The sequence below is a fragment of the Oncorhynchus gorbuscha genome, linkage group LG13 (assembly GCF_021184085.1).
Source record: "Oncorhynchus gorbuscha isolate QuinsamMale2020 ecotype Even-year linkage group LG13, OgorEven_v1.0, whole genome shotgun sequence".
NCBI lineage: Eukaryota > Metazoa > Chordata > Actinopteri > Salmoniformes > Salmonidae > Oncorhynchus > Oncorhynchus gorbuscha.
This window is the reverse complement of record NC_060185.1, coordinates 77,941,773-78,005,505: the sequence shown is the minus strand read 5'-3', so window position 1 is coordinate 78,005,505 and position 63,733 is coordinate 77,941,773. Positions and strand designations below refer to the sequence as shown.

The 63,733-nt window shown below is 41.5% G+C and overlaps 4 protein-coding genes across 8 annotated transcripts in view; 2 read left to right on the top strand and 2 right to left on the bottom strand.

The window, feature by feature from the left end:
* Positions 1-19,030: 19,030 nt before the first annotated feature.
* LOC123993556 (zinc finger protein 217) lies at positions 19,031-28,142 on the bottom strand. 3 transcript variants are annotated; one of them, XM_046295843.1, is made up of 2 exons: positions 27,979-28,142; positions 19,031-22,648 (listed from the first exon to the last, which is right to left on the bottom strand). In XM_046295843.1, exon 2 carries the CDS (start codon positions 22,422-22,424, stop codon positions 20,403-20,405), a length of 2,022 nt encoding a protein of 673 aa, XP_046151799.1. In that variant the 5' UTR covers positions 22,425-22,648; positions 27,979-28,142; the 3' UTR covers positions 19,031-20,402. The 3 variants fall into 3 exon arrangements, with proteins under 3 accessions (XP_046151799.1, XP_046151798.1, XP_046151797.1); XM_046295842.1 differs by lacking the exon at positions 27,979-28,142 and adding an exon at positions 23,720-23,927; XM_046295841.1 differs by lacking the exon at positions 27,979-28,142 and adding an exon at positions 22,765-23,003.
* Positions 28,143-28,471: 329 nt separating this feature from the next.
* Positions 28,472-37,959, top strand: gsr (glutathione reductase). Of its 2 annotated transcripts, XM_046295845.1 has the most exons (14): positions 28,472-28,670; positions 29,206-29,365; positions 30,638-30,664; positions 30,864-30,952; positions 32,004-32,073; positions 32,224-32,371; positions 33,545-33,599; positions 33,723-33,822; positions 33,956-34,042; positions 34,413-34,583; positions 34,899-35,010; positions 35,274-35,405; positions 36,158-36,291; positions 37,298-37,959. In XM_046295845.1, the coding sequence occupies exons 1-14, from the start codon at positions 28,597-28,599 to the stop codon at positions 37,445-37,447; spliced, it is 1,509 nt and encodes a 502-aa protein (XP_046151801.1). In that variant the 5' UTR covers positions 28,472-28,596; the 3' UTR covers positions 37,448-37,959. The 2 variants fall into 2 exon arrangements, with proteins under 2 accessions (XP_046151801.1, XP_046151800.1); XM_046295844.1 differs by lacking the exon at positions 28,472-28,670 and having other exon boundaries at positions 29,065-29,365.
* Positions 37,960-39,853: 1,894 nt separating this feature from the next.
* Positions 39,854-55,746, top strand: LOC123993555 (zinc transporter 9-like). Its single transcript, XM_046295840.1, has 18 exons — positions 39,854-39,991; positions 40,634-40,783; positions 40,912-41,106; positions 41,885-42,035; positions 42,379-42,471; positions 42,686-42,768; positions 42,971-43,029; positions 43,884-43,954; positions 44,906-45,008; positions 45,455-45,510; positions 45,654-45,789; positions 46,036-46,075; positions 46,889-46,960; positions 51,133-51,240; positions 51,613-51,778; positions 52,061-52,190; positions 52,547-52,660; positions 53,106-55,746. The coding sequence occupies exons 2-18, from the start codon at positions 40,675-40,677 to the stop codon at positions 53,148-53,150; spliced, it is 1,731 nt and encodes a 576-aa protein (XP_046151796.1). The 5' UTR covers positions 39,854-39,991; positions 40,634-40,674; the 3' UTR covers positions 53,151-55,746.
* A 5,254-nt stretch (positions 55,747-61,000) lies between these two features.
* grxcr1a (glutaredoxin and cysteine rich domain containing 1 a) overlaps positions 61,001-63,733 on the bottom strand; it is a 6,316-nt gene continuing 3,583 nt past the window's right edge. The window contains exons 2-4 of one of the 2 annotated variants that reach the window (XM_046296652.1): positions 63,597-63,733; positions 63,177-63,242; positions 61,001-61,386 (exon numbers count right to left, since the gene is read on the bottom strand). The exon at positions 63,597-63,733 is cut by the window's right edge and continues 103 nt beyond it. In XM_046296652.1, coding sequence (XP_046152608.1) covers positions 61,207-61,386; positions 63,177-63,242; positions 63,597-63,733 — 383 coding nt within the window. In that variant the 3' untranslated portion in view covers positions 61,001-61,206. Of the gene's footprint in view, positions 61,993-62,112; positions 63,243-63,596 lie in introns of both variants that reach the window. The other variant, XR_006831585.1, reaches the window with a different exon arrangement.

The window sequence follows — 63,733 nt, the reverse complement described above, 5'->3', positions numbered from 1 at the left end:
AAGAGTACATTTAAAGCCGGACTGAGTTCCGGCTTTAAACGTGTATTTATATATAAACATGTTTGGGGGCTGGGAGCACGCCCCAGTGTTTGGGAAACACTGGTCTACTTGGTCACAGTCATGTAGGAATAAAATTAATATCCTGATTGGCTGCATCACTAGGACTCTTAGTCCTAGTGACATAGAAGAGCTCTCTCAAACAAAAAAACTCAAATCAAATCAAATTTATTTATATAGCCCTTCGTACATCAGCTGATATCTCAAAGTGCTGTACAGAAACCCAGCCTAAAACCCCAAACAGCAAGCAATGCAGGTGTAGAAGCACGGTGGCTAGGAAAAACTCCCTTGAAAGGCCAAAACCTAGGAAGAAACCTAGAGAGGAACCAGGCTATGTGGGGTGGCCAGTCCTCTTCTGGCTGTGCCGGGTGGAGATTATAACAGAACATGGCCAAGATGTTCAAATGTTCATAAATGACCAGCATGGTCGAATAATAATAAGGCAGAACAGTTGAAACTGGAGCAGCAGCACAGTCAGGTGGACTGGGGACAACAAGGAGTCATCATGTCAGGTCATCCTGGGGCACGGTCCTAGGGCTCAGGTCCTCCGAGAGAGAGAAAGAAAGAAGGAGAGAATTAGAGAACGCACACTTAGATTCACACAGGACACCGAATAGGACAGGAGAAGTACTCCAGATATAACAAACTGACCCTAGCCCCCCGACACAAACTACTGCAGCATAAATACTGGAGGCTGAGACAGAAGGGGTCAGGAGACACTGTGGCCCCATCCGAGGACACCCCCGGACAGGGCCAAACAGGAAGGATATAATCCCACCCACTCAAAAATGAGTTTAGAGATTAACATTTACATTTACATTTAAGTCATTTAGCAGACGCTCTTATCCAGAGCGACTTACAAATTGGTGCATTCACCTTATGACATCCAGTGGAACAGCCACTTTACAATAGTGCATCTAAATCTTTTAAGGGGGGGGTGAGAAGGATTACTTTATCCTATCCTAGGTATTCCTTAAAGAGGTGGGGTTTCAGGTGTCTCCGGAAGGTGGTGATTGACTCCGCTGTCCTGGCGTCGTGAGGGAGTTTGTTCCACCATTGGGGGGCCAGAGCAGCGAACAGTTTTGACTGGGCTGAGCGGGAACTGTACTTCCTCAGTGGTAGGGAGGCGAGCAGGCCAGAGGTGGATGAACGCAGTGCCCTTGTTGGGCCTGATCAGAGCCTGGAGGTACTGAGGTGCCATTCCCCTCACAGCTCCGTAGGCAAGCACCATGGTCTTGTAGCGGATGCGAGCTTCAACTGGAAGCCAGTGGAGAGAGCGGAGGAGCGGGGTGACGTGAGAGAACTTGGGAAGGTTGAACACCAGACGGGCTGCGGCGTTCTGGATGAGTTGTAGGAGTTTAATGGCACAGGCAGGGAGCCCAGCCAACAGCGAGTTGCAGTAATCCAGACGGGAGATGACAAGTGCCTGGATTAGGACCTGCGCCGCTTCCTGTGTGAGGCAGGGTCGTACTCTGCGGATGTTGTAGAGCATGAACCTACAGGAACGGGCCACCGCCTTGATGTTAGTTGAGAACGACAGGGTGTTGTCCAGGATCACGCCAAGGTTCTTAGCGCTCTGGGAGGAGGACACAATGGAGTTGTCAACCGTGATGGCGAGAAGAGCAGCTCCGTCTTGCCGAGGTTCAGCTTGAGGTGGTGTTCCGTCATCCACACTGATATGTCTGCCAGACATGCAGAGATGCGATTCGCCACCTGGTCATCAGAAGGGGGAAAGGAGAAGGTTAATTGTGTGTCGTCTGCATAGCAATGATAGGAGAGACCATGTGAGGTTATGACAGAGCCAAGTGACTTGGTGTATAGCGAGAATAGGAGAGGGCCTAGAACAGAGCCCTGGGGGACACCAGTGGTGAGAGCGCGTGGTGAGGAGACAGATTCTCACCACGCCACCTGGTAGGAGCGACCTGTCAGGTAGGACGCAATCCAAGCGTGGGCCGCGCCGGAGATGCCCAACTCGGAGAGGGTGGAGAGGAGGATCTGATGGTTCACAGTATCGAAGGCAGCCGATAGGTCTAGAAGGATGAGAGCAGAGGAGAGAGAGTTAGCTTTAGCAGTGCGGAGCGCCTCCGTGATACAGAGAAGAGCAGTCTCAGTTGAATGACTAGTATTGAAACCTGACTGATTTGGATCAAGAAGGTCATTCTGAGAGAGATAGCGGGAGAGCTGGCCAAGGACGGCACGTTCAAGAGTTTTGGAGAGAAAAGAAAGAAGGGATACTGGTCTGTAGTTGTTGACATCGGAGGGATCGAGTGTAGGTTTTTTCAGAAGGGCTGCAACTCTCGCTCTCTTGAAGACGGATGGGACGTAGCCAGCGGTCAGGGATGAGTTGATGAGCGAGGTGAGGTAAGGGAGAAGGTCTCCGGAAATGGTCTGGAGAAGAGAGGAGGGGATAGGGTCAAGCGGGCAGGTTGTTGGGCGGCCCGGCCGTCACAAGACGCGAGATTTCATCTGGAGAGAGAGGGGAGAAAGAGGTCAGAGCACAGGGTAGGGCAGTGTGAGCAGAACCAGCGGTGTCGTTTGACTTAGCAAACGAGGATCGGATGTCGTCGACCTTCTTTTCAAAATGGTTGACGAAGTCATCTGCAGAGAGGGAGGAGGGGGGGCGGAGGAGGATTCAGGAGGGAGGAGAAGGTGGCAAAGAACTTCCTAGGGTTAGAGGCAGATGCTTGGAATTTAGAGTGGTAGAAAGTGGCTTTAGCAGCAGAGACAGAGGAGGAAAATGTAGAGAGGAGGGAGTGAAAGGATGCCAGGTCCGCAGGGAGGCGAGTTTTCCTCCATTTCCGCTCGGCTGCCCGGAGCCCTGTTCTGTGAGCTCGCAATGAGTCGTCGAGCCACGGAGCGGGAGGGGAGGACCGAGCCGGCCTGGAGGATAGGGGACATAGAGAGTCAAAGGATGCAGAAAGGGAGGAGAGGAGGGTTGAGGAGGCAGAATCAGGAGATAGGTTGGAGAAGGTTTGAGCAGAGGGAAGAGATGATAGGATGGAAGAGGAGAGAGTAGCGGGGGAGAGAGAGCGAAGGTTGGGACGGCGCGATACCATCCGAGCAGGGGCAGTGTGGGAAGTGTTGGGTAAGAGCGAGAGGGAAAAGGATACAAGGTAGTGGTCGGAGACATGGAGGGGAGTTGCAATGAGGTTAGTGGAAGAACAGCATCTAGTAAAGATGAGGTCGAGCGTATTGCCTGCCTTGTGAGTAGGGGGGGGGGTGAGAGGGTGAGGTCAAAAGAGGAGAGGAGTGGAAAGAAGGAGACAGAGAGGAATGAGTCAAAGGTAGACGTGGGGAGGTTAAAGTCGCCCAGAACTGTGAGAGGTGAGCCGTCCTCAGGAAAGGAGCTTATCAAGGCATCAAGCTCATTGATGAACTCTCCGAGGGAACCTGGAGGGCGATAAATGATAAGGATGTTAAGCTTGAAAGGGCTGGTAACTGTGACAGCATGGAATTCAAAGGAGGCGATAGACAGATGGGTCAGGGGAGAAAGAGAGAATGACCACTTGGGAGAGATGAGGATCCCGGTGCCACCACCCCGCTGACCAGAAGCTCTCGGGTGTGCGAGAACACGTGGGCGGACGAAGAGAGAGCAGTAGGAGTAGCAGTGTTATCTGTGGTGATCCATGTTTCCGTCAGTGCCAAGAAGTCGAGGGACTGGAGGGAGGCATAGGCTGAGATGAACTCTGCCTTGTTAGCCGCAGATCGGCAGTTCCAGAGGCTACCGGAGACCTGGAACTCCACGTGGGTCGTGCGCGCTGGGACCACCAGATTAGGGTGGCCGCGGCCACGCGGTGTGGAGCGTTTGTATGGTCTGTGCAGAGAGGAGAGAACAGGGATAGACAGACACATAGTTGACAGGCTACAGAAGAGGCTACGCTAATGCAAAGGAGATTGGAATGACAAGTGGACTACACGTCTCAAATGTTCAGAAAGTGAAGCTTACGTAGCAAGAATCTTATTGACTAAAATGATTAAAATGATACAGTACTGCTGAAGTAGGCTAGCTGGCAGTGGCTGCGTTGTTGACTTTGTAGGCTAGCTGGCAGTGGCTGCGTTGTTGACACTACACTAATCAAGTTGTTCCGTTGAGTGTAATAGTTTCTACAGTGCTGCTATTCGGGGGCTAGCTGGCTAGCTAGCAGTGTTGATTACGTTACGTTGCGTTAAAAGAATGACAATAGCTGGCTAGCTAACCTAGAAAATCGCTCTAGACTACACAATTATCTTTGATACAAAGACGGCTATGTAGCTAGCTATGTAGCTAGCTACGATCAAACAAATCAAACCGTTGTACTGTAATGAAATGAAATGAAAATGTGATACTACCTGTGGAGCGAAGCGGAATGTGACCGGGTTGTTGAGTGCGGAAGTTCTATTCGGTAGACGTTGGCTAGCTGTTGGCTAGCTAGCAGTGTCTCCTACGTTAAGGACGACAAATAGCTGGCTAGCTAACCTCGGTAAATGAAGATAATCACTCTAAGACTACACACTCTAAACTACACAATTATCTTGGATACGAAGACAGCAAAGACAACTATGTAGCTAGCTAACACTACACTAATCAAGTCGTTCAGTTGAGTGTAATAGTTTCTACAGTGCTGCTATTCGGTAGACGGTGGACGTTTGCTAGCTGGCTAGCTGCTGGGCAGATAGCAGTGTAGACTACGTTAGGACGACGAAATACGATAATTACGCAATTATCTTTGATACAAAGACGGCTATGTAGCTAGCTAAGAAGAAATTGCTAAGATTAGACAAATCAAACCGTTGTACTATAATGAAATGTAATGAAATGTAATGAAAAATTATACTACCTGCGGACCAAAGTGCGGATGCGACCGCTTGCTCCAACCCGGAAGTGATAACTTCCCCGTGATTCTACTGCTTCTCACTGGAGCAGTTTACACCTCAATTCTAAATACGATTCTCATTTCATTATCTTGGGTCATTCTACTATTAATGTCCAAAGGGGTATAACCGAATCCCAGAATTATTCAGAGTTCTGCACATGTGAGCATAAAATGGTGCACAGTGGAATTAGAGTTTCCTACTGAGAACGTACTATAGAGCAGGGTTCTCCAAACTCAGTCCTCGGGTGCATGTTTTGGTTTTTGCCCGAGTACTAAACAGCTGATTCAAATAATCTAAACTTGATGACGAGTTGATTATTTGAAACCAGCTGTGTAGTGCTAGGAGGAAGAAAAAAACATGCACCCGAGGGGGGGTGGGGGCTGAGTTTGAGAGACCCTGCTATAGAACACTAAACCCATGTGTTTCATAAAGCATTATATAGTGTTGTCATATTTACAGTACCAGTCAAAAGATTGCCTTGACTGACAGTTCTTAGCACCAGTAGACTAGCTAGCTATGTAAACAACACCCTGCAAACATTTGATTATGTTTAAGGCTTATGTAAGGTCTCTATTCAATCCGCTGCAGATGTTGGCTCAATTGGAAATTACCTTTACATTTCTAGCATTCTATCTGTAACACCCGCGATACAGATTGAATAGAGCCCTACATTTGGTAAGAGAATAAGATGTTGTCATCTGTGTATTTAAATGAGGGGCTTAAATGTGACTATCCCACAATAAGTCAATAGTATTTGGCTTTTTGAACTTCCGACTTCAACTAAATGTTTCCTCATGCACATTGATTGATTAATTGATCTTATACTATATCAATAACATACATTTTTCAAAACTAATCCAATCTATAAGCAGTTAGATTTCTTGCGCACTACTGAGATTGTTGTTCCAGTATAGATCATTTAGTTAATGTTACATTATACAGTTGAAGTCGGAAGTTTAGATACACTTAGGTTGAGGACAATAAAACTCGCTTTTCGACCACTCCACAAATTTATTGTTAACAAACTATAGCTTTGGCAAGTAGGTTAGGACATCTACTTTGTGCATGACACAAGTCATTTTTCCAACAATTGTTCACAGACAGATTATTTCACTTATAATTCAATGTATAACAATTCCAGTGGGTCAGAAGTTTACATACACTAAGTTGACTGTGCCTTTAAACAGCTTGGAAAATTCCAGGAAATGATGTTGTGACTTTAGAAGCTTCTGATAGGCTAATTGAAATCATTTGAGTCTATTGGAGGTGCACCTGTGGATGTATTTCAAGGCCTACCTTCAAACTCAGTGCCTCTTTGCTTGACATCATGAGAAATTCAAAAGAAATCAGCCAAGACCTCAGACAAATAATTGTAGACCGCCACAGGTCTGGTTCATCCTTGGGAGAAATTTCCAAACACCTGAAGGTACCACGTTCATCTGTACAAACAATAGTATGCAAGCATAAACACAATGGGACCATGCAGCCGTCATACCGCTCAGGAAGGAGATGCATTTTGTCTCCTAGAGATGAACGTACATTGGTGCGAAAAGTGCAAATCAATCCCAGAACAACAGCAAAGGACCTTGTGAAGATGCTGGAGGAAACAGGTACAAAGTATCTACATCCACAGTAAAAACGAGTCCTATATCGACATAACTTGAAAGGTCACTCAGCAAGGAAGAAGCTCCAAAACCGCCAACAAAAAGCCAGAATACGGTTTGCAACTGCACAAAAATCATACTTTTTGGAGAAATGTTCTCTGGTCTGATGAAACAAAAATAGGCCATAATGACCATCGTTATGTTTGGAGGAAAAAGGGGGATGCTTGCAAGCCGAAGAACACCATCCCAACCATGAAACACGGGGGGGTGGCAGTATCATGTTGTGGGGGTGCTTTGCTGCAGGAGGGACTGGTGACTGCACAAAGTAGATGGCTTCATGAGGTAGGAAAATTATGTGGATATATTGAAGCAACATCTCAAGACATCAGTCAGGAAGTTAAAGCTTGGTCGCAGATATCACGTTCTGACTTTTATTTCCTTTGTTTTGTATTTATTGAGTATGGTCAGGGCGTGAGTTGGGTGGGTAGTCTATGTTTGTTTTTCTATGATTTGGCGATTTGTATGTTTCGTCCTAATATGGTTCTCAATCAGAGGTAGGTGTCATTAGTTGTCTCTGATTGAGAATCATACTTAGGTAGCCTGGGTTGCACTGTTTGTTTGTGGGTGATTGTCTATGCTAGTTGCTTGTGTCAGCACAGGTCTCATTTGTAGCTTCACGGTCGTTATTGGTTTATTGTTTTTGTATGCAGTGTTCAGTACTTTCTTTAATTAAATATTCACTATGAACAAATACCACGCCGCATTTTGGTCCTCTGATCCTTCTCGCCTCTCCTCTTCAGATGAAGAGGAGGAAGACCGTGACAGAATCACCCACCAACCAAGGACCAAGCGGCGTGGTAAAGGACAGCAACGACAGCAGCGGCAGCAGCAACAACAGCGCCAGCATCACAGGACTCCTGGACATGGGAGGAGATATTGAACGGAGAGGAACCCTGGGCACAGGCTTGGGCATATCGCCGCCCCAAAGCAGAGCTGGAGGCAGCGAAAGCTGAGCGGCGGCGATATGAGGAGGCCGCACGGCAGCGCGACAGGTATGAGAGGCATCCCCCCCAAAAAATGGGGAGGAGGCACACGAGGTGCAGGGCTAAGCCAGGTAGCAGACCTGAGCTCACTCCTCTTGCTTATTATAAGCAGCGCGTTACTGGTCAGGCACCGTGTTATGCGGTTAAGTGCAAGGTGTCACCAGTACGTGCCCATAGCACGGTGCTATGCGAGTATCATGCGAGTGTGGGCATCCAGCCAGGGCGTATGGTGCCTGCTCAGTGTGTCTGGTCGCTGGTACGCCGTTTCGGGCCAGGGTATCCTGCACCGAAACTGCGTGCTGTGTCTCCGGGGCGCTGGGAGGGTGCAGTGCATCCTATGCCTGCGCTCCGCTCGTGCCGGGCAAATGTGGGAGTGGAGCCTAAGAGAGAGGTGCCCGTAGTAGGCACTAGATCTCCCGTGCTTACCCACAGCCCGGTTCAACCTGTGCCTGCACTCTGGAGGGTCCGGGCTAGAGTAGTGATCCAGCCTGGGGGAGTGGTGCCAAAGCTGCGCACCAGAGCTCCAGTGCTCCCGTACAGCCCGGTCCTTCAGGTGCCTCCTCCTAACATCAGGCTTCCTGGAGGTCTCCCCAGCCTGGTGGGTCCTGTGGCAGCCCCACGCACCAGGCTGTTTCTCTGTCTCCTCCCTACAAGTGGTCCTATCTGTCCGGCGCTGCCGGAGTCTCCCGCCTGTCCGGCGCTGCCAGAGTCTGAGGCGCCAGAGCCCCTCAGCCCAGGGCCCCTCAGTCCAGAGGCGCCAGAGCCCCTCAGCCCAGAGGCGCCAGAGCCCCTCTGTTCCGAGCTTCCACCCCTCTGTCCCGAGCTTCCGCCCCTCTGTCCCGAGCTTCCGCCCCTCTGTCCAGTGGGGTCATTTAGAAGGGTTGCCATGGTTAGGAAGCCACGGAGGCGGACAATCAGGCGGACTAAGACGATGGTGAAGTGGGGTCCGCGTCCCAGACCATCCCCAATAGGTTAACGTTTTGCGGCCGGAGTCCGCACCTTTGGGGAGGGGTACTGTCACGTTCTGACCTTTATTTCCTTTGTTTTGTATTTATTGAGTTGTTATTGGTTTATTGTTTTTGTATGCAGTGTTCAGTACTTTCTTTAATTAAATATTCACTATGAACACATACCACGCCGCATTTTGGTCCTCTGATCCTTCTCGCCTCTCCTCTTCAGATGAAGAGGAGGAAGACCGTGACAGCAGATGGGTCTTCCAAATGGACAATGACCCCAAGCATACTTCCAAAGTTGTGGAAAAATGGTTTAAAGCCCTGACCTCAATCCTATAGAATATTGGTGGGCAGAACAGAAAAGGTATGTGTGAGCAAGGAGGCCTACAAACCTGAGTCAGTTCCATCAGCTCTGTCAGGAGGAATGGGCCAAAATTCACCCAACTTATTGTGGGAAGCTAGTGGAAGGCTACCCGAAACATTTGACCCAAATTAAACGATTTAAAGGCAATGCTACCAAATACTAATTGAGTGTATGTAAACTTCTGATCCACTGGGAATGTGATGAAAGAAATAAAAGCTGAAATAAATCATTCTCTCTACTATTATTCTGACATTTCACATTCTTAAAATAAAGTGGAGATCCTAACTAACCGAAGACAGGAAATTTCTACTAGGATTAAATATCAGGAACTGTGAAAAACTTTAAATGTACAGTACATTATCCCAGGGGCATTGGTAGACACAAGTTAAGTAACTTAATGTATGTCCCCCTAACTGCCCTCAATACTTCTGTTGATCCTACAGCTATTGTATGCAGTAATCTTGTACCTATGAGCCAGACGTATACTGTTTGCACTGAGGCGATGTGCCCTAGTAGGAAGTCCACTGTGTGCAGCTCACCCTGCACAATCAGAGGCAATATAAATAACATGAGCAAGTCTACTTCTGATAAGCTTCCCAGTAAAGCATTAAAAACAATCAAGCAACCCAGAAAAGTACACATGTAGCCTAAGGAACAAGATTCATGAAGTCAATAACTTGCTTGTAACAGATGACATTCATATTCTGACTATCTCTGAAACTCACTAAGATAATACCTTTGACGATACAGTGGTAGCAATAGATGGTTATAACAAAGAAAAGACAGAAATACCAATGGAGGCGGTGTTGCGGTCAATATTCAGAACCACATTCCTGTAAAGCTTAGTGTCATGACGTTGGCCTGGGGGTAGGTTTATGACAGTCATAAATACCTCTTCCCCCTTTTTTCCTCTCTCTACCCTACTGATGTGACATTTGAAAATCCCTTGGTTAACATAGAGATTCTGGGAACATCAGAAGCTGGGGGGAAATGAACTATATTCTGGTAATCCGACCAATTGAACATATGCGGTGGTACTTAATGAATATGATGTCAGTTCGGTTGTCATCTGAGACATTCTCATCAATGATAGGATGACAAACTCTACAGTGGAAAGTCTGCACATTGTAGTTATCGGATTCACATGGAATTGTTGTTCAATTTAAATGTTTGAATATAAAATTATTGGTGAAGAGATTAAATGTAATGTTAGCTTCCAAATGAGAGATTTGGGTTTTCATAAGGTTAGGGCTCTGCTAAATCAGTGGCCCGCCCCTGTGAAGAGACATGGGTTATTAAACTTTTCAAACACACCCTTCTCGCTCCACTATATAAAGCCTTGACGAAAATGTAACCTCCTGTTCCGAGGACGACTGTCCGATGTCAGAATGGTTCAGATAATAACTACAGAACGAAGCCAACCTCAGCGTGAGCTTTGGCTGCGAATGGTATGAACTTTGAATTCTTATTTACTAAAGAAGTGATACCTCCTAGCCGTTGAGTTAGCAACAGCAGCTGCAAACTTGGGCTAGGAATGAACATACAAAGTATGCCGTCTACCACACAACGACGTTACTACAACGTATGCATTTTACCACCAGAGACATTCTTCAAAGGACTCTGTTGGGCAACTCGGCCTTCCATCTACCAGAGTAAATATTTATTGCATTTTCCTTTTCCAAGTGTGCAGTAATTTAGAATGCATAAGATACTGTATTTACGATAGAGACATCACTTCTCCCTTTGTTCCTCAGTGTTCCCGCTCTTCCACTCAAACCCAGCCCCTTTTCTTTGTGTAACCAGCTGTCATATCTGTTCTGCCCGCCAGGGACGTTTTTCCTTTATGACGTCATTTGTAATCAAGGTATGATTAATTCTGTGTATATGTAATTCCATGTGATTAGTTAGATATTTAGTAAATAAATACTTCAACCCAATTTTGTATTGCTGATTCAACTTGTTAGCCAGGGTTCGTGAAGATAACCAAGAATTTACAACATTCAGATGAGACTAAATTAAGGTGACGATTAACATTGACTGGTTGTTAGTATAATTTAATGATGCCAATGTGCTTTCATCAATTGAAAGCCCTTCATCTATTTTATGAGAATTTGTAAGATTTCTTGTTGCATAAAATAGACGCAGACCAGTCTTTACATAATAGGTAATAGAATTTATTCTCGGAGCGCGCTACCACTCAAAACAAAAGCATCCGTTTAAATACAGATCATGATGTCATTTCACTGTCTTAAACGAACCCCCCCCCCCCCCCCTCTCGACAGGATAAAGTAAAGTGAAGAGTTCATTCTAACTTACTAACACACTCCCAGATAACTTTTGACCCCTCAACATTATCGATCACCACTGAACTGACAGGTTTAATTAATAGAAACCCTAGGAATGCACTCACTGCCTAATCTAAAAACCCCAGAGCTAAGTTTCAGGTTGGGTCAACCATAGGCTAACGACCTTATGTGTTTACACAGTCCACAACCCATTTGTTCCTGCCCAGTAGAAATGGTGTTCATTAACATTCTATTCCTCCTTGTCCTGTCACACAATTTCTTCTTATGAACTCATATTGTTAATCAGATATAATATAACAGAGTATAAGTTTACTTACAGTTCCATTTAAAATGATTTGTTCAGTCATATTAATCATAATTTCCTAACACTGGTATTGATGTAAAATATGACTAGGTCTTTAAGAGTTTATTCGGAAGATAACTGCTCTATAAATATTATTTTGTGGTGCCCCGACTTTCTAATTAATTACATTTACATGATTAGATCAATCAGGTAATATTAATTACAGAGAAAGGATTTTATAGAATAGCATGTCATATCACTTAATCTGACATAGCCAAAGACACGACATTAGAGAGGATCTAATGTTAAATACTGTTGAATTAATATGGCTACAGGTTCATCTGCCTCACCTAACGCCCATTCTTGTGGGAAGCTGCTATTGACCACCAAGTGCTAAAAGTCAGTATCTGGATAATATGTGAGAAATACTTGATAATGTATGTGATATCAACATAAAGGTATATTTTCTGGGTGATTTATATTTTGACTGGCTTCCATCAAGCTGCCCACTCAAGAAAAAGCTACAAACTGTAACCAGCTCCTGTAACCTGGTTCAGGTTATCAGTCAACCAACCTGGGTAGTTACAAACAGCACAGGAATTAAATCATCAACATGTATATATTATATCTTCACTAATGCTGCAGAAATGTGCTTGAAAGCAGTATCCAGAGTCATCAGATGTTGTGATCACAATATTGTAACCATATCTAGGAAAACCAAAGTTCCAAAGGCTGGACCTGATATAGTGTATAAGAGGTCAAACATGAAGATTTGCAGTGATTCTTATGGTCATGATGTAAAGAATATTTGCTGGTCTGTAGTGTGTAATGATGAGCAACCAGATGCTGCACTTGACACATTTATGAAATGTTTTATTCCCATTACTAATAAGCACACACCCATTAAAAACATGACTGTAAAAACTGTTAAATCTCCTTGGATTGATGAGGAATTGGACAATTGTATGGTTGAGAGGGATGAGGAGAAAGGTATGGCAAATACTGTAGGTCTGGCTGCACAACTGATTGGCAAATGTACTGCAAATTGAGAAATCATGTGACTTAACTAAATAAAAGAAAAAAAGAAACAATACTATGAAACTATGCAACAGCGGCCCCATTGGTATTTCCATCGAGAACATTCTGACTGGCTGCATCACTGGCTGGTAAGGCAACTGCTCATCCTCCGACCGCAAGGCACTACAGAGGGTTGTACGTACGGTCCAGTACATCACCGGGGCCAAGCTTCCCGCCATCCAGGACCTCTACACCAGGTGGTGTCAGAGGAAGGCCCTAAAAATTGTCAAAGACCCCAGCCACCCTATTCATAGACCCTTCTCTCTGCTACTGCATGGCAAGTGGTACCGGAGCGCCAAGTCTAGGTCCAAAAGGCTTCTTAACAGCTTCTACCCCCAAGCCATAAGACTCCTGAACAGCTAATCAAATGGCTACCCAGACCCTTCTTTTACGCTGCTGCTACTCTCTGTTTATTATCTATGAATGGTCACTTTAACTCTACCTACATGTACATATTACCTCAACCAACCGGTGCCCCACCCCCGCACATTGACTCTGTTATTTTACTGCTGCTGTTTAATTATTTGTTACTCTTTTTTACTTATCTATTTTTTTTTTTTACTTATCACATTTTTCTTCTTAACATCTTAAAGCATTGTTGCTTGAGGGCTTGTAAGTAAGCATTTCACTGTAAGGTCTGTTGTATTTGGCGCCTGTGGCAAATCATGTGATAAATTATATAAAGATTGATAGTAAAACACTTTGGAGGACCTTAAATGAAATGTTGGTTAAAAAGGCAAACTCAGCTCCATCATTAATTGAATCAGATGGCTCATTCATCACAAAACCACTGATATTGCCAACTACTTTAATGTTTGTTTCATTCGCAAGATTAGCAAATTTAGGCATGACATGCCAGCAACAAACGCTGACACTACACATTCAAGTACAGTATATCTGAACAAATTATGAAAGACAAGCATTGTACTTTTGAATTCTGTAAAGTTAGTGTGGAAGAGGTGAACAAATTATTGTTGTCTGTCAACAATGACCAGACACCGGGGTATGACAACCCAGATGGAAAATTACTGAGGATAATTGCCACTCCTATTTGCAATATATCTTCAATTTAAGCCTACTAGTGTGTGCCCTCAGGTCTGGAGAAAAGCAAAAGACATTTCACTACCAAAGTATAGTAAAGCCCCCTTTACTGGTTCAAATAGCTGACCTATCAGCCTATTACCAACTCTTAGTAAACTTTTGCAAGCAATGGTGTTTGACCAGATACAATGCTATTTTACAGTAAACAAATTGACAACAGACTTTCAGCTCGCTTATAGGATAGGACATTCAACACGTACTGCACTTGCACATATTACTGATCATTGGCTGAGAAAAATTGATGATAAAAAGATTGTGGGGGCTGTTTTGTTAGATTTCAGTGCGGCTTTTGACATTATCTGTCACGATCGTCGAAATAACATTCGGACCAAGGCACAGCGTGATATGGGTTCCACATCTTTTTATTCGTGAAACGCACAAAACAAAAAAAAAGCTAACGAAACGTGAAGCTATGGAGTGCTCACAGGCAACTACACATAAACAGCTGCCTCTGATTGGGAACCATACCAGGCCAACATAGAAATAAAACAACCTAGATTACCCACCCTAGTCACACCCCGACCTAACCAAAATAGAGAATAAAAAGGCTCTCTATAGTCAGGGCGTGACATTATCGAGTAAAGCCAGTGTGTCTATGTATGCAGATGACTCAACACTATACACGTCAGCTACTACAGCAACTGAAATGACTGCAACACTTAACAATGAGCTGCAGTTAGTTTCAGAATGGGTGGCAAGGAATAAATGAGTCTTAAATATTTCAAAAATTAACATAATTGTATTTGGGACAAATCATTCACTACACCCTAAACCTCAATTAAATCTTGTAATGAATAATGTGGAAATTGAGCAAGTTGAGGTGACTAAACTGCTTGGAGTAACCCTGGATTGTAAACTGTCATGGTCAAAACATATTGATACAACAGTAGCTAAGATGGGGAGAAGTCTGTCCATAATAAAGCGTTGCTCTGCCTTCTTAACAACATTATCAACAAGGCAGGTCATACAGGCCCTTGTTTTGTCACACCTGGACTACTGTTCAGTCGTGTGGTCAGGTGCCACAAAGAGGGACTTAGGAAAATTACAATTGGCTCAGAACAGGGCAGCACGGCTGGCCCTTAAAAGTACATGGGGGGCTAACATTAATGACATGCATGTCAATCTCTCATGGCTCAAATTGGAAAAAATACAATTAAATCTATTTCAATCCCACTTTATAACGCAACAAAATGTGAAAAATAGTTGAAGGGGGTGTAGACTTTCTATAGGCCCTGATAGTACAGACCAGGAAGACCACTTCTCTACACGAACAGGCAAAAACAGAACCTTGAAGGGGAACACATTTTCTAGACCAAATATGTTTTCACTTCAGTTAATCTTTCTATTACCAAGCTCATAGTTACTATCCATGTAGTGACTATAGTAACTATCCATGGAAAAGCCACCATAGATTGTAACAGACAAACTGTGGAAGACGCAGTCTTTATGTCTGAATTGTGTGATGTTAATCCCAATAGAAGGCCCACAAGTAGCTTCTGCTGCAGATTCTCCTCTCCAATGCAGAAAGCCTGGAGGACAGATCCTAATGGTCAGAGAAAAGCATCTGACTTTTTGCATTAGAATGCTAACATTAGCTTGGTTCTATGTAGCCAACTCCAGTCATTCTAGGTTTCTCCGTAAAGTTTCTCAAGACATTATCCAACAAGATTACAATTTTGAGGTCTGTTGGTCCTGTGAGATGTTGTTTTCTGTTCTCCATACGCCCATAATTTTAACCACTAGAGGAGGTCAGTTCATAACTTGTTGGTTCCAGCACCCATCCTGTTAAGAGAGAGGAATAAGGCACTGAGTTAAAGGCCCTAAAGAACTCACCGTCTCCACCAGTACCTGTTTTACTTCTGTTTTATGGACAGAGCTCCACAATGTTGCAAGTCATATTTGGACAATATATCATACTTTCTTCCCCACATGAATGCACACACATGAATGCACAGTGGAATTATAGATAGAATTAGTGGCATTCTTTGGTGTCCATTTCCTTCATGGTGAAAAAGATTTGACGAAGTGTTGTAAAACTGGTTACCTGGACACAGATTACACCTATAGTCCTGGGCCTGGTTTCCCATCCCAAAAGCATTTTAAGGCTAAGTTCATCGTTAGAACCTTAGTAGGAATATCATTAAATCTCCAAGCTGTTTCCCAAAAACATTGTTATTAACGTTGCACTTAAGCTCTTGCAAGCTAACACCTGCCTCAGACCACTCGTAGAGCAGCTACGTCGTTAGATGCTTTTTTTGCCCTCCAGCGTCACTTTATACACAGAAGATCTCCACAAGACATAGATTCACTGTGTTTATCCATCTCTTTGACCACAATAACATCAACATTAAGTTGACTACAAATACAAAGTTGCCTTTCAAACAAGCAAAGGATAAAAAGATGCTTCAAATGGAAATGAAGATGACTGCATTCAAATATCTACAGTATATGCCTATATATCATTCAATATAGTTTTATTTTGCTATTTGTCATGTATTGTCTTATATTGTCTTGTCATTTTGCTTTTCCCTCTGTTCGTTTTCCCCCTGCTGGTCTTTTTAGGTTCGTTCCCCTTTTTCTCTCTCCCTTCCTCTCTCTCTTCTCTCTATCGTTCCGTTCCTGCTCCCAGCTGTTCCTATTCCCCTAATCAATCATTTAGTCTTCCCACACCTGTTCCCTATCTTTTTCCCTGATTAGAGTCCCTATTTCTCCCCTTGTTTTCCGTTCCTGCCCTGTCGGATCATTGTCTATTGTTCACCGTGCTGTGTCTGTGTATCGCCCTGTCGTGTCGTGTTTCCCTCAGATGCTGCGTGGTGAGCAGGTGTCTGAGTCTGCTACGTTCAAGTGCCTTCCTGAGGCAACCTGCAGTTCATGATCGAGTCTCCAGTCTGTTCTCGTCATTACGAGTGGAATTGTGCTTTATGATTGTATATTTACTTTACTGGATTAAAGACTCTGTTTTCGCCAAGTCGCTTTTGGGTCCTCATTCACCTGCATAACACTATTTGTCTACTGTCCAATTTTTGCCTTAATATATTTCTTGATGTGTTGCCTAACATGAGCAGTGATGTGCCAAATCGTGATGTAATGCAGTATAAAGTAAGCATTAGAATAAGCAGCCTCAATATTTGCAGCCATGGGTGATAATATCTCTCTAGGAGCTGATTGGTCCCTGCTGAAACCGGTCCCTGCTGAAAGCCCCTCCCCCCAGCATAGACCAGCATACATTTCAAACTGCTCCATGCTGGTAAGATGCTGGTCAAGCTGGTCTGTCAGAGCAGTTCACAATAAAAAAAAAGTTTGAACAGTGCTTGGGCATAACAATGAGGACATTGATGAAAGAATGGGAATGAGGAAATACAGAGGTACTGGTAAGGTAATGGCAGAAAGGTACTAAACCACTCTTTTTGAAGGTGTTTAATAACCGAGTCATATGTTTCCAGGCGTTTATATTGCAACTTTGTATTACAGGCTATATAACCATCACAGCTTGACATACAATACACCGTTTTTGACTTCTCAAACTGATTAACATGGTTCAATTTAGCTGACAATGTCAAGAATCTGTTGGCCAAGGCCAGGAGGGCCACACTTGAAATTAGGTACCAAATACCTTATCCCTGTATTCACTGCTTCTAAGAGACTTTATTGCATGTTACAAATAGCTGAAGTAAAAATGTATCTTTTCAATGTAATAATTAAGGTTTCACTGTAGAAACATAATGTAAAATAGATTCCTTCACCTGATGAAAGAAAAATAAACTGCAAAAATGAGTACATTGTTGTCGTGCGCTACCCTGAAATCTCTGAAACTTCTATGGCTGCTTTTCATAACAGAAAGACATCTCAAAGTGCTTACCCCCCTCGGCCCTTAACACTCTACTTTCTCACAGGCTAATGTTAGCAAGTTTAAGAGAGCTGGTGGGAATGTTTTGTGATTTCAAAGTCATTAAAAAACACAGTATTTGATTTACACACATACCAAAACAAAAATCTCACTAGAAACTAGAAATCAGGAAACCTGTGATTAACAACAGTTGAACACTGTAAATCCAGGTGTTTACATAACTGAACACAACTAAAAACTTTTCTGTAACACTTTGAACACTTCAATGTATTTATAATTTCCATAAAAAATGCAGTGTTTAGATTGTAAACACCAGAACATATGTATTTGCTAAAACACTTTTTAAACAATTGAACACATTATTTTAACACTGTAGGTGTAACGGCATTCTTCCTCCTCTTCTGAGGAGGAGAAGCGAGAAGGATCGGAGGACCAATGCGCAGCGTGGTAAATGTCCATAACGTTTACTTACAGACAAACTGAACACTACAAAACAATAAACGTGACCAAAAGTGAAACCCAGGCTACCTAAGTATGATTCTCAATCAGAGACAACTAATGACACCTGCCTCAGATTGAGAACCATACTAGGCTGAACTCAAAACCTCAACATAGAAAAACACACATAGACTGCACACCCCAACTCACGCCCTGACCATACTAAATAAAGACAAAACAAAGGAAATTAAGGTCAGAACGTGACAGTAGGGTTCGTATAAAACCGCATATGTATATTTCCCAGTATGCCTTTAAAGTGAATATGAGTGATACCCACCCATGACTGTGTTTGTTAGTGGCATAGTTAAGGTTGATGTGTTCAAGAACTTCCAGTACTGAAATGTTTACTGACTTTACTGTTTTATCAATTAAAGGTGAACCCCTTTTTGACCACTTTATACATTTCATAAGGCCTTTAGTTATGGCCTAGTTATCCTCGACATTATGGCCTAGTTATCCTCGACATTGTGGTCTGAAAATCCTGTCTCATGGGCCAGATCAGACCTGCAAGTCACAATATACTGATTTATGAAGTGATTTACTTTTTCATATTTGCCAAATCTACATTGGAGTTTCTTACCAAGACGACAGTGAATGTTCCTGTGGCCAAGTTAGTTTAGTCTTAAATCTGCTTTAAAATCTATGGCAAGGCTTGAAAATGGCCATGTAGCCATGAACCCCAACACCTTGACAGAGCTTGACTAATTTTGCACAATACAGGGGTCCAAATCTCTTAGGAGACTTAACCAAGAGTCACAGCTGTAATGGCTGCCAAGGGTGTTTCTAACCTGTATTTACTCAGGGGGGTGAATGCTTATCCAATAAAGTATAATTAGTGTTAGATTTCTTATTAATCTTTAAAAAGAAATGTTAGAATTTTTACGCAACTTTGACAAGAGTATTTTCAGTAGATCGTTGAAAAAAAAAGTACAACTAAATTCATTTTAATCCCATTTTGTAAACCAACAAAATGTGAAAAAGGTTCAAGGGGGTGTAGACTTTCTTTAAGCCCTGTACATGTAAATAATACAGCAATGCAAATGTATGAAAAAAGATCTTTATTCAAAATGGCACATTAAGATAATACATAGAGGACAGAAAACACTGACAACATGAGAACAACAACTATAATTGTTATTATGCGAATAACTCCCCATTTAAAAGATGAGAGAAATTTCAAAGGAAACCAAAATACATGTACATTTAAAGATCCGCACCACATCTAAACAAGAGCTATATTTGATAAATATATTGTTATGGTCCAACCTAAAACATCTCAATATTTTCTCTGATACTTTTACAGAAAAAAATGACAGAAAAACAGATGATTGAGAGAGCGGTTCAAACACTTCTAGCAATATACAGCAGTAACCATGACAAAAAGTCCAAAGAAAACATGAATGACTTATGAAAAAGGGATAAAGATGGCAGGAACCACCTGGAATGATGGTTAAAAATTTAAAAGTCCAAAAAAGGGTTCAATAGAGTAGCACTGAGTTACTTTGCTCCACTAGGAACTTAAAATGTTAATGTCAAGTCAGTCAACCCTAATAAATGCAAAATATAAAACAGGAATGATGAGGTTGGATAATATAACCAAACTTTTTTCAGAGCTTCAATACAAAAAGTCAATGATCAACGGAAAGAGGTTTAGCATGAACATTCTATTCACCATATGGTTAACATTTTCAGAATTCTGAAGTAGGATTGACAACTATTTATATTTTGATGTAAAAACACTGGTATTGGGTGGCAGCTCTAGCTACAATTGCTTTTTCAGAGACAACTGTAGAGAGATGTGCCTGGTCTTTCAATGACAGTTGAAAAAAAAGAAATCCCTTGCTGTCCTCATGTCTATCGTTCTACACACTATTTTTGTGTAGCTATTTATTTAATTAAAGAGTGAGTTATCAATTTAAATACTCAAAACAAGAAATTAGTAACGTTGCTGACTGCGTACACTGGTGTTCTATTCTCCCAATGCAGTCCGGCTAAAAGTAACCAGGAGGTTACATATTATTTTATTCAAAATGCATTCAAAATAATTGACATTGATTTAATTTAAGCAGTTGTTCATCCATCAGAAAAAAAGTTCATTCAAATATACAATCATATTTACACATATCTGTGCTATCAATGATACTGCAGCAAAAATACTAATTGTTTATTATTATTATTATTATTTTAAATATGCCTGCCTGAATGCCCACTTGTTTTTCTCAATGGGGTTCAGTCTTTCATCATCTATGAAGTAACATATTGTTTGAAATGTCTAACCATTATTAATCTGAAGCTCATCTAGGGACTCTGGAAATGAGTGCAACCAACCCTTAACTCTTGTCTTGATAACTCAATGTTTAGTGTTCTGTTCCCAGCAAATAAATCTATCATTTTCCATAACAATTTGTCATCACCCTAAGGAGAGGCCTTAACGGTACATCCAATCACCTCATACGTATGTCCCATTACTTTGCTCAACTTCATTTTCATTATGTGACATGTTGGACCAATGTCTGGAATCATCTCCATTCCCCCCCTCCCTCTCAGAACCAGAGGCTTGGGATGATTGAGAACCACAACAGGTTGGTTTGGGCCTGGTTGCTTCACCAGCTGGTCTTCTTTCAGTGGAGTTGGGCAGATAATAACCCTGTCACCTGTGGTATCGAACAGGTGGGTGAAAGTCTTTGACCCAGATACCATGTCTCGTCGTCTTCTTTTCTTCCTTCGTTGGTTCAACTCAGGTGCACAACGTTGAAGGCTACTTTCCTCTTCTACTCGTATCCTTTTCAATGAGAGCTTCAGGCAGGAAGAGAGTCTACCAGAAATGTCACGCTTGTTTGCTGAACTTTTCCAGTGTCTGGGGACTGACCCTTTTTCAGTGTTAATTTGGCCAATCCAACTGTCCCGTGTGTTTACTGTTTTTTTGGCCACATTTTGAGGACTTTTTTTCATATTCAAAACTGTTTTCTTGTGAAGCTTTATTGTAACACTGTTATTTCCCCCCTTGGTGCTCAAGGGATTACTTGTTAGTGATTGGGTGTGTCTAGAACATTGAGCACTCTGCATCTGGTGACAGGCTTTTGAGGTCATTTGAGGTGCATGAACAGAGGACAAACCCTCAGGGGCCATGTCAGTGTTTCCTGGATTTATCTTGTGTTCATGCCCTTTGCACACTGCTGTTGTCTTAGCAGGTGTGAGGATCAAAGAAGTCTTGACATTTCCTTGCTCTACCGTTGCAGAGGGTGAATTGTTACCCAGAGCTATGGTCCGAAGAGCCACTGCCAAGAGTTGAGGGCTACTTAGAGAAAATACAGCTGAAATGACTGGGAAACCTTTTGGTCCTGGCACATCATCTACTAATGGATTCTCAGATTGAGTCCAACCAGAGGTGTTTGAGTCAGCCACATGACAAGTCTCATCCTCTTTAGGTTGGTTTGTTGGAGAGGGAATGACCAGGGTGCTACTTCTAGGGTTGCACAATACAAGAGACGACATTGCAGCAGGTGCAACAGAGGGTGATTTGGTGCCATTGAAGTTTCCCATCATGGACACACTCGAGACAGCTGTAAATGAAGTTAAGCGTTCAGATTTTTGCACAGAATCACAGTTCTCTTCCTCTTTCTTTATCTCAAATGGCTGATTTACATCTTTCACCATCACCAGCAACTCTTCAGAGTGTTTTTTCAGTTGTATGCCATTTGTGTTGGGGGCAGTTGTTAAATCCATTTGTTTCTGGTTATTTATTTGTCGGGTTGATATGTTGGCTGGGCAAGTTCTCTTCTTCACTGGCTTTTCTCTAGTTGGAGTGGCGTTGGACATCGATGATTTACACAAAGTGGCATTTTGTGAGGTTGTGGTCCGACAGGCTTTCGCTACAGACCCATTAGATTGTTGTGAGACAAGTCTCAACTTTAGTTCCTTGGTGCCATTGACTGTTTTCACCTCAACAAGTTCAACAAGGCAGCCAGGGGGGATGGTCCCCACTTCAGGGAAAGAGACAGTCAAAGGCCTGTTGTGTTGAATTGGTTCATTTAAAGGTGCCAACAGCTCCACCTCTACTTTGGGCAATATGTTTGCATTCAGTGTCCCATCCATAGGTCTTCCTTCATCCACTCTGGTTGTGATATTCTTAGTGTGCAAAGGTACGACCCTTGCATTTAAGATCCCTGATAATGTGGGATCTCTGGGCAGAGCACTGGGGAGAGAGGCCGGTTTGGGAGCTCTGGGCAAAGCAATGGATACTTTCTCAGGAGGCGCATTGTGTATTTGCTTCATATGCATTTCAACATAGTCTTTCTTCACAGCTCTATAATCACAGAACTGACACTTGAAGGGGTGTACTCTGGTGTGCTGTTCTACATGGTGGTTTAATTCGGCCTCGCTGTATGAGACATGGTTACAATAGAAGCAGTAAAATCTCATTACCGCATGCTCCATAATATGGCTGCTGTAATCATCAAAATCTGTGGTCAAAAAGCGACATTTCTCACAAAACCAAACTTTTGAGTTTTTGAATTTGGAATTTACCACACACTCAAAGTCAAACTCATCTGGCCTTCTTGAATCCTGCACAAATGAAATGTGAGTGTTCTGATTTGCAGGACTCCCATTTGATAGGTTGCTCAGACCTGCTACTCCAGGTTGGGATGTCGTCTTCCTTCCTGTGTAGAGAACAGAATAATAAAAATGAGTGTTGATTTATGCCCCAAAAATACATTTATTAACAATGACTGTACCCTAAATAGGTTGGAGATAACGCATGGCCCAATGACTTTACCTGCTAGCAGCATGTATTCCGTGTCCAAATAGACAGCCATACTCTGTAGACCGTTCTGATTGGAGAATATCAGCTTGAATTGCCGAGCAGTGGATAAGAAACTATTCAAACCCGTTTTTAGATGCTACCCCTCCCCAAATCTAAATCGAATATGGATATCAATTATTTGTTTTTGCACACACCTGTCGGTGGTTCACCTGTCTGTTGTTAGTTAATGAGTCCCGCAAAACGGTCAGGTGCTCTCCCAGACAGGGGCAGCATCTAAATACTGGATTGAATGGTTTGTTGCTCACTGCTCTCTGTTGCAAACGGCAATTCTCCATTCAGAACCGTCTACCGATTATGGATGTAGCTTCGGGACACACGCTGCCAATAGCTAGGCATTGTACCATGAGTTATCTTGAAAGCAATCGTTATGGAATGCCCTTATATTATTGCAATAATTAAAATCAAAGGTTTAATATTGGGCTAGTGCCTATGTTGATTTGGGATCATGCAACCACATGTCAACATTTAGATGACTGGACATATCAATCCATATAGATACGCTTTTTTCACTTTGTAAACAACGTCATTGTAAACAAACACTAGCCTCAAAACATGGTTCATCTTTCTGTGCTACCTAGGCATCGCCTCGCCTCCTATTAGAGAAGAACCCTTGCCGCTGACCTTCTCCAAAGCGTTTTGAAGAAGCAAGTAGAAAATCAATGAATCGAGAAATAACTATGAATTTGAGTGGTTACATTTCTCCAGCCCCACCCTCTTTTTACCATGAAATTGGCGTTTTCTCGCGTTGTTGTTGTATGGACTGCAGATTGCCCCTTTATCGAATTGAAAATGTTTAATAATAATTTGAATTGTATATCCCATGGCTGTTTTCCACGAGATTAAAACCGACAGAGGATGCTACATTAGCCTAGCTACATTAGCATGTGACAATTTTGGGTGAACAAACCTTTGTTGACATTTTGACTTTGTGCCGTCATGTTCTGCTACATTTGGGACGCGCTGACTTCCATACGCCAACGAGTGGATTTCAAAGGCTTGAAATAATCACAACATTTACAGCAAATACAATTTCAGCAGTTACGATGTTGCGTTTCTCCGTATTTTTCTGCACATTCTTTCAGGTCATGTTGCCAGGTCAAGCTAAAATTTCAGGCGAAATGACCACTTAAAACCCGCCCAAAGGACAAGAAAACGAACCATTTTTTTGCACGACAGGAGTTGCCACATTTATACAATATTTTTTTTTTCCATAACGTTAACGACATGAAAAGCAAAATTCGGTTTTCCTCAAAATAATATTCGTGAGCTATGATATAATGTAATATAGGAATTTGAACATGTTCAAGAGAAAATACAATTTGCCCTTGTTAAATTCGCAAGATAATTTTCCATCAATGGATGTCGACTTTACTCGTTTGACTGCTATTATTAAGCAATAAGGTACAAGGGGGTATGTACCATGGCCAAGGGCTGTGCATATTTATGACACAACACGGAGTGCCTCAATACATTTGTTAGCAGTGGTATGTATATTGGCCATATACCACAAACCCCCTGAGTGTCTTATTGCTATTATAAACTGGTTACCTGCATAATTAGAACAGTAAAACAAAAACAAATTGTCATACCCATGGTATATGGTCTGATATACAACGGCTTTCAGCCAATCAGTATTCAGGGCTGAACGAGACTAATTTGTGCCAGGTGTGATATCCCTCCTAAATAGCTCGGGCTAACGTTCCTATCAACTCAGTAAAGTCAGCAGGCTAGTCTTTAAAAAATGTTTTTATTGGTATATAACTGTTATGAAAGTTGTATTGTCAATTTTGTTTTGTATTTAAATGTGTACATGACAACACAACAAAATGTCCTCATGGGGACAATAAAGTCAGTAAGTAAGAACCACCCAGTTTATAATTGTAAATAAATCCCCTTTGTGCATGTGTTTAACTACAGAAAAATCCGACAGGAGAGTTTGAGTGATGAAAGCTGGACAGAGGATCTCAAAATCCCTGAGCAAGAAATACTTGGATGAAGATTATTTTTAAACTAATGTTAGGCTATTTTCTATCAATTGTGCTATTATGTACCTGATATTAAGTCTACAGACCATTATAAATGGCCAATTTGCAAGATTGACTTGTCATTGCAATAGGCATAGGCTACAGACTAAAATCTGGGTTTATGATTGTAATTCAACTTTGCCATGGTTTGCTTAGATAAAGACAGTTAGCCTATATCCCATGATAGGACTACATCTCATTTCAGATAGTCTACAGTAGCCTAGACAAGATGTAAACTGAACGATTTAGCAGCTTGCTAAATTACCACAGACAAATTTATTCAACATGAATAGCGAGGCGATTTCGAGGTAAGTGCTTGTGTTTCCCAATAGCCTACTGGAATAGGCTACTGGGTTCATCATTTAAATCATTGAATTAAAAAACACACACATATATATACACACATATATATACACACACATATATACATATATATATATATATATATATACACACATATATATATATATACACACACATATATATATATATACACACACACACACACATATACATACACACACACACATATACACACACACACATATACACACACACACATACACACACACACATACACATATATACACACACATATATATACACACATATATATATTTATATATACACACATATATATATTTATATATACACATATATATACACACATATTTATTTATACACACACACACATATATATACACATATATATATATACACATATATATACACACACACTTATATATATATATATATACACATATATATACACACACACATATATATATATACACATATATATACAGACACATATATATATATACACACACATATATATATATATATATATATACACACACATATATATATATACACACACATATATATATATATACACACATATATATATATACACACACACATATATATACACACAAACATATATATACACACAAACATATATATACACATATGCCTTGCGAAAGTATTCGGCCCCCTTGAACTTTGCGACCTTTTGCCACATTTCAGGCTTCAAACATAAAGATATAAAACTGTATTTTTTTGTGAAGAATCAACAACAAGTGGGACACAATCATGAAGTGGAACGACATTTATTGGATATTTCAAACTTTTTTAACAAATCAAAAACAGAAAAATTGGGCGTGCAAAATTATTCAGCCCCTTTACTTTCAGTGCAGCAAACTCTGTGCAGCAAACTCTGTCCAGAAGTTCAGTGAGGATCTCTGAATGATCCAATGTTGACCTAAATGACTAATGATGATAAATACAATCCACCTGTGTGTAATCAAGTCTCCGTATAAATGCACCTGCACTGTGATAGTCTCAGAGGTCCATTTAAAAGCGCAGAGAGCATCATGAAGAACAAGGAACACACCAGGCAGGGCCGAGATACTGTTGTGAAGAAGTTTAAAGCCGGATTTGGATACAAAAAGATTTCCCAAGCTTTAAACATCCCAAGGAGCACTGTGCAAGTGATAATATTGAAATGGAAGGAGTATCAGACCACTGCAAATCTACCAAGACCTGGCCATCCCTCTAAACTTTCAGCTCATACAAGGAGAAGACTGATCAGAGATGCAGCCAAGAGGCCCATGATCACTCTGGATGAGATCTGCAGCTGAGGTGGGAGACTCTGTCCATAGGACAACAATCAGTCGTATATTGCACAAATCTGGCCTTTATGGAAGAGTGGCAAGAAGAAAGCCATTTCTTAAAGATATCCATAAAAAATGTTGTTTAAAGTTTGCCACAAGCCACCTGGGAGACACACCAAACATGTGGAAGAAGGTGCTCTGGTCAGATGAAACCAAAATGGAACTTTTTGGCAACAATGCAAAATGTTATGTTTGGCGTAAATGCAACACAGCTCATCACCCTGAACACACCATCCCCACTGTCAAACATGGTGGTGGCAGCATCATGGTTTGGGCCTGCTTTTCTTCAGCAGGGACAGGGAAGATGGTTAAAATTGATGGGAAGATGGATGGAGCCAAATACAGGACCATTCTTGAAGAAAACCTGATGGAGTCTGCAAAAGACCTGAGACTGGGACGGAGATTTGTCTTCCAACAAGACAATGATCCAAAACATAAAGCAAAATCTACAATGGAATGGTTCAAAAATAAACATATCCAGGTGTTAGAATGGCCAAGTCAAAGTCCAGACCTGAATCCAATCGAGAATCTGTGGAAAGAACTGAAAACTGCTGTTCACAAATGCTCTCCATCCAACCTCACCGAGCTCGAGCTGTTTTGCAAGGAGGAATGGGAAAAAAAATTCAGTCTCTCGATGTACAAAACTGATAGAGACATACCCCAAGTGACTTACAGCTGTAATCGCAGCAAAAGGTGGCGCTACAAAGTATTAACTTAAGGGGGCTGAATAATTTTGCACGCCCAATTTTTCAGATTTGGATTTGTTAAAAAAGTTTGAAATATCCAATAAATGTCGTTTCACTTCATGATTGTGTCCCACTTGTTGTTGATTCTTCACAAAAAAATACAGTTTTATATCTTTATGTTTGAAGCCTGAAATGTGGCAAAATGTCGCAAAGTTCAAGGGGGCCGAATACTTTCGCAAGGCACTGTATATACACATATATATATATACACACACATATATATATATATATACACACATATATATACACACATATATTACATATATATACACACATATATATATATATACACACATATTACATATATATACACACACATATATATATATACATATACACATATATATATATATATATATATATATATATATATACACACACATATATATCCATATACACACACATACATATATATATATATACACTAATTTCCAATCGGGCAGCCCCAAGAATTGAGCATTCATAAATCACTTAGCTTGATGCCGTTTTCTTTAAAGTTAACATTAGAATGCAGTTTAAACCACTTTAAACCACCACTGCGTTCAAACTCGTTTTCCAGTGCATTGTCTTCATTATTTATTGATGTGCACCAGTTCTAGCTTAATTTATGTTTTACGGGAAAAGGGTTGGAAATAGTTGTCTCCATTTTGACAATCTAAATAGCCTACCTATAAATGGAAAGAGATTTTGATTGACTCCGTCAATAACAGTAGTACTCACTCCAAAATAGCCTACCTCCCTCCCCCTGACAGTCAGCAGCAGGTCACAGTGAAATATATGTTTTAATAGAAATGCCATGGCGGCGGCGGTGTAAATTAAAAATAGTTCAAAAACCCGCAACCAATACATTTTTACCCGCGAAATCGTTTTCTAAATAGCCTAACTATCAGGAAAATTACATACATGGCAACACTGTTTCAGGTTGAAGAAAGCTCTGAAGGCCTACGGAGGAAATGCGTGCGGGTCGAAAGAGATTTTGATTGGCTCCGATGGTCACGGGTGATCAACTCGAGTTAACCCCTAGCGTGATTAACATATACGTCCTATATTTTCGTCGTTTATCCAGCTGAAATATCACTGGAGCTATCATCCAAAAACGGCATTCCATAGCTAATTTAGGAATAATTAGTGAAACATTACGCATATGTTTCCTTCAAATTGCCCATATCTTTCTATAGCCTATAAGGTTTCGATCTTTTATTTTGAAAGGTCCTTTCTATCGGCTCAGAAAGTAGCTTTATTTTGTAAGCAGCATGTTGTATATACACTTTGTTTCCATCCATTAAATGTGTTAAAGACGCGTTATGTTAATATGAAATAAACTACAAACCGTGAAACATGCAGTGGGTCAAAATATGCAGACAGTCGCTTTCAAGCACTGTGAACACGACTTTGACAGTGGCACTGTCTAGGTGAGTCTCTTTTTCTCGAAGTCAACTTGAACTGTTTTTCTATGAATCAGTAAATAGTTGACTAATACATTTTCAGCCATCTCCGTGCATGATAAAAAATAAAATGAAGTTGTCCCCCATGTGGTGGCTTTAGCTATTCATATAAAATAGCCCTTAGGATGATGACACTGCTGATATTATATAGGTATTATCCTCCCATTAAAAAGGGTAGACTAGGCCTATATTTTGATATTCATTTACCATTCATTCTGTCAGTGCTCCTCATATCACATATTGTAAGATTAGCCTATCATTGTAGGCTAATAGACTGCACATCACCATGACTATGTTAAAATAGTTTCTGGGATTTACAGACCATTGTTGCAATTCACAATGACTAAGCACTAGCTTTCACTTCGGGGATTGACTCTCCCATTCGCCCAAACAACTGCGTCCGGTGGTGTGCGGGCTTCCTGGTTATGGCAATAATAATACCGTTTGCCCGGATGCAAGTTCTTATTTTCTCACTCCGGCGATTGCTTCCACCCTCCTACAGACACAAACTTATCCGTCGGAGTATGGCCTCAGATGCAACAACCCGGTTCGATTTTCTAGTGATTGGAGGGGGATCTGGGGGTCTAGCCGGTGCACGCAGGGCAGCGGAGCTCGGGGCCACTGCCGCGGTGGTCGAGAGTCACAAACTCGGAGGTACCTGTGTGAGTAAAAAGTTATCCTGGTTATAGCCACTGTACTTATATAAATAGTTCAAAAAGCAACTCTGAAATGACATCGCATAGGCCTAATTTCCACTGTTCAGTCTCTGATATTCTGTAAAGTTGTCACGTGTAGTTAACGGATTCATTGCGAAGCCTCGAGACCATACTCTTTTTGTGGGATGTTTTTGTCACAATGTTGTGGTTTGTTAGAGTTAAAAGCAATGGGCACCAATCCAGCGCACGAGCATTGTACTGGTACATAATAATTTTGTTTAACAGTACTAGAGTTATGGCCACAGGTGTTCATCACCCCCTTCTCCACATTTCAGTCTATGGAAGATAAGCTATTAAAGTTACCACATCCGTAAAGCCTCGTCTACCTTATATAGCTGTAATTAATTGTACAATCTTTTGAGCTAAAGTGTATAATGCAGGGATGGGCAACTTTGATGATGGTGGGGGCCACAAGGAAAATATTTTAGCATTTTAGCAGCTCCTATGTGACAGCAAAGAGAAACCTTTAATTTCAAATTCATTTCCTGCAATTCTACACATTTTACCATGGGGCGGAGAGAATATTTCTCAATATTAAACAAATGTCATTCTTTTCTACTCATTTTGCCATGGGGCGGAGAGAAAAAAATAGCAGTTTTACAGCTAATTTCCTGAAATTCTAGACATTTTGCCATGTGTATGAATATGAGAACTGACGATCAGTAGGCCCCAACCCGGTTGGTAACTTGACCATGCTTACTACAAGTTTAGATAGCTTGACTAATTTACCAATCTAAAAAATGTTAGCTGACATGGGCTAATTAAGTAACTGCTGATGCACAACCAAATGTCAAAATGTAATCTTGTGTATTCTAACTGAGTCCCTTTCCTCAAAAGCATGTATACAAAAATAAAAAAAACCTTCAAAAGCTGCCCATCCCTGGTCAAAAGTATTGCTCTCCCACACAACATACCAGAATTTCAACAATCTGAGTTGGTGCAATGCAATTTCAGAGCTGTGGCCAGTATTCTTGCAAAATGCAAGACGATTATTCGGCTCCCATTGCTTTGTGTCTCAACATCAATCACACACACCCATGTTTCTTGGGTAGGAGCATGGCTGGTTCCTTTTCATACATTGCTATTATATTTCAATTACTAGATATTTAATGATGCAATGCAGTTAGCTAATTCCTTGAAGGACTTGACACTTCCTGTGTTCGCTTGTTTTTTAGTCATGCTCATGTTTGTCGTCCTTTTTCTCCTTTTCTTCTTTAGGTCAATGTTGGCTGTGTCCCTAAGAAGGTATTGTTTTATAGTCAGCCTCCTGGTGGGGGGGGGTGTAAGTAGCCTAGGCACTGTTAGTAGAGTAAGTTTTGTGCTGTGTGTGTGGAATATTGAATACACATTTATTAAACACACACTATTTCTAGGTATTTGTAGGGTACAGTAATAGAAAGGGCCAGAAGAATTTGATCCCGCAATTGTTTGTTTTTGGTCTCAGGTTATGTGGAATGCTGCAGTTCATGCAGAATATCTCCACGATCACTCTGACTATGGTTTTGATGGCGGACACGTTCACTTCAGCTGGGAGTAAGTATCTGACTTGAGGTCGCCACAGTTGATGGACTTGTTCTGACATCAGCCTGTCCTCTCACACCTTAAATTACTGCATCCTGTCAACTTAGTTAGAGCCCTCACACACCATTTCTAGTTTCTTTTCGCATTGACGTGTTAATGTGATATTCTTGCACAAGGCAAGCCTTTTCTTTGGTTCCTCATTCTTTCATGTGGGGGTGTTTGTGTGCGTTCATGGGTGTGCGTGTGAAAGGGTACCACACATTTCTATTGATGTGAAATGGCAAATTCATGATGAGACATTGCAGATTTTTCATGAACTGACCTGTAAGAAAACAGTCAGATGCTTTGTTAAGATGTTGTTATTTGAACTATCTGCAAGTCATGCTCCTTTTGTTGCCCATCCCGTTCTCAGTTTACATAGCAGTCTGTTGCCCAACCTTAGTCTTCCTTTGTGTTAATCTATTTGGCAACTAACTCCACACAGATTGTGTTACCCATGTGACTGGGCGTGATAGGGTAGACTAAGGAAGTGGCCACAACCAGTTAAAACTGATATAATTTAATTTATCATGTGCAACATAACATGCTGTTTTAAAATTATTATTATGCCATCAAGCTTTTCTGTGAGCGCACCAACTTCACATTTTGACATTATGTGCAACATTGGAACATATTTAGAAATTTGTGTTTATAAAATGAATTATATATTTTTATTTAACTAGTCAAGTCTGTTAAGAACAAATTCTTATTTACAATGACGGCCAACCCCTAACCCGGACGACGCTGGACCAATTGTCCCTATGGGACTCCCAATCACGCCCGGTTGTGATACATTCTGGAATCGAACCACTTTCTGTAGTGACACCTCTAGCAATGAGATGCAGTGCCTTAGACCGCTGCGCCACTCGGGAACACATCAGTAATCATTGGTGATAATAATGTCATCCATTAATATCAGTTTTGACTGGGGTAATTGATAATAATCGCTGCGCCACTCGGGAGCCCAAATTAAGAGGAAAATGTCTCCAGTTCTGTAATCAGTCCTTTTTTCTTTTGTGTGCAGAACTATTAAGACCAAAAGAGATGCATATGTTAGTCGGCTTAATAACATCTATCGCAACAATCTTGACAAGGTAAGCTTAAACCAGTTCACTGACTGGAGTGTATATTTTGCTTTCCCTCATCATCCATAAAACAGGTTTTATAGCCTATATTTATGACAATTGTTTTTTTGTTCACATATTTGCACCTGGAACGGAATGGTAACTGGTCGTCTCCCATAGGCTAAAATTGAAACGATTCAGGGTCACGCCAGGTTCATTGACGGCCCTGACCCCACTGTTGAGGTGAATGGGAAGAAGTACACCGCGCCTCATATCCTCATTGCCACAGGAGGGTTCCCTTCTGTCTTGAGTGACAGTGATGTGCCAGGTAAGACTACACAATTAAATTGTATTTGTCACGTACACAGTTTACAGCAAGTATAAAAGGTGCAGCGAAATGCCTTAACATTGCGGTATGACCTAGGGTGCATATTTAAATGAACAACAACCTAAAAAAGTTATTTGTGAGAAGCGACAACCCTTTTGCCATTCTTTATCTAGCATGTAATTTGTGTCTGTTTAAGCTTCAGAAAGGGTTAATGAAGTCTTCGTTAAGTTTGAAAAGTTATGTTTAGTTTAAAGATGCACTAGGCAGAAATCTCTGCCATTTTCTGGTTGCTAAAAAATGTGAATAGTTTGCCAAATTTCAGTTTGTGACAAAACAAGCAAGCGTAGTGTAGGGAATCATTTTACCATCTAAACCACTGAAATATATTTTCCATAACCCTAAATATTGTATTTTCAGCTGTTTGAAGCTGGTAAAAGACGCTAAAATGAAACTTAAGAACGGGAAGCACTGAAAAGATCTACCGTTTTGTAAACTTGCTTTCAATGAGAATTACATATCTATAACTTACATTTCTATGTGAAATTGGTCAGGTACCCCAAGAAGTTACATATTGTAGCTTTAAAGTATAACTTATCTTTCGATTAAGGTATTGCAGTCTACTATGTAAAATTGCTATACCTAAACGTTTGCTATATGCTCATTGTTGCTGTTCAAATTGTAAACATGAATCTTTCTTTTTATTTTATCAAATTATTTTCACAGAATTTTTATTTATCATGAAGAAATCGTGCTTTTCAAATATAAAATGAAATAATAAGCTTGGTTAAAGCTAGAATCCTTATTTGCTGCATTCATTTTTGGACTTATAAATTAATTATATATATATATATTAATTATACCCATTAATTCTTGAAGAATATAACTTATACATGCCTCATGAGCTTAGTTTAACTGTCGTACCGGTCAGAACCCAAAATATAAGCTTGTTTTACTACCATGTTTGTAAACAAAGTAAATGTCAACAAACACTGTATAGCCTCAAAACATGGTTAAAACGATAGTTATGACACTAAGGATGGTCAGCCCTTGCAAACAGTTCTGTCTATGATTTGAAAGTGCATACATTTCTCCAGGCCCAACCCTTAGCTTTTTAGTGAAACGGGTGGAGAGATCCTTTAAGGATTCTAGCTTTAACTTTTCATATAATTCCAGGGGCAAGTCTTGGCATCACCAGTGATGGCTTTTTTGAACTTGAAAGCCTTCCTAAGTAAGTTTAATGTTGTGAAAGACAATAATTTCCATCAGATATATTGATATCTTGGCTTGGCTGTTAGACAGATTGTGTTGTGTAAGTTTGTGTTTCATCCTTTTAAATGATTCCTCCCAACAGGCGCAGCGTCATAGTGGGAGCTGGATATATTGCTGTGGAAATGGCTGGCATCCTTTCCACACTGGGGTCCAAAACATCCATCATATGTCGTCAGACAGGGGTAAGAACCAATCCAGGCAGACATTGGCCCATATATCATCCCACAAACACGAGTGAAAGTTTTTAGAGGTGTGGCATGTACAGGAGGTGGCCACAAGAGGGCATGTCTAATCCGTTTTACCTTTCCCCTACAGGTGTTGAGAAACTTCGACACCTTGATAAGCTCAAATTGCACCAAAGAATTGCAGAACTCTGGCATAGAGTTGTGGAAAAATACTCAGGTAAAAGCATTTATTTAATGATGATAGTCTATAACTACTATTTTTCTTGTTTTGAGTAACATTATGATTATAATGCATCCAACCATTTTGACCATTAACATTTCTATGATTATAATGCATCCAACATTTTGTCAATGAATGTATGTATAACATGCACATTGTCCTTCCACTGTTATCCCAAAGTGGTCATTATTGTTTCGGTGAGATCAACTAGGTTATAGGCAGACTACGCAGAATTACTAGCTACCTTACATCCCAAATAACTACTCATTATGTGATCCTCAAGATCAAGTGATTCTGCACCTTGCCTTGCTCAAATTGATCCCCTGAAACATGCTGATAGTCTGCTATAACCTGTGTCTGCTGTCAGGTGAAGTTGGTGAGTAAGACAGGCAATGGTCTGTTGGAGGTCACACTGGTCACCAAAGACCCAGAGAAGAAGAACGAGGAGGAGAAAATCGGCACCATCCAGGAGGTAGACTGTCTGCTATGGGCCATCGGACGAGAGCCCAACACCGCCGGCCTCAACCTCAGCCAGATGGTGAGGATCACTCCTCAGACTGTTTACAAAGGTCTCTAGAAAAAAATGTGGAGATGTTGCTAAAACCTTTTTATAGTTTCAGTATGTGGCAAGGGATTCAGAAACGAGTTTGGAATGCTGTACACTGCGATTCCATTGTCTGCATTGCTCACTGTTTTCTCAGATGTTGCAAAAAGAGAAATGTCATGTTTTTAAAGCAGCTAGAGCTACATGTATGAGTGTTGTGAATAATAGTCCCAAAGATTTCAATATAAAGTACAAACCCTGTGTATGGGATGTGGCGGCTTACTGAAGGTTGGATGTCTTGTTCGACAGGGTGTGGATATTGATGAGAGAGGCTTCATCGTTGTAGATGAGTTCCAGAACACCACTCGCCAAGGGATCTATGCTGTAGGAGACGTGTGCGGGAAGGCCCTCCTTACTCCTGGTAGGCTGTTAATACACATCAGGAGTATGGCAGACAAAAAAGTGGCCATTTTGAACCATACTTGTGTCTAGTTACAGACATGACTTCAACTGTATACAGCTTGCAATTCACCTAAGAATAATGTTGAATGTGAATAGATTGTCTGTAATGGATAAGGAAGAAGATAACTATAGATATAATCTCACAGTGTACCGTTGATAGTTCAGACACATTTTTGCATTGCAAATCTCAAGTGGGACATTTTTTCTGTTGGGTGTGGGCAGTCGCCATTGCAGCGGGCAGAAAGCTGGCACACAGACTGTTTGACGGCAAGGAGGATGCCAAGGTCGACTTCTCCAACATTCCCACGGTAGTTTTCAGTCACCCACCCATCGGCACGGTGGGCCTCACGGAAGGTGAGTGCGCTCTTAGCAAAGAAGTCCTCAGGTGGATGGTTCCCCTTATTGTAAATGTTCTCCGCTGAAGTGGGATGAGTTGGCGTGTTTCTCTGTCAGTCTGTTGGATAAATAACCAGCCTGGGCCCGGTTTCCCAATAGCAATGTAATTTAGGCTTACAAGTGTTTTAACAATGCATCTTTCCTGCAACGGACGGCATTGTAACATGCATTTCCCAAAAACCATGCAAAGATAATGTTTGCTAATTGCATCGTTGAGGCATAGTGTGGATACTGGTAGGATTGAAAGAAAGGCAGCGCTGCTCTCGGATCGGCTTTCTCCATTGGAATCTTACCTTAACATTAGAATTATTCCACAATACTGATGACTGATCAGCTCCGAGAAAGATGTTATTGCCTATGGCTGCAAATATTATTCTAATGCTAACCCTAAAATAATGCACTATATCAAGACATCATTGTGCACATGTTTCACATCATAAACTATATTGAGGCAAAATTAAAATAAATAACCAGCGTATTCAAGTGCAACTTTAACGATAGTTTTGGGGAAACAGCTTGGAGAGTTAACGATGCTCCTACGAAGGTTCTTACTATGAACGTAGCCTTAAGATGCTTTTGGAAAACCGGGCGCTTGTCAAAAGTAGCAAACTTTTTAGGGAATAGCGTGCCAATTGGAACGCAACCTTGTGTTTGTGTTTTTCATTAGTAGAGAAGCTGATGGTCTTACATTTGGTCTCATTGTGTTACAGAGGAGGCGATTAAAAACAGGGGGAAGGAGAATGTGAAGTCTTACAAGACCTCCTTCACTCCCATGTATCACGCCATAACCACCAGGAAGACTCAGTGCATCATGAAGCTGGTGTGTGTGGGCAAGGAGGAGAAGGTGAGAGGCCCCTTAAACCTGGTCCTGGAGATCACGGCAGGTAGCCTAGTGGTTAGAGCGTTGGGCCAGTAACCGAAGGGTTGCTGGATCGAATCCTGAGCTGACAAGGTAAAAATCTGTTCTGCCCCTGAGCAAGGCAGCTAACTTTCTGTTCCTCTGGCGCCGAAGACGTGGATGTTGATTATGGCAGCCCCCTGCACCTCTCTGATTCAGAGACAAGACACATTTCAGTTGACTAGGTAATCCCCCTTTCCCTCTTCCTAGTCAGTTGTACAACTGAATGCATTCAACTGAAATGTGTCTTCATTAAAATAATCCAATGTTCGAACTTGTAAACAAGGCTGCATGTTATTTCTCTCAATGGGACTCTGTGCAGACAATTGCAATGTCCGCTTTAGGTGAAAATCCGGGAACCATTGTGGATTTGACAGCTCTTACGCAGTTCCACCTCCAAAACCGTCAAAACATCAGCTGTGCGTTTTTTGCCTAAAGCGGATCTGATTTGAATCTGGCCCTTGATCAACTAATGAAGCCCTTGATTTGATGAAGTAGGTGTGTTCATAGATGGGTTTGAATAAATCTTTGTTCATTTGGCACCAAACGAAAGAGACTGAAACAGGGAGGGACTTTTTTGTAAAATTGTCCATTTTTTGTCAATTTTTGTATTTATTTTACCTTTATTTCACTAGGCAAGTCAGTTAAGAACAAATTATTAATTACAATGATGGCCTACACTGTCCAAACCCGAATGATGCTGGGCCAGTTGTGTTCCACCCTGTGGGACTCGATCCACTAGGAAACTATAATTGTATTTTTCCTCTGCGATACATTTTGAATTCTACATTGCATGCCCTAATGAACACAACCCGGGATTGAAGAACACTACCCTAGACCCCACTACCCTAGACCCCTCAATATAGCTCATTGAGCAAACCATTCATGCCAGCATGTTTAGCCTGCCTCAATCTAACAAAAATTACCTATCTTTCTCCCCCTCCCCCCCAAGGTGGTGGGCCTTCATATGCAGGGAATTGGCTGTGATGAGATGTTGCAAGGCTTCGCAGTAGCCATCAAGATGGGGGCAACTAAAGCAGACTTTGACAAGACTATTGCCATTCACCCCACATCGTCCGAGGAGTTTGTTACGATGCGTTAACAATGCAAACATCTAGACGATCCTTAATTTCCTATACAGCACCAGCGAGTATCACTATACCAGGAAACAAGTGGCTCAAACGTCTTCTTTTGCAAGGGCTTGACAACGCAATGTTCAATAACAGCTCTCTACTTCCATTTTCTTTCATTTAAGTAACCTCTTTTGTGCACCTCGTATGAATATTTTTGAAAAGGCCTAGATGGACCAAGACAATGAAGTTACTGCTTTCTTCATCTGTACTGTTGGTGTTTAAGCATTGCTTATCAATTTATTAAACATGCAAGATTTTTCTCATGACTGTGAAATGGAAGTGGGGGCTCTTCTACAGGCATTGTTGTCAAGTCATTGCGTTGGGAGTAAGGATAACTCTCCTAGTGTATGTGAAACCCTGATTGTCAGTCATTGTTTTAGAACGCTGCAAACACTGCCCCCAATTACCACCACTACGAGGTCGCAATTTCACTACTACTGTATTGTAATACACATTGAATAAACCTGCAGTCTTTTCTTAAGTATTGTATCATGTTTTATTTTCGACTTCTTTGACACCTTTTTTAATGTCAATTTTTAGCACTAGTTTTTGCTTTATTTTGGAATTTGGTACGCTTTCCATGTTGAATTAACTATATTTAACCAATGTATGCCTTTATGGTAGATGCAGGGCCTAAAATGTACTCTTTGGTCCACCAGCCACTGTGGCAGGTAGATTCTTTTTTTTTTTATTACCATAGAAGATATTTGTTTCCTGCTAGAATTACACCCAACATAACACAAAAATGGATGAGCATTTTTGTAATGTTTCTAAAACAAATGTATTACTAATAAGTAATTTGGTATATTATTGCATTTATTTTTAACCAAATTGTTAGGAGACAAATGTTCACCTGCCCCTTTAAGTGCGGAGGTTACCGTGGTAACGGGTTTTGATTCATGTTTGTGCCTGTGAGATTGAGTCTGACTAGCGGAAACGTTAATTTCTCTTTCCTAGCAGTTGAATTTCGAACGTTGAACAATCTATTTTGTGAACAAAACAATGGAAATAACCAAGAACACACAAGCACAAAGTCTTACTTCAGTAGACTTTCGTTTCAAGCAAATTAGACCAATTTGAATGCCTATTTCACTCACTCAGCTGTATGTACGCACAGACCCCTACAAGGCAGTGTTGCAGCGCGAGGTGGAATAGGATTTGTAGTTCTTTGACTCAGATTAATATACCAGCTATGAAACATAACGTCATAAATATTTTTCACTAAAAATGTAAGCATACTTTACTATTTGTTTTATTCACAAATGCGAGTGAAATGCTTTCACTGTGAACCCCTGACCACCCACCAAGGTGGCTGGTGGAACAGTCAATCTACCTTGGGTAGATTATTTGATAGTTACATCATTATTTATTTATTTGTTTATTGTTACATACACAGGATAGCGCGATTGTAACACATTTGGGCTCCCGAGTGGCGCATCGGTCCAGGGCACTGCATCTCAGTGGTTGAGGCGTCACTACAGACACACTGGTTCGATTCCAGGCTGTATCACAACTGGTCGTGATTGGGAGTTCCATAGGGCGGCGCACAGTTGGTTCAGGTTTGGCCGGTGTAGGCCTTCATTGTAAATGATCATTTTGTTCTTTTAACTGACTTGCCCAGTTAAATTAATAAAAAAATCATCGCGATATCAGGCAACTACAATTTCGTGGAAACCATCATACTCTCACGAGAGTAGCGTCACTCTATTTTTGTGTGTTACCCAGGCGTTGCTGACGCCTGCCAGATCATGCAAAGTCTGGATAGGTATTTAACGTATCAGCTAAGCACATCATTTTTGCTGTTGTATTTTACCCCATTTTTCTCGCCAATTTCGATCTGTTTTTTTATTTTTTATTTTTTTTAAATATTTTCATTAACAACAAATCAATACATAAAGCACATGAGGGAACACAAGCATACATAGATTACAAACAATGGACAATTGAGCTAGGGGGTACAATATCACATTACAATTACACAAGGACCTTAAGGGACATGCATATACTTACAATTCTAACAGCTTTTTTGTTAGTAGAGCATTTAACCGTCTTAAAATACAGTTCAATTTCTTTTTGTAGGATACGAAAATGTGGTTTTCTGTTTGTAAATTTACATTTGTGTATATGAAATTTGGCCAAAAGAATAATGAAATTAATTACATAAAAATGATTCCGCTTATTTCTATTGTATGTAAAGAATCCAAACAGTACATCTCTCCACAATAGTGTAAAATCTTCATAAATGTGTTCAATTATAAACCTACTGATGTCTTGCCACAGTTTTCTTACATGCATACAATGCCAAAAAAGATGCACAACTGTTTCTGGGTGGTCAATTTCGATCTCGTTTCATAGCAATCTGTCAGTCGATGACACCGTCGATGACGTAGAACGCAACCATAGGTTAATACGTGCAACGTTTGAGCAGTGGACGCGACCTTTGTGTCAGTAGCTAACAGGTGCACGGAACTCAAAATGATCTGAGATATGCGGAGCAAATGTAACACAACAAGGTAAGGCCGTCCTGAAATAAATCAACATGTATTGACCGACTTTCTGACAACGACAAAAAAACGTGCACTGTATACGTAGGAAGACGCTTTACTTTAGCTAGCTAGTTAGCTAGCTAGCTAGCTAGCTAGTTTTTCCAAACCTGTTTGGTGGTGTCGCACCGGCGTCCGACGATGGCACTGGCTGGCTTTATCTGGCTTGCCAAGATCGAGTTAGCGCGCAGACTGCGAAGTATCCATCCGTTTTTATGAATTGATAGTACTGATTGGCCAGGTTTTATAAGTCGCTGTCAATGCAATGTCAAGTTGTGTCATTTGAACTTCTGCCTGTTAACCTAGTTAGCCAAGAACTAGCTTTACTAGCCGGTCAGATCATTTGGAACTGTGTTACGGTTATTGTAGCTAGCTGATCTGAGTCGGGAAATGAGGCGGTATTAGCTAACTAACGTTACAGCCAGGTCCAGAGAGTTTTCTAGATGGTAGTTACATCATGATGTAATCTTTGGGAGGAGAGTCGGTTTTTATCATTTTAACCCAACGTATATGGCTATGAAATTAGCTAGCTAACGAGGTGTGTGATGCCAGTTGTTTGGCCGCTCTCAACCGATGCTCAATGACAGTGCTGTCTTGTGATCACTCAAACAGCAAGTTCCAGCATTGCTATACGAAGCCCCGCAACGGCGAGGATGTTCACCGGCCTGGCACAGAGACCATGGCAAGTCCTCTGCAGGGTCTACCTGCAGCAAAGAGCCCCACTGTCACAACGAACCCCCAGGGTTGCCCGACCATGCCACGGTGAGGCTCACATGTTCAAGTCAATGCACTGTTTTATGCATCACACTCTTTGTCAACTCTAAGTGTGTGTGTTGTGGGCCTATGGAATAAACATGTTATAGCTAACACACGCACACATTTCCCTACAGGGTGGCACAAGGTAGGGATGCACAATCTGTGGTTCAGCCATGACTTCCGTGTAGCCTCTCTAGCAACAGGCCAAGTCCAGTACTATTGTACCTCAGGCAGCAATAAGGATGGCCCCTCTCCTCCTCCGACACAAGGACCACCTACTACGGAGAAGGTACTGGCTGGGGCAGCACAAGCCTATTCAGACTCCCCAGGTAAGAGCCACTGTTTGTCCTGTGTTGGCAATACATACATGGGTGTGTTCACTAGGAACCAAACGGAAGCAAACTTGTTTCCAACTGTTGATAAAACATTTAGCTACTGTGCCACTAATAAATACACCCCAGTATTCTGTTGAGGTGTAAGAACAGGGTAGTCTCTCTCCTTGAAGTCTTGCTACATCAAAATAGGAATGAAAAGTATGTCTTGGCCTCCTGAGTGGCGCAGCCGTCTAGGCACTGCATCACTAGAGGCGTTACTACAGACCCAGGTTAATTCCCGGGCTGTGCCATGACTGGGATCCCATAGGCACACAATAGGCCCATCGTCATTTGGATTAGGGGAGGGTTTGGCCGGTAGGGCTTTACTTGACTCATCGTGCACTAGTGACTCCTTGTAGCTGGCCGGATGTCTGCGGGCTGGCCCCCGGTCGCCAGTTGAACGGTGTTTCCTCCGACACATTGGTGTTGCTGGCTTCCGGGTTAAGCTGGTGGGTATTAAGGAGCGCAATTAGGCAGGTCATGTTTTGAAGGATGCTTGACTCCGCCTTTGCCGCTCCCGAACCCGTTGGGGAGTTGCAGCGTTGAGACAAGATCGCAAAATATCTTTAGAATGTTGTTGAAACATGCTTGACCCTAACCCCTAAAGCAGCTGGAAGTACTTCTGGTAAGTAGACATTACATCTTCAGTTATTGTTTTGAGTTATGTTCTTAGCTACTCTTAATTGGGAAATTCATCGCCACTGTTATATAATATATTTTTATTTTATCTCAGGTTCAGTAACCCCACAAGGTCTGACAAAAATGGAGACAATTCAAGTGAAAGTACGGGCTGTCCTTAAGAAGAGGGACTATGGATCCAAGTACACCCAGAACAACTTTATCACTGCAGTGAGAGCTATGAACGAGTTCTGTCTCAAGCCAAGGTAAACCCTCTACAACTGTGAATTGAGACATTGAGGCATGACTGGATACAGGGCAAGTCGATCAAGGCAAAAGGATTGTTATCTTGAATGTTTTCTGTTGGTGCTTTGGTAATGTACACTGAAGGAAGTTGTAGACATCCTTTTCTGTAACCAGTGTATTCCAGGCATACCAGTGCTGCTTAGCATTACAAGCGTCCACTGAGCTAATGGGAAACACACTGTTGTGATTATCACATTATGGGACGTTAACATGCCCGTGACTCAGTCATTGATGCAAATACTCTTAATATACTCAGCCCACTGACTGTTAGTCTGTCCGTCTCTCTCTCTCGTGTGACCTCAGTGACCTGGTGCAGCTAAGAAAGATCCGTCGACGCAGCCCCCACGACGACACCGAGGCTTTCACTGTATTCCTGCGATCAGACGTGGAAGTCAAGTTAGTACATTTTACATTCCTTACTACTCATAAAATCATGTCATTAAAAAGCAAGTGTTGGCAGCACCAAAATAGATATCAAGTGTTGGAATCATGCACTTTACAGTTGACCGGCACATTGGCAACCTTATGCCAATGTCATGCTATTAGGTAGACCATATTGTATACAATACGAAAGCTTTCCATCAAGCAGTTCTTTTAATCTGACTTCCAGAGCTCTAGATGTATGGGGAAGTCCTGAAGCCCTTGACAGAGAGCGGAAACTCAGGAAAGTGGAGGAGAGAGAGTACGAAGATAGTAGGTGTCCTCCACCCTGCAAACACATTCTGTGACTTAACTGTACATTAATCGGAAGGATGTATAGACTTGCGCTGGCTTAAGCTCAGATAGCTGCCTGGTTCTTTAGTGTTCTTGAGAGGAATCACTGAGTGTCTGTTTCCTACAAGCTTGCACACGGTCTGTTTGAGGTCTCCTCACCCCTTTTTATTGTGTCATTCAGATATTTTCCGGAATCAGCAGTTGCTAAAGGAGTACAAAGATTTCTGGGGGAACACTAAGGTGAGTTTCGGCCCTAAGTGACCTGAAGCAGTGTGGTGATGTTCCCTATGGAATGCCCTCAAGCTTAGCTAATATTAAGAGAGCAAATGTATCTATATTACACACTTTGACCAAAAATGTTCTGGTGGTCATTTGGGTAGATCTACCAAGATATCTTGAGGATAGAAACGCAACTATCCGCAATTTCTACTATATTAGCCATGTTATTTTTTTTAGCTATACTAGCCACAACTAAATGGATGTACAGCCAGGATCTCCTGACCAGACTGCATATGATAGACAAAGTAATGGCCACAGTACAGTAGTTACATGTCCTGCTGGCCGCTACCCAAAACCAGAGCTGTCAATGTCCTTCACGTGACCTTTGACCCTGTGTGGAGTTATTTAATCAACAAAGCCCTTTATCACTGCATTACATGACAATGTCATTCACACCGACTGTCATTGACACAGTGCCTCTGTATAGTGCCGGACTCCTTTACAGGAAAATACTGCACCCCCCTAGCATGTGATGGTGCATTCTATAATGTGCTTATTTTTTGTGTGCTAGAATATCTAAATATGTTAACTTTGATTTAGCTGGCAACTGTAGCCTGTATGAAGGGCTCTTATGGTAAAACTAAAGATGTGTTTTTGCATTAATATGTCTTTTTTTTTGTACCATTTAGCTGAAAGGGTCAATTCTACATTAACCTAGATTTCAAAAGTGAATTTGATTTTAAAAAATGATTAAAATTTGTTTTTTCCAGAATTGAATTAAAATGGAATTGACCCCAGTGTTTTTCCTAGAATAAGTCTGATATAGGTGAAATGTCTCCAGTAGGCTTGATCTCCCTTCTTCTCATGTCATGTAGCCCCGATCAGGCAGCAAGAGGGCAACATTTTCACAAGGGCCGGGGAAGGTGGTGATGGTGGCCATATGCATGTAAGTCTCCTTTTCCTCATCTGTTTTCCCCTACCGACATAGTATCATTACTCTGTTTTTTACCCTACTGTGAAGTTGAGTCATAAACTCATACAAACAACACAGAAATGGCTTATTATTCTTATGCATGCCAGAAATGTTTTAATGTAGTTACAAATTCAATTTCTTCATCCAGGGATTCAAATGTAAGTAAAGTACAAGTTGTTCAGGGGTAGGTTCTTACACCAGACACTGTTGGGCTATTGAGTTAGCAGTCACATGAGGGACTCCACTAGGTCTGTTCAGAATGACCCCCATTTCAGGCAGGAAGTACAGGATTTAGCGTAATTCATTTACAAGACACGGTATGGGTCTTAAAGGGGCAATCTGCAGTTGCTACACATCAATTTTCTTTAAACTTGGAAATGAATTAAATATATTCCCATTTGATTCTTGAAGGATATACTTAGCTTTAAATGAGTTTAGTTCAACTGTTTTTACCCCTTCAGAACCCAAAATATAACCTGGTTTTACTCCAATGTTTGTAAATGTAAACTCACTGTATAGCCTCACAACATGGTTAAAACTATTATTGTGATATCATGGGTGGTCAGTCCTTGCATCCATAGCTCGGTCTATGAATTTCAGTGGTTACATTTCTCCAGGCCCATTCCTCAGCTTTTTACTGAAACGGGCAGAGTGACTGCTTTATCATTTCAATTAAGAATTCTAGCTTTAACTCTGTCTGCATACAGCCACTATCAAACGCGTTGATACATTCAGTTGGAAAATATGCTCGATCGTGCAAAGAAAAGGTAGTCGAACAAAAAATGTTACAAACACTGGCAACCACCCTTTGAATTATATTGCAGGTTTATAAGACAGGGTGACCCTTTAGCTGCCCTGTTTGAGAACTATTATTTTCTTGATGTTTATACGTTGTAAGGTTGATTTGTTTTTCTCTGCCCTCAGTAATGGACTGAATTTCTTCTTCAAGCTCCTGGCTTGGGTGTACACTGGATCAGCCAGCATGTTCTCAGAGGCCATTCACTCCCTGGCTGACACCTGCAACCAGGTCAGATACAGTGGCTATGTCCAAATTATCTCTCCTTCTCACAGGGTGCATTTGGTCACTTCCCTTCGCTGATTTGAAAGGAAATGTCTGGTATTGGAAATATTGTAGAAACGTCTCACAATCCCATGCCTCAGTCAATCCACTGCTTTCAGATGTGTGGGGAGTAGTGTACAAGTGCACACTCCAGGAGAAAGGAGATATTGTTGGGATGCACCTGCCATCCACTGGCTACCAAGAAGTTCACATGCCGTCACATGCCCTTATATTGTAATTAGGGATGAGTTAGAATTATTTATTAATATAATTGGTCCCATCTCTGTTTGCAGTAGATAACGCCAGTAGCCATGGTTAGTTGAAATGTATCATAGTAATCGTAAACTGTCTTCTATACAGTATATTGTGGAAAGGCAGCAGGTTCTGTTAACACCTATCATTCTCTCCTGCAGGCTCTTCTTGCAATCGGCATCAGCCAGTCTGTCCGCAACCCTGACGCTGTCCACCCGTGAGGAGCACACTACCGTTAATTATACTTATGGTGTTACTGTCTCAGTTCACCCTCTGCTTCAACGCATCTGTGGTGTCTGTCTTCCGGAGGGGGTTGAGTGCAGATATAAAACAAACTCTGTTTTTCTTCCCTGATTTAAGGTATGGTTTCTCTAACATGCGCTACATCGCCTCTCTCATCAGTGGCGTAGGGATCTTCATGATGGGGGCGGGTCTCTCCTGGTACCATGGTATCATGGGACTGCTGCACCCACAGCCAATCGAGTCTCTGCTTTGGGTGAGTGGTGGCCTTATTGTTACCTCGGCTGAGGGATCACTTTGGGCATGACCACGTGCAGAATCGCTCATTTTGATCACACATAAATAAGTGGCTGTTTGGGATGCAAAATGTGTACAGTGATTCTGCACAATCCGATTGCTATGTACCCTATATCAAACATTCACATAGTCTTACTGAGTCACTATAATGGACTGTGATTTTGGGGCACCGTCCCTCTTAATATTTGTTTTTTGTCTCTTGCAGGCTTACTGTATCTTGGCAGGATCTCTGGTTTCAGAAGGAGGTAGGTTATGATCTGATGTTACCATCACCCTCTGGGGCCATATTTAACAAGTGTAGAATTTCAGTGCACCTTCCGATTCAACACATCTACTGCATTACATCCAATGCGGGCTAGCAAGCATCTCCGAGTAGGATTGCTGACTTCGGTTCAGTTTTTGTCTTTTAAATCACAAAGAATAAGATTATCTGGATGGGGGGGCTGATCTTAGATCAACACTCCTACTCTGAGATGCTTTTTATTTAAATATATTTTGCCCCATTTTATTTATTTTTTTACCCAATTTCGTGGTTAGTAATTACTATCTTGTCTCATCGCTACAACTCCCGTACGGGCTCGGGAGAGATCAAGGTTGAAGCCGCAATTCTTCTTAACACAGAGCGCATCCAACCTGGAAGCCAGCCGCAACAATGTGTCGGAGGAAACCTGGCGACCTTGGTTAGCGTGCACTGCGCCCGGCCTGCCACAGGAGTCGCTGGTGCTCGATGAGACAATATCCCTACCGGCCAAACCCTCCCTAACCCGGACGACACTAGGCCAATTGTGCGTCGCCCCACGGACCTCCCGGTCGCGGCCGGCTGCGACAGAGCCTGGGTGCAAACCCAGTCTCTGGTAGCACAGCTAGCGCTGCGAGGCAGTGCCCTAGACCACTGCGCCACCCAGGAGGCCCTACTCTTGAGATGCTTGATAGCCCCTGATGTGTATATTTATTTATAATAAATGTAATGCACTATATGTATTGACTGGGAAGGTGCACTGTGACTGTTCTATGGAACCTATGACAGTAATATTTCTTCTCCCTCGCACTCATCTCAGCAACACTGCTAGTGGCCATCAATGAGATCAAAAAGAGTGCTGGCCAGCAAGGAGTGTCCTTCTACGAATATGGTTTGTACAATATTAATGTGTTTTGTTACTTTTTTATTTGATGTATGCATCAATGACTTGAGTATCACCCAAATGCTAATCTACCCAGAATTCTTACATGACCCCTAACATTAAAGGGGCAAACAGCAGTTGCCACATCCATTTTTGGACTTATAAATATATACCCATTGCTTCATGAAGAATATAACTTCTAAATGCCTCATGAGCTTCTTTCAACTGTCATACCCCACCAAAACCCAAAATATAAGCTTGTTTACTCCAAACATTTTTACACAAAATAAATGTAAGAAACACTGTATCCCCTCAACATGGTTTAAACTATAATTGGAATATCATGAATGGTCAGTCCTTGCATTCATGGCTGTCTACGAATTTGATTGGTTACATTATTCCAGCCCCAACCCTCAGCTTTTCACTGAAACGGGGGCAGGGACAATGCTTTTTTAAATTCTCATGGTCCAGCTATCCAGAAAATGTCAAGAACTTTGAAAGTTTCTTTAAGTGTAGTTAACCATCAAGCACTATGATGAAACTGGTTCTCATGAGGACCGCCACAGGAAAGGAAGACCCAGAATTACCTCTGCCGCAGGGGATATGTTCATTAGTTAACTGCACCTCAGATTGCAGCCCAAATGAATGCTTCAATTAAGACTAAACTGTTCAGAGGAGACTGTGTAAATCGGGTCTTCGTGGTTGAATTACTACAAAGAAACCACTAAAGGACACCAATAAGAAGACTTGCTTGGGAAAAGAAACACGAGCAATGGACATTCGATCGGTGGAAATCAGTCCTTTGGTATGAGTCCAAATTTGAGATTTTTGGTTCCAACCACCATGTCTTTGTGAGACGCAGAGTAGGTGTATGAATGATCTCCGAATGTGTGGTTCCCACCATGAACCATGGAGGTGTGATGGTGACAGTCTGGGATTTATTTAGAATTCAAGGCACACTTAACAAGCATGACAACCACAGCGATACTCCACCCCCTCTGGTTTGCACTTAGTGGGACCGTCATTTGTTTTTCAACAGGACAATGACCAAATACACCTTCAGGCTGTGTAAAGGCTATTTGACTAAGGAGTGGAGTGCTGCATCAGATGATCTGGCCTCCACAATTGCCCAATCTCAACCCAATTGAGATGGTTTGGGATGAGTTGGACCGCAGAGTGAAGGAAAAGCAGCCAACAAGTATTCAGCATATGTGAGAACTCCAAGACTGTCAGTAAAGTATTCCAGGTGAAGATGGTTGAGAGAATGCCGTGAGTGTGCAAAGCTGTCAAGGCAAAGGGTGGCTCACTTTGAAGAATATAAAATATATTTTGATTTTTTTTAACACTTATTTTGGTTACTACATACAGTTGTGGCCAAAAGTTGAGAATGACACAAATATTAATTTTCAAAGTTTGCTGCTTCAGTGTCTATAGATATTTTTGTCAGCTGTTACTATGGAATACTGAAGTATAATTACAAGCATTTCATACGTGTCAAAGGCTTTTATTGACAATTACATGAAGGTGATGCAAAGAGTCAATATTTGCAGTGTTGACCCTTTTTTTCAAGACCTCTGCAATCTGCCCTGGCATGCTGTCAATTAACTTCTGGGCCACATTCTGACTGATGGCAGCCCATTCTTGTATAACCAATGCTTGGAATTTGTCAAAATTTGTGGGGTTTTGTTTGTCCACCCTCTTGAGGATTGACCACGTTCTCAATGGGATTAAGGTCTGGTGAGTTTCCTGGCCATGGACCCAAAATATCAATGTTTTGTTCCCCGAGCCACTTAGTTATCACTTTTGCCTTATGGCAAGGTGCTCCATCCTGGAAAAGGCATTGTTCGTCACCAAACTGTTCCTGGATGGTTGGAAGATGTTGCTCTCGGAATATGTGTTGGTACCATTTTTTATTCATGGCTGTGTTCTTAGGCAAAATTGTGAGTGAGCCCACTCCCTTGGCTGAGAAGCAACCCCACACATGAATGGTCTCAGGATGCTTTACTGTTGGCATGACACAGAACTAATGGTAGCACTCACCTTTTCTTCGGACAAGCTCTTTTCCGGATGCCCCAAACAATCGGAAAGGGGATTCATCAGAGAAAATGACTTTACCCCAGTCCTCAGCAGTCTAATCCCTGTACCTTTTGCAGAATATCAGTCTGTCCCTGATGTTTTCCCTGGAGAGAAGTGGCTTCTTTGCTGCCCTTCTTGACACCAAGCCATCCTCAAAGTCTTTGCCTCACTGTGTGTGCAGATGCACTCACACCTGCCTGCTGCCATTCCTGAGCAAGCGCTGTACTGGTGGTTCCCCGATCCCGCAGCTGAATCAACTTTAGGAGATGGTCCTGGTGCTTGCTGGACTTTCTTGGGCGCCCTGAAGCCTTCTTCACAACAATTGAACTGCTCTCCTTGAAGTTCTTGATGATCCGATAAATGGTTGATTTAGGTGCAATTTTACTGGCAGCAATAGCAAAGGGCCTGTGAAGCCCTTTTTTGTGCAAAACGATGATGACGGCATATGTATCCTTGCAGGTAACCATGATTGACAGAGGAAGAACAATGATTCCAAGCACCACCCTCCCTTTGAAGCCTCCAGTCTATTATTCAAACTCAATCAGCATGCCAGAGTGATCTCCAGCCCTGTTCCTCAACACTCACACCTGTGTTAACGAGAGAATCTCTGACATGATGTCAGCTGGTCCTTTTGTGGCAGGGCTGAAATGCAGTGGAAATGTTTTGGGGGGATTCAGTTCATTTGCATGGCAAAGAGGGACTTTGCAATTCATCTGATCACTTTTCATAACATTCTGGAGTATATGCAAATTGCTGGTCAGACAATCTAAGGCAGCAGACTTTGAAAATTCATATTTGTGTCATTCTCAAAACTTTTGGCCACGACTACTGTTCATGATTCCGTGTGTTATTTCATAGTTTTGATTAGAGGTCGACCGATTATGATTTTAACACCGATACTGATTTATTGGAGGACCCCCCCCCCCCCCCCAAAAAAAAGCCTATACCGATTAATCGGCCATTTTTATTTATTTATGCATTTGTAAAAATGACAATTACAATACTGAATGAACACTTATTTTAACTTAATATAATACATCAATAAAATCAATTTAGCCTCAAGTAAATAATGAAACATGTTCAATTTGTTTCAAATAATGCTAAAACAAAGTGTTGGAGAAGAAAGTAAAAGTGCAATATGTGTTATGTAAGAATTGGATGTTCTTATAGGCACTTTAGTATTGCCAGTGTAACAGTATAGCTTCCGTCCCTCTCCTCACTCCTCCCTGGGCTCGAACCAGCAACACAACGACAATTAGCGCGCGCTAACTAGCTAGCCATTTCACTTCGGTTACACGAGCTTCATCTCTGGAGTTGATAGGCTTGAAGTCATAAACAGTGCAATGCTTGACGCACAACGAAGAGCTGCTGGCAAAACGCAACAATGTGCTGTTTGAATATTTACGCTCCTGCTTCTGCCTACCACCGCTCAGTCAGATACTTGTATGCTCAGTCAGATTATATGCAACGCAGGACACGCTAGATAATATCTAGTAATATCACCCATGTGTAGTTAACTAGTGATTATGATTGATTGTTTTTTTATAAGATAGGCTTAATGCTAGCTAGCAACTTACCTTGGCTTACTGCATTCGAGTAACAGGCAGTCTCCTTGTGGAGTGCAACGAGAGAGGCAGGTCGTTACTGTGTTGGACTAGTTAACTGTAACGTTGCAAGACTGGGTCCCCCGAGCTGACAAGGTGAAAATCTGTCGTTCTGCCCCTGAACAAGGCAGTTAACCCACCGTTCCTAGGCAGTCATTGAAAATAAGAATGTGTTTCTAACTGACTTGCCTAGTTAAATAAAGGTGTGTGTGTGTGTGTGTGTGTGTGTGTGTGTGTGTGTGTGTGTATATATAAATAAATAAATGCAAATCGGCACCCAAAAATAATGATTTCCGATTGTTATGAAAACTTGAAATCGGTCCTAATTAATCGGCCATTCCGATTAATCGGTCGACCTCTAGTTTTGATGTTTTCACTCTTGTTCTACAATGTAAAAAATAAACTCTTGGACATGCCAAATCATTCAATCTTTTGACTGGTACTGTATGTGCATCAGTAGTTATTGTTGTGATTAGTAAGGCAGTATGTTTTGATGAGCAGTGATGCAGAGCCGAGACCCCAGCACTAACGTGGTGCTGCTGGAAGACTCTGCTGCCGTACTGGGAGTGATCATGGCCTCAAGCTGCATGGGGCTCACCTCGCTCACAGGTACACACACCTACTCCAAGACCCTATTCATTCCCCCACGCATACATCCCCCACGCATACATTCCCCCACGCATACAAGTGCTCACACATGTCATTTCCAGTAGGACAACTTTGTACAACTTGAGGTCACCAGTTACCCAGCTGTCTGAACTCTGGACAGTCAGACTTTATATTACCAGTAAACCAATGTGTGTTCTGAGTCTGAAATCTGTACATAGGATGTTAGTACTATGTCGTCTTCAAATGCAGTAAAGATGACCTGGAACACGTCCATAGTCAGACCGCAACACTGTATAGGGTACCATTTGGGACATAAACCAACTCTTTTTAAAATATTTTTTATATATTTTGTTTCTTTTCTCATCGTGCCAGGTAACCCACTGTACGATAGCCTGGGCTCTCTGGGTGTGGGAACCCTCCTGGGGGCTGTATCCGCCTTCCTCATCTACACAAACACTGAGGCCCTGCTGGGACGCTCCATCCAGGCCGAGCACGTCCAGAAGCTCACGGAGTTCCTGGAGAACGACCCCGCCGTCAGGTCAGTAGCCCTGTTGGATGGTGACCTGGCTTAGGGGAGGGGAAGCTGATCATAGATCTATACCTAGGGGAATCTTCACCTTGGAGCGCCCCCCCCCCCCCCCCCCCCCCCCCCCCCCCAGGCCTCCATGGCCCCTGTCCCACAGTTGTTTATTAACCACAAAACTAAATGCAAGCAGGTAGGGACTACCTGGAGTTTTCGATGAGAAATGTTCATTTTAGTTTTATTTATTTTTTTACATTTGTGCTATTTAACCCCCCACTTTGTCTTTACTGTGACCAGGGCGATCCACGATGTGAAGGCCACAGACCTGGGGCTGAGTAAAGTGCGCTTCAAGGCGGAGGTGGACTTTGACGGGCGGGTGGTGACCCGTTCCTACCTGGAGAAGCAGGACATCGAACAGATCCTCAACGTAAGCCTGACGCTAACAAGGAGACTGTTTTTCACCATAGCTTTTTAGCTTTCCTTCTGCTTTGGAAAGTTGGATGCCTGGATTACTAGGGTTGGTGATCTGCATTGGTAGCCTTTGTACAATCCTTTTAAAGCTGCAATCTGGGATTTGTTTTTCAGCCAAGCAGTAGCTCTTCCACTTGTTTTGGTATACAGCCAAGGGATGGGGCTGGGGAAATTAGTCTTTGTTTCAAACTGATTTAATACTTTAAATAAAATAAAAAGTGAATGAATATTGCTTAATGACACGACTCCCTGAATGTAACACCACAAGCTATGATTATCTAGTCGTGTGTGTGTCTTTGTTGTGGCTTGTAGGACATCCAGCAGGTGAAGACCACTGATGAGCTGGAGAACTTTATGCTGAAGCACGGCGAGAACATCATTGACACCCTGGGGGCCGAGGTGGACCGCCTGGAGAAAGAGCTCAAGGTAGAGAGGAGCTATACTCCCATTCTTTGTTCCATTCTCCCCCAGTGTGCACACGTTCAATCCCCGTTGTGAATTTAATAAGTACTGGATTGGTGTAAGAAATATTGTGAACTCCCTCGAGCACATGCATACATCGACTCAATTCATGAAGAACCAATCCATTAAAAAAGGAGGAAAAGGAAGTGCACAGTTCAGGGAAAAGGTTAGGGATTGAGATTCAAACATGCCTGAGTACACTGTTGCAGCTTGTGGGGCTTGTTAAGTACAGCTCAGCAATATTTCACATGAGACATCTTGTATTAATTGTTAGTTGGTGATCAAAACCACAAATATGAACTCTAATGCATACTGTACTCTTATACATTGTCATCCAAGTTGATGGCTGCCATTCATTTAATACTTTTGTGGAAGATCTAATGCATCCTGTTTCTTTGTCACTCCACAGCAACGCAACCCAGAGGTACGGCACGTCGACCTGGAGATTCTATAACACTACAGATCTACGCAGGGAAAGTTGTGCGACTGCAAGAAGGAACTAGAGAAATGGGGTTTGGAGGATAGCCAAGCCGACCTCTGCCTCCCGCTGTCTCCCATCCTCTCCAACTCATCTGAACAAGTCTTACTGTAGCTTAGTCCTTTTTGGTCATTTATCAGGATCCTTATTAGCTGTTACGATAGCAGCAGCTACTCTTCCTGGGGTCCACATGAAACAAGACATAATACAGAACATTAATAGACAAGAACAGCTCAAGGACAGAACTACATAAGCAACAGACACGTGCTGGGACAGTGATTTAATTAGTTCCACTTCTTTCCATGTTGATTTGACCATGCCGTTACCAATGTTACGAAGTGTTTGTTCGAAAGCACAGAGGTATTGGAGACAGTGGCACACCTGGTGTGGCAGTGAACTGGGCTCAAAGCACGGAAGTTCTGAAATTGGACTTGGTCGTGGTGCGTTTCACACACTAGCTGTACAGTTACCTTTTGAATATAGTTCTCGTGTTGACTTTTATTAATCTTTCCACAAGAACAAAAAAACAAGTCAGTTGAAAAATCATGTCTTTTGACTATTCAAACGGACCAGTATCAATAAGCAGTTATATACTGAACAAAAATATTAATGCAACAATTTCAACAGTTTACTGAGTTACAGTTCATATAAGATACTCAGTCAATTGAAATAAATAAATTAGGCCCTAATATATGGATTTCACCTGTCTGGGAAATGTCGGCCTTTGAGGACATAAGCACACCCACTGGGGAGCCAGGCCCAGCCAATCAGAATTAATCTTTACCCACAAGGGCTTTATTACTGACATACTCTTCAGTTTCAACAGCTGTCTGGGTGGCTGGTCTCAAGTTTTCCCACACGTGAAGAAGCCGTGGAGGTCCTGGGCGTACGTGTGTGGTTACCCATGGTCTGCGGTTGTGAGGGCCGGTTGGAAGTACAGCCAAATTCTCTAAAATGACGTTTGAGGTGGCTTATGGTAGAGAAATTCATATTTAAATCTCTGGCAACTGCGCTGGTGGACATTCCTGCAGTCAGCATGTTCCCTTAACTTGAGAGACGTGGCATTGTTGTGACAAAATGGCACATTTAATTGGCCTTTTATTCCCAGCACAAGCTGCAGCTGTGTAATGATCATGCTGTTTAATCATCTTCTTGATATGCCACACCTCTCAGGTGTATGGATTATCTTGGCAAAGGAGAAATCCTCACTAACCGGGATGTAAATACATTTGTGCACAACATTTGAGAGAAATAAGCTTTTTGTGCGTAGGGAACAATTCTGGGATCTTTTATTTCAGCTAATGAAACATGGACCTAACACTTTACATGTTGCGTTTATATTGTTGTTCATTATACATAAAGCTTATGAAGCTACATGGAACCGTACTCCCTCTGCAAGTATTCCTTTATGAATGCAAATAATTATTCAAGTACACTTAACAAAAGCAGCAGAGAAGAGTTTATTTTCAGTATGTAAAGAAAGTATTTTTTTCCCTTTGCTAATATTTTAGGTAATGTACCTATGAACACTGCAAGATGGCATGTTCAGATCTCGCCGGTTCATTGAATGGAAATGTGCATTAGTGATGACTAGCTTGCGTTACTATAACATGTTATTGGTAGCATAATACCATTGATGAAAGAGGAGTTGTTCAAAAGGGTTCTAAGAATTATTGATTTGAAATATTTAAAATAATTGAGTGAGATGACTGATCTTGAATACATTAGCACTAGTGTGAAAAATCACACCAATGTTATGAAAATACTCTTGATACAGCTGTGGACCTCTGCGTGTTGTGAAATTCTGCAAACGTGGGGACGGTCAGTTGTTTGCTCTGTCAGCAGATGACAGATTGGGTTTTTGCTCCAAAGATGAAGTGGTCTTCGGACAACCAGAGAGAGCGAACGTCCCCTCCTTTACCACTATAAATAATAGTAGGCTGTCGGTAGCCATTTTGTTTCTGAGCCTTATGTGAAATAAAACTCATGTTTTACCATGGACATTCTGTGTATAGACTAAGACCATGACAAATAAATAATATTAATGCTGACTATCCATAAAAGATTGATGTTTGTACAGCCATTGCCCCAACTTTGACCTTCCCAGCTTGATAGTTCTGCTCTATGTGGGTGTAGTCAGTAAGTGAAATATTCTGAATGTTGCAGATAGAAATGTAATGAATAGAGCTGACATGATTCCTAATTCTATATGACAAATCATAGCTGTGATATATCATTCATTTCTCCCTGAAAGTTCTGTAACATTTCACCTGCCTGAGAAGACCCATTGCATTCAACGACTGCTTTTCTTTGAATTCTGTGCTCATGTCTGTGTTGATGTAATGGACAGTAGCCAATGAACAAGTTGCAGGGACACCGCTGTAAGCTTATACCCTAATGGTGAATACATACTCGGCTTTCTTTAGAGGTGGGCTGGAGTTCTAAATTTTGTCAGGGGTGAGGTGGATATATTTTTTTAAAGGTGTTCATTGATAATGTAAGATTTCCTTTGGTTATAGAACAATGAAACTACTGCTGAAGGAGTTCAAATAAATCTTAATTTATGAACATTTATCATCTTTTTTTCTTAGAGTTGTTAGTATTCCTTATTTTGAATGGGGAGGACATAGTTCAACACAAGGAATGCCTGTCAATTTGGGCATCACAATTCCACACTATAGGTATTTGTCCACTTGGGAGACATACTATAAATATCCTCCCTGTCTTCCCATTAGGTACCTTTTATTTTTTTCTATTGTGGGGCTCCACTATCTTAGTGGTGGGGCATGGTATGAGTGGATACTTACAGGGAGAACAGTATTGCAGTAATCTTCAAATGTATTTCCTATAGGCTGATTTCCCAGACACAGATTAGGCTTCTTCTTGGACTAAGAAGCACTTTCATTGAAGAATCTCAGCCTGGTCTCATAGACTAGATGTAACATAGTAAATGTAAATCTGGGACAGTCATTAGTACGATATTGTAAGATTGGTGTTGTTATACAAGACCGATGGTTACTTAAGGCCCACCCTGTTCTGGATGGGTGGGGGTATATAACGTGAAGGTCTAGCAACCCAAAAATTGCGAGTTCAAATCTCATCACGGACAATTTTAGTATTTGAGCTAATTAGCAACTTTTCAACTACTTGCTACTTAGCATGTTAGCTAACCCTTCCCCTAACCTTAAATCATTTTAGCTAACTCTTTCCCTAACCTTAACCATTTTAGCTACCTCCTAAACTTAACACTAACCCCTAACTCCTAACCTAGCTAACGTTAGCCAGGTGGGTCGTACAATAGCAAAACGCATTGCAGTCTATTGTGCAGGACTTCGTACATCCACAGCCCTACACAGCTAAGTATGTTAAATATTCGCTTATTATGAGCAGAGCGGCTGTGGTGCTGAGACCGCGATCAGTCTTCGCAGTTTATTTTGTACTGTCCATGGTGCTGAATGTTTGTGCGCCAGTAATAGTGCGCAACGATTTGATTCCCGCGGACTCTAGATGTATTTTACCCATATAGTACTACATGCCTCTGCACTAAACTAATGTGACCCATCAATCAATTGGATGCTTTATGTTTTATGCTGCATTTGCTGAAGCATAAAAATTTGTCAATTATTGGTTATCAATATATAACCAACATAGGATACAGGATTGGCGTGGAACACCCTGAATTTAAATCAAATAACATTTTAATAGCCACATGCACATAATACAACAGGTGTAGACCTTACAGTGAAATGCTTATGAGCCCCTAACCGACAGTGCAGTTTGAAAAAATATGGATAAGAATAAGAGATAAAAGTAACAAGTAATTAAAGAGCAGCAGTAAAAAATAACAATATTTCCAGGGGGGTGCCGGTACAGTCAATGTGCGGGGGCACCGGTTAGTTGAGGTAGTATGTACATGTAGGTAGAGTTAATTAAAGGGACTATGCATAGATGACAACAGAGAGTGGTGTGGAGATGGGGGGAGGGGCAATGCGAATAGTCTGGGTAGCCATTTGTTCAGGGGCCTTATGGCTTGGGGGTAGAAGCTGTTTAGAAGCCTCTTTGACCTAGACTTGGCGCTCTGGTACCGCTTACCGTGTGGTAGCAGAGAGAACAATCTATGACTAGGGTGGCTGGAGTCTTTGACAATACCTAAAATAAAACCCATTAACTTCGAATCATCAGCAACAACAAAACAAATATCATGTCATGCAGATTTTGATGTTCGTAGCCTAGGTGCGCATCTTTATTCCCGATGGAGAAATGAGGCTCTGGAAATCACAAGAAAAAAGCTGTAGCCTATGCGGTGACGTCAATAAAAACAGTCATATTCAACCAAACTGCGCATTGACCAACCATTGAGAAGCATTGCACACAGCATCACGGCAGGACCAAGTAGGCTTCTCCGACGGAGAAACAATTGTCCACCATGGCACATCAGAAAATGCTGAAAAGGACACGCGACGTTCCAGGTTTTTTTGTCATTAAATGTTGTCTAACACATTTAACCGGGTGGTGTGAGAGCGCGCGCATCAATGTCATGTGTCGTCATGCAATTTCCAATTCAATTGTTCTTCTGACCATCTTGTCTTTTTCTTTCATGTCTCATTTCCTCCCTCAGGGAATATCAGGCGTTTGTAATGTGAGATCAACAACGCCTATAAAACTAGCATGATTACAAATGTCTCATATTGCAACCCTGTGTGAAATAACGTTGCATCGATGGCGCGCGCGCTGTTGAGATAATCAACGTTATCAAAATATGTGTAGCCTATAATAATCACCTGTTCTTCCCTATCGTTCATATACCAACAAACTGCGTTGTGTAGAGTGGAAAGGTCATGCTATATAGGCTAATAATATGGCCAATGCATTGTTAGATCTGTTTTTATATATATATACGTATTTTTATTTGTTTTCTTTTCCAAAATTTAGCCTACGGATGGGGCGCAATATACCGCAATTGGGCATGCTATTGGGTTTATTTCGTCTCCACGACCCATGTCCTAACATTATTCCTCAACGATTAGATTGTGATTAAAAATGTATGAAAGAAATCGGATTAGGCTACACATTCCACCGAATGTGTCAGGCAGATCATCAATGTATAGCCTACGTCGAACAGGAAACAACGACAGTCAGTCAGTGAGTGTACGGTAAACAGATTGTGTAGCAACTATTAAAGTCAAGTGTCAAGAGTGAATGAAAGTGATGCGCCTTGCTCTTTGCTTTTAGCCTCTTTACAGTGCTGCCTTGTAGAATCATGTTCAAGCAGCATTGTACAGGGCTATGACAGCGTAGAGAGATCCTCACCGCAGAGATACATGTCTGTATTTCTTTGACAGTGGATGGCAGACGGAGAGAATGACATCATCCATCAAAAAAAATACAGTCTCAACGAAAGAGATAAAAAGGTACCACATGTCTCACACAGTATAATTGTGTTACTCTAAACATGCAAGATAAATGCTGGCTTTTTAAAATCCATCTCCCATTGCCCTCAAACTCAACTCTGGACCTTGAAGCCAGTTCCACTTCCATTTTTTAATTGTTTCCCTCTAATTAGGGACCGATTTAGACCTGATTTTAGGAATTAATTATCAGGTAGAACAGAAAACCAGTGGGCTCCGGACCTTGTAGGGTCAGAGTTAAGTTCCTCTGTCCTATTGAGTTGCATGGTATTATTGATGTGTAAAGAAAATGCAAAGCAGTGCTGTGCCCTAATGCACACTAGTAGTCACAAAGACAGAACTCTAAAACCGTCCCTCTTATTTCACCTCAGGTTAAGACATGGAGTTGCAGTCAAATTCCTTTCTGTGCTTTGAATAATTTAATGGAAACCTACTGTGCCGTGAAAAAATATTTGCCCCCTTTCTCATTTTCTCTACTTTTGCATATTTTTGATACTGAATGTTATCAGATCTTCAACCAAAACCTAATATTAGATAAAGGGAACCTGAGTGAACAAATAACACAACAATGACACACTTATTTCATTGATTTCATAAACAAAGTTATGCAACACCCCATTCCCTGTGTGAAAAAGCTATTACCTCCAAAAAGTTGTGTGCCTCCAAAAGTTCTACTTTTGAGTCATCTGTCCGTAGAACATTCTTCCAAGAGTCTTGATGATCATCCAGGTGCTTTTTGGCAAACTTGAGTCAACTTTTTGGACAACATGTGTGCTATTATGCCTGATGAAAACGAAACACTGTATTCCACAGTAAGAACCTCATACCAATAGTCAAGCATGGTGGTGGTAGTGTGATGGCTTGGGGATGCTATACTGCCTCAGGACCTGGATTACTTGCTTTAATAGAAGGAACCATGAATTCTGCTCTGTATCAGAGAATTCTACAGGAGAATGTCAGGCCATCCGTCTGTGAGCTGAAGCTTAGTAAGCGCAGCTGGGCCATGCAGCAAGACAGTGATCCAAAACACACAATCAAGTCTACATGAAAATGGTTAAAAAGCAACAAATGTAAAGTTTTAGAATGGCTTAGTCAAAGTCCAGGCCTAATCCCAATTGAGATGTTGTGACAGGACATAAAAAACTAGCAGTTCATGCTTGGAAACTGCACGAGTGGGCCGAAATTCCTCCACAGCGTTGTTAGAAACTGATCAACAACTACAGGACGCATTTGGTTGGAGTCATTGCCTCTGAAGCTGGCACAACCAATTAGAGTGCAAGGGGGCAATTACTTTTTCACACAGGGGAATTGGGTGTTGCATAACTTTGTTAATTAAATAAAATAAAGCAAGTTTACATTTTTATGTTATTTATTATTTCAGGTTCCCTTTATCTAATGTTAGGTTTTGGTTGAAGATCTGATAACATTCCGTATCAAAAATAGAGAAAATCAGAAAGGGGGCAAAATACTTTTTCACAGTACTGTAACTAGTATAAATCCATTGGTAACATATACTTCCATTTTTAAACTCCTTAACAGCAACCTTGGTTAGTCAGTGATCTTGATGCCTAGCGTCCTGTCTCTGAAATCTGTTATGCTTCCATTGTTTCTATGCACACATTTCCAATACTATTCAACTGGAATCTGCTGTGCTTCCATTGTTTGTATTCACACATTTCCAATACTGTTAAAGTGGAATATGCTATGCTTCCTTTGTTTCTATGCACACATTTCCAATACTATTCAACTGGAATCTGCTATGCTTCCATTGTTTATATGCACACATTTCCAATACTATTCAACTGGAATCTGCTATGCTTCCATTGTTTATATGCACACATTTCCAATACTATTCAACTGGAATCTGCTATGCTTCCATTGTTTATATGCACCCATTTCTAATCTGCTTTTACTGCTTCCACTATGTTATGACTGTAAGGAAAGTGATTTTCTCTCCTTGTGTTCTTTGATATTATTTTATTCTACCTCTGAATCAGGGCTTCTAATATTATTCTCCCTTATTTTATATCAAATTTGATTTAAGTGGAGTATCCCAATAAGTGTTCACAGAATATTCTACTTTCCCTCTCTGCTCCTTTATCCTGATCCATGTCGGCCATAGGATTAGTGATGAAAGCTTCATTAACGAGTCAGCCTCCTCAGCCTTAATTATATAACAAGCTTTAGGTCATCAGGCCACCTTTACACTGTTACATATCAGCGATGGTCTTACACCTCAATGACCAGACCTAGATCGTCCTGGTTGAGTCCCAGACTGACCCAGGATGTGTTTGTTCAGCAGTGGAATGACACTGGATCCATGAGAATTTCACATCATGCAAATTCAGACTTAAAACCTGCTCTTGATCTTGATCAATGCACCGCAGATAGTAGAACTTACACCAAATCATATTTTCTTGAAAACACAGTTTTATTGAGACAAAAAAAAACATGCTGTGCAAAGCATTATCTCTGATGCGGTCCATATGTACGGTGTCCATATTAGGACAATCTCAGCAGGACATGTTTTTATCTCAGGCTGTCCTATTATGGGCAACATACAACATGTGGCCCTGGTGAAGGGCCTAGGGAATGGGGATATTGGGGTCAGGCACTTGGAGTCGTCATTGGCTGCAGCTGGAACAGGGCTGCAGGCCGTTCTCGTTGCACCAGGTGCACTTCAGGGCTTTGAAAGAGTCTGTGAAGCAGTTGCGGAAAACAGACATCTTGCTACCATGGCACATGGGGCACGGGACGAAGGCAAAGCCCCCACAGGTCTGGCACGTATGGGGGTGCTGTACCCTCTGGGGGAAAAGGCACATGCACTCACACACAAACATACACAAACACACACACACACGCCAGTCATGCCACTGGCTAAATTCATAGTCTAGCATAGTTCGGTACTATATGCAAGATCTTTGGGGGTTTGCTCTGCTGCATTGTAGTAAGCCTAATTGGGCTCTTTGCTTTGATAGCTTGCCAACATGGCCTTGTATTCTGCTGAAATTTTCCCTGAGAGGAAAGGGTTAAATACAGAGTTTTTTTCAGAGCACTATGCCTGTGTAAGTATCTTGGCTCTGTTTGAATCACTTCAGTTCACACAACCTTAATTTGCCACCCCTGAGTGATATGACTCACCGTGTGTGTGAACAAATTTGTTGGATGAGAATCAATAACGAGCCTTCCATTATTGATGGCCATTTATTGATGCTCGTGCATCATTTATGTCAGTTCCCTGATCTATTATTGATGTCATATCTGACTGAGGTTTATTCTTCATTCATTCTCCACTGCTGGGCTGAAGGGGGAATGGAATCAAGGCCTTCTATTCTTATTCTGTACTGTGTATCTCTCTAGATCACTGGTTCTTAACCCTGGTCCTTTGTTTTTGTCCTAGCACTACACACCTGATTCAAATCATCAACTTGTCATCAGGCTTTGATGATTTGAATCAAAGCACTACACATCTAATTCAAATCATAAACTTGTCATCATGCTTTGATGATTTGAATCAAAGCACTACACACCTGATTCAAATCATCAACTTGTCATCAGGCTTTGATGATTTGAATCAAAGCACTACACATCTAATTCAAATCATAAACTTGTCATCAGGCTTTGATGATTTGAATCAAAGCACTACACACCTGATTCAAATCATCAACTTCTCATCAGGATTTGATGATTTGAATCAAAGCACTACACACCTGATTCAAATCATCAACTTGTCATCAGGCTTTGATGATTTGAATCAAAGCACTACACATCTAATTCAAATCATCAACTTGTCATCAGGCTTTGATGATTTAAATCAAAGCACTACACATCTAATTCAAATCATCAACTTGTCATCAGGCTTTGATGATTTGAATCAAAGCACTACACACCTGATTCAAATCATCAACTTCTCATCAGGATTTGATGATTTGAATCAAAGCACTACACACCTGATTAAAATCATCAACTTGTCATCAGGCTTTGATGATTTGAATCAAAGCACTACACATCTAATTCAAATCATCAACTTGTCATCAGGCTTTGATGATTTGAATCAAACCACTACACACCTGATTCAAATCATCAACTTGTCATCAGGTGTTGATGATTTGAATCAAAGCACTACACATCTAATTCAAATCATCAACTTGTCATCAGGCTTTGATGATTTGAATCAAAGCACTACACATCTAATTCAAATCATCAACTTGTCATCAGGCTTTGATGATTTGAATCAAAGCACTACACACCTGATTCAAATCATCAACTTGTCATCAGGTGTTGATGATTTGAATCAAAGCACTACACATCTAATTAAAATCATCAACTTATCATCAGGCTTTGGGTCCCCAGGACTAGGACTGGGAACCACTGCTCTAGATCACAGATACATAGAACTGGTATTTTGTCACAGTAGATGAGTAGCCAATGTGGTATAGAAGTGCTCTACTGCTAGCCTGTGCTTCATTGATGTTTGTTTGGACAAAGGCATCATTTGAAACATGACATTTAACTAGTTAATAACTGTGCAGTTACCTGTGTTATTACTGAACGTATTATATCTGTCGCATGGTGGTACTTGATGAACAATTACCTCAATTTTGGCCAGAAGATCCTGAAGTTCTCCTGATTCATTCATGCCCAATATTTTTTCAGCACCCTGCAAAGTTATTATCATAGTGTAAGATTCCTCATATCCTTACTAAACATATGATTATTTCATAGATGTATGGTCCTAACACTGATATGTTCAAGGTGGATTATATATTTTGTTTGAGGGTAATACGAGCTATAATGTTTCACAATAGGACGTTAGTCATTTCAAACGTCAACAGTACTCATAAAGCATTTTAGAGTAGGAGTGCTGTATCAGGTCCCTCTGTCCATGTTATCTTATTCGTTATGATATAAAATGCCACACTGATTCTAAATCAGCACTCCTAGTCTGAGATGGTTTATTAATACAGGCTCAGGAATGTTTAAATGAACTGTATGAACAAGTGAAAGCTCTGACCCCGAGATAGTGTCCATCGATGAACACGACTGGTAGCGAGGGAGGTTCGCCCACGTGCTTGCATCGTTCCTCCAGGTCCTTCCCATACTCACAGTCCAGGGCTATGTTCTTTTCCAGGAACTTGACCCTGTGGTTGG

Bases quoted from the DNA above. Each gene is read 5' to 3' on its own strand.
- LOC123993555 (XM_046295840.1), top strand. From the start codon at position 40,675: ATGTTCACCGGCCTGGCACAGAGACCATGGCAAGTCCTCTGCAGGGTC. The intron at 51,779-52,060 runs GTCAGTAGCCCT...TACTGTGACCAG, and splicing joins GAGAACGACCCCGCCGTCAG to GGCGATCCACGATGTGAAGG. The intron at 52,191-52,546 runs GTAAGCCTGACG...TGTGGCTTGTAG, and splicing joins ACATCGAACAGATCCTCAAC to GACATCCAGCAGGTGAAGAC.
- gsr (XM_046295844.1), top strand. From the start codon at position 29,129: ATGGCAATAATAATACCGTTTGCCCGGATGCAAGTTCTTATTTTCTCA. The intron at 30,953-32,003 runs GTAAGTATCTGA...TTTTGTGTGCAG, and splicing joins CACGTTCACTTCAGCTGGGA to AACTATTAAGACCAAAAGAG. The intron at 35,406-36,157 runs GTGAGTGCGCTC...ATTGTGTTACAG, and splicing joins CACGGTGGGCCTCACGGAAG to AGGAGGCGATTAAAAACAGG.
- LOC123993556 (XM_046295841.1), bottom strand. From the start codon at position 22,804: ATGGCTGTCTATTTGGACACGGAATACATGCTGCTAGCAG. The intron at 22,649-22,764 runs GTAAAGTCATTG...TTCTCTACACAG, and splicing joins GGAATACATGCTGCTAGCAG to GAAGGAAGACGACATCCCAA.